This window comes from Nicotiana attenuata, chromosome 6, assembly GCF_001879085.1.
Source record: "Nicotiana attenuata strain UT chromosome 6, NIATTr2, whole genome shotgun sequence".
Classification (NCBI taxonomy): Eukaryota; Viridiplantae; Streptophyta; class Magnoliopsida; order Solanales; family Solanaceae; genus Nicotiana; species Nicotiana attenuata.
Genome location: NC_031994.1, coordinates 48,934,522 through 49,004,658, shown reverse-complemented (window position 1 = coordinate 49,004,658; position 70,137 = coordinate 48,934,522). Strand labels below are relative to the sequence as shown.

The following is a 70,137-nucleotide window of genomic DNA, read 5'->3' as shown; positions in this document are numbered from 1 at the left end:
CTCTCCTCTCTCTCCCTAGCATGCATACCCTCAATCCTCCTAGCAATGCTCACCACCTGCTGATAAGAAATATCCATCTCCAACTCACGAGCCATGCTAGATCTGATGCTGGGAATAAGCCCCTCAATAAATCGGCGAACCCTCTCGCGAACAGTAGAAACCAAGGCTGGTGCATGCCTAGCAAAACTGGTGTAACGGACAGCATACTCTGAAACAGTCATAGCACCCTGGCGCAAATGCTCAAACTCTGCGCGCCATGCGTCCCTAAGGCTCTGAGGAACATACTCCCTCAGGAACAGATCTGAAAACTGAGTCCAAATCAGCGAAGCAGCCTCATCTGGACTGTCTAACTAATAGGTGCGCCACCACTCATAGGCGGCTCCTCGAAGCTGGAAGGTAGTGAAAGAAACCCCGCTCAATCCTGAGATACCCATGGCACGGTGAATGCGGTAACACTCATCAAGAAATCCCAGAGCATCCTCCGATGCTAGACTACTGAATACAGGAGGCTTGTACCTCTTGAACCTCTCAAGCCTCAGCTGCTCCTCCTCGAAAGTCGCTACCCTGACCTCGGGCTGAACTGGCACTGCAGGCAGTACATGAATAATATCAGGGACCTGCTCCACATGCACTCGCTGCTCAGGAGTGCGGGCGGCGGGAGTCTGTTCTCCTCCCCCGGCCTGGGACGTAGCTGCAGCAAGGGGAAGCAACCCTGCCTGAGCCAAAGTGGTGTACATGCTCATGAACTGTGCCAGAGTCTCCTGAAAAGCTGGAGTAGTAGTAGCAGTAGGCGTGTCAGGTGCCTAGACTCCGGCTGGAACTGCTGGTAGTACCTCGGCGGCAGCTCGCGTAGGTGCTCTGGCTGCACCACATGCGCGTCCTCGGGCTCTTCCCCGGCCTCGGCCTCTGACGGTTGCAGTAGGGGTCGCGGGTGCCTGACCATCTCGAGTAGCACATGTCCTCACCATTTGTGAGAGAATAGAAGACAGGAGTTTAGAATTGTGATGTCAAAATATCCCACGACAAGGAAATCAAATGAAGAAGAAATTTTCTTAACAGTTACATAGCCTCTCGTAGATAAGTACAAACGTCTCCGTACCGATCAGCGAGACTCCAATTAACCGTCTTGTGATCCGTGACTCTTATGAACCTAGAGCTCTGATACCAACTTGTCACGGCCCCAGTTCGCCCTCCGTGAACTATCGTGACGGCACCTAGTCTCTACGACTAGGTAAGCCTAACAAATGCGAAAAATGAACTAACTTGCGGAATAAATAATTAAAAGCCGAAAATAACTGAAGGAAACAATATTTAAATGCCGCTCGGCATATACACACAACTTCTCAACATCTGATACATTATCCCAAAACCCGAAAACTCACGGATCCACAAGCTGAGAAAAACACTACATAGCTCTAATCTCCGGAATGTCTAACAAGAACAAAAAAAAGTACAGAAGGGCTAAATACTGAATGCAGGAATAGAAAGAGACTCCTCGGTTTGCGGATGCGGCAGATATACCTCGAAGTCCCGTAGAATCGCCTTGCTTCAAGAATGGTAAGCTTGTGTAGAGGTACCTGGATCTGCACATGAAAAACATGCGCAGAAAGGGCATGAGTACACCACAGCGGTACTCAGTAAGTGCCAAACCTAACCTCGGTTGAGTAGTGACAAGGAAGGTCACGGCCCTACTGAGGTTAAATAAAGTGATAATTTGACAGTGTAGAACAGATAACAGTATAAGTATGTACCACAGTATAAGTAGCAAAGATGTAAAGAACAGCAATAACTACGCAGGAACAGTGTAAACACCAAGGGAAAATACAGCTCAAACTCCAACAATATCAACCGGGGATCTTACATAATATCGTCCTGAAGTCCGAATATACATATCCGATAAGTCTCTCGGGATACCGTCCCGTAGTCCAACTCATAGTACACGGGGATCTACCGGATTCCCGTTCCGTAGTCTCAAACATAAATATCCAGTACTGGGGGAATCTACCGGGTGCATTCCCGTAGTTCCATATAACTGTGCAGGGGGATCTAGCGAAATCCCACATCCGTAGTCCCAAATATAAACAGACAAGGGGGGAGCTGCCTGAATCCCACATCCGTAGTCCCAATGTAAATACACTACAGCAACAGGAAAAATTCTCAGAAAATATCAAACTTCATGTTAAGGGAATCCTAGTTCCATATAACTGTGCAGGGGGATCTACCAGAATCCCACATCCATAGTCCCAAATATAAACAGACAAGGGGGGAGCTACCGGAATCCCACATCCGTAGTCCCAATGTAAATACACAATAGCAACAGGAAAAATGCTCAAAAAATATCAAACTTCATATTAAGGCAAACAAATAGTCTAGCCTAGCATGTTGCATGGACCTCGGGTAAAGCAGTTAAACAAATAAGACAATTGGATCACTTAGGCATGCTTTTACTAAGCTAACACAGGTTTAAATAGTACAAGAACTAAATAGGAAAGTAAACATACTGTAGTGTTTAATGAAAATCGGATTTCCAACAATTAGCACAAGTACGCACTCGTCACCATACGCACAAGGCATTTCAATTAACAAATATACCAAATCCTAAGGGGAAGGTCTCCCACTCAAGGTTAGACAAGCCACTTATCTCGAACAAGCGCAAATCAACCCGAAACCATGCTTTTGCCACGAGTATCCGACTTCAAATTGCCCAAATCTATTCAATTCAATTGCATATTGTAAATAACACCTCAAGTAACTGATTCTACAATTAAATTCTAAGCTAATATGCGAAATTAGGTGAAATGACCAAAACGCCCCTCAGACCCCCATCTCGGAATTGGGTAAAATTTATATTTTCGGAATCCTCATACTCTCACGAGTCTATGCATAACAAGAATACTAAAATCGGAGTTCAATTGACCCCCTCAAATATCCCTTTTTGGATCTCTTAAACACAAGTCCTAATTACCCACTTTTCCCAATTTTCCACCACTAATTAGGTCTTTAATCACATAAAAACGAGTTATGAAGTCAAAAATATTACCTCCAAGTGATTCCCCTTGAATCCCTCTTCAATCCTCTTCAAAAAGTTTGAAAATCGCCTAACAATGGAGGAACCTAGGCTAAAATTCGCGAAATAAAACTTTTATAACATTCTGCCCAGGCATTTAATTCCTTTTTCGCGAATGCGGTCAAAGCGTCGCGTTCGCGAAGCACAAAAATGACGTTGACTAAAAGTCCTCTTATGCGAACGCGACAAGGCCCTCGCGAATCTGATGCTTTACCCGGTCTAACCTTCGCGAATGCATTCCTCTCATCGCAAACGCGATGAGTAAATTCTACTGGTCCAAATTTCCTCCTTCGCGAATGCGAAGCCCAGTCGCGAACGCGGTTCACAAGTATCCAGCCCTTCGCCAACGCGGAGCTCCCATCGCGAACCCGAAGGCTTAATATTTGCCTTCCTCAACTGACTCTCCGCGAACGCGAGGGTCCACTCGCGAACGCGAAGGGTAAAATTCCTCTGCAACAGCTGAACAAAATCTGCAACTTTTTAACAACTTAAACTGATCCGTTGAGCATCCGAAACACAGCCGAGGCCCCCGAGACCTCAACCGACGGCACCAGCATATCCTAAAACCTTATTCAGACTTGTACAAATCCATAAAACACCTAAAACAACATCGAAACCTCGAATTAACCATGGATTTAAGCCTAAGAACTCCAAAATTCTCAAAAGTATGCTTTCGATCAAAAAGTCTATCAAAACTCGTCCGAATGACCTGAAATTTTGCACACACGTCACATTCAACACTACAAAGCTACTCCACCTTCCGAAATTCCATACCGACCCTCGGATCAAAATCTCACTATCGAACCGGAAACTTCAAATTCGACCTTTCGGCATTTCAAGCCTAAATTAGCTACGGACATCCAAATCACCATCCGAACACGCCCCTAAGCCGGAAATCACCCAACGGAGCTAACGGAACTATCGGATTTCTATTCCGAGGCCGTCTTCACACTGTTCCGACTACGATCAACTTTCCAAAACATAAGCTCTCATTCAGGGACTAAGTGTCCCAAAACTTTCCGAAACTCAAAATCGAACATCCCCATGAATCAAATTAGCAAAAATAAACTTGGGGAAAGCAGTTAATAGGGAATCGGGGCATTAATTTTTAAGAGACCGGCCGGGTCGTCATAGTACGGCTCCAAATTGAGAGTTTGGGCTCGTTCTTGGCATTTGGAAGAATACTTGAAGCGAGGTAAGTCTCCTGTCACGATCCGGATTTCCCACCCTCGGGAGTCGTGATGGCGCCTACTAATGAGAGCTAGGCAAGCCAATCCTCAGCTACTTACTTCAATACCACATTGTTTCTTTTTAACAAATTTAAAGCGATAACATGAAAATAGCGGAACTTTAAATAATTAAGCAGAAGTTAACAATTTAATAGTTGAACATGGATAACTAATACAACTGATTGAGTTTTGACTACCCAAAACTGGTGCCACAGTTTCACAAACGGTCTAAGAGTTCTACAAATAAGGTCTGAAAGAATTAAATACAACACTGTCTCTGGAAATACATGTAAGAAACAGGAAAGTCGATAGAGGGAGACGCCAAGGCCTGCGGACGCCTGTAGGGCTACCTCGGGTCGCCTGATGATCAAGAATCAGCAGTCTCTCTATGGTCCGAAGTCCACAACACTGGGGTCTGCACAAAAGAGTGCAGAGTGTAGTATCAGCACAACCGACCCCATGTGCAGGTAAGTTCCTAGCCTAACCTCGGCAAAGTAGAAACGAAGCAAGGACCAGACCACTAAGTAAACCTGTGCAGTTATATAATATGCGTCGGAAAGTAAAGCAAGAAATAAACACGTAAAGATGGGAGGGGGAAACATGCTTCGGGGAATGACAGGTACAAACAGAATATCAAGAGAAACCATAAAGGAAACAAAATCTAACCACTATCAAGAATAAGGAAACAAAGGCAGATTTCACTTTCTTTTCACATCTTATTGCAGGCGTGCAACCCGATCCCATTTCATCATATCTCGTAGCAGGCGTGCCACCCGCTCCCATTTCATTTATCACGTGGTAGGCGTACCACCCGCTCCCATTTCATTGTGTCTTGTGGTAGGCGTACCACCCGCTCCCATTTCATTATATCTTGTGGTAGGCATACCACCCGCTCCCATTTCATTATATCTTGTGGTAGGCGTACCACCCGCTCCCATTTCATTTTATCTTGTGGTAGGAGTACCACCCGCTCCCATTTCATTTTATCTTGTGGTAGGCGTACCACCCGCTCCTAGTTGCAAGCCAATAATAATCACAAAGAATCCCAGCAAAGGAAAAATAATATGAAACAAACATCCCGGCAAGGGAACAATGATATTTCAACACTATCCCGGCAAGGGAGAAACAGCTATAACCAAACTTGTTACGACACCTAACTACCTCAGCTATAACCAACTCGTTACAACCTCTAACTACATCTGCTATAACTAAACTCGTTACAACATCTAACTACTTCAGTTATAACTAAACTTATTACAACCCCTAACATAAGGAATCATCAACCTAAGCATCTGTGATATTAACTAAGAAAACAATGCAAGGGAACCACAACTCAACAATAGCTCGACAAGGGTGCAACGTATTGATCCCTTCTCTTTCTCACTTTTACTTCACAACTCACTTCACAATTCGAGACAATACTCTAGAGTCTCAATTATCACTTATACTTTCACAATTCGTTATACAAATGGAGGCAACGCTCCTCAATATTCATAGGTCACAATTCTCTCCACAACTTTACATAACAAACATAGAAATCTTCACCAAGGCATGAATAGTACAACGAAATCATGAGATTCACAATATAAGACTCACAGTCATACTTGACACCAACGTATAGATACTCGTCACCATGCCTATACGTCGTACTCAACAAGAAGCAAATAGCAAATAGGACACAACTCCTAATCCCTCAAGCTAAGGTTAGACCAAACACTTACCTCGATGCTTTGAACTCAACTCAAGTCTCAATTATAGCTTTACCCCTTGATTCCACCACAAATCCGCTCAAATCTAGTCACAAGTTACTTAATTACATCAATAAACGCTAAATGAATCAATTTGGATGCATAAAAATGAATTTTCCAAAGTTTTGCCCAAAAGTCAAAAATCGCCCCCGGGCCCACATGGTCAAAACCCGAGGTTCGAACCAAAAACCGATCACCCATTCCCCCACGAACTCAAATATATAATTTGTTTTGAAATCGGACCTCAAATTGAGGTCCAAATCCCCAATTTTTGAAAAATCTAGGTTCTACCCAAAACACCCATTTTTCCCCATGAAAATCTTTGATTTTAAGTTGAAATCATGTTAAAAGATGATAAGAATTGAAGAAAGTTGGTTAAAAAACGACTTACAATTGATTTGGAGAAGAAAGGATTCTTGAAAAATCGCCTAAGTGTGTTTGGGTTTGAGAAAATATACAAAATGGGGTTCAAAATCGGTTAAGTATAAAAGTTGCAGGTCTTAGTCTGCTGCCTTGGGAATTGCAAAAAAAGTTTGGGAAATGCGAACCTGGAAATTGCGAACAAAGTTTGGGAAATGCGAACAAGCCTGGAAATTGCGAGAAAAGTTTGAGAAATGCGAACAAGCCTAGGAATTGCGAGAAAAGTTTGGGAAATGCGTACCTGGGAATTGCGAACAATGTTTAGGAAATGCGAACAAGCTTGGGACTTGCGAGAAAAGTTTGGGAAATGCGAAGCCTGCAGGCCTGCAATTCCTTAAGTCCAAAATTTCACCCCGTGGCCTATCCAAAAGTCACCCGAGCCCTCGGGGCTCCAAACCAAATATACACACAACCTCAAAAAACATCCTACGGACTTATTCGTGTACTCAAATCACCAAAATAACCTCATGAACATCGAATTAAACCTCAAGATCAATGAAATTTTTCAAAACTTGTTTAAACATCAAATTTGCATTTAAGGTCCGAATCACGTCAAACGACGTCCGTTTGCAACCAAACTTTACAGAAAAGACTTAAACCATATATAAGACCTGTACCGGGCACCGGAATCAAAATACGGGCCCGATACCATCGCTTTCTAATCAAATTTCATTTCAAATTTCCTTAAACATTTTCAGAAAACAATTTTTTTCAAAAATTCATTTCTCGGGCTTGGGACCTCGGAATTCGATTCCGGGCATACGCCCAAGTCCCATATTTTCCTATGGACCCTCCAGGACCGTCAAATCACGGGTTCGGGTCTGTTTACCGAAAACGTTGACCGAAGTCAAATTAGCTCATTTTATAGTCAAAATTTATCATTTTTCACAAATTTACATATTTAAGCTTTCTAGCTACGCGGCCGGACTGCGCACACAAATCGAGGCAACCCTAAATGAGGTTTTCAAGGCCTCGAAAGCACAGAATGGTTAAGAAAATAGGTGATGACCCTTTGGGTCGTCACATTCTCCACCTCTAAAACAACCGTTCGTCCTCGAACGGACAAAAGAAGGAAGTACCTGAGTCAGGGAATAGATGAGGATAACGGCTCCGCATATCGGACTTGGACTCCCAGGTCGGTGCCTCAGGAGGCTGACCTCTCCACTGAACACGAACAGAAGGGAAACTTTTGGATCTCAACTAACGAACCTGCCGGTCTAGAATAGCTACCGGCTCCTCCTCATAAGACAAGTCCTTGTCCAACCGGACAGTGCTGAAATCTAACACGTGGGATGGATCGCCGTGATATTTCCGGAGCATGGACACATGAAAATCTGGATGCACGGCTGATAAGCTAGGTGGCAATGCAAGTCTATAAGCCACCTCTCCCACTCGGTCAAGAATATCAAACGGGCCAGTGAACCTAGCGCTAAGCTTGCCCTTCTTCCCAAATCTCATCACGCCCTTCATGGGCGACGCTCGGAGCAATACCCGCTCACCAACCATAAAAGCCATATTTCGAACCTTGCGGTCTGCATAACTCTTTTGCCTGGACTGAGCTGTACGAAGTCTATCCTAAATAATCCGGACCTTGTCCAAGGCCTCCTGAACCAGATCCGTACCCAACAACCGAGCCTTTCCCGACTCAAACCATCCAACCGGAGATCGACACCGCCTACCACATAAAGCCTCATAAGGAGCCATCTGGATACTCGACTGGTAGCTGTTGTTGTAGGCAAACTCTGCTAAAGGCAAGAACTGATCCCACGAACCTCCAAAGTTAATAACACAAGCTCGGAGCATATCCTCCAATATCTGAATAGTCCGCTCGGACTGCCCGTCTATCTGAGGATGAAATGTTGTACTCAACTCAACCTGGGTGCCTAACTCTCGCTGAACTGCTCCCCAAAAACGCGAGGTAAACTGCGTACCTCGATCCGAAATGATAGATACCGGCACACCATGAAGACGAACAATATCTCGGATATAAATCTCAGCTAACCTCTCGGATGAATAGGAGACTGCCACAGGAATGAAATGCGCTGACTTGATCAGCCTATCAACAATGACCCAAATTGCGTCGAACTTCTTCCGAGTCAGCGGAAGTCCAGTGACGAAGTCCATGGTAATCCTCTCCCACTTCCACTCGGGAAGCTCAATCCTCTGAAATAATCCACTCGGCCTCTGATGTTCGTACTTAACCTGCTGACAAATCAAACATCGAGCCACATATGCAACTATATCTTTCTTCATCCTACGCCACCAATAATGCTGCTGCAAATCCTGAACACCTTCGCAGCGCCCGGATAAATAGAATATTGGGAGCTATGGGCTCCGCTAAGATCAACTCTCGAAGCCCATCAACATTGGGCACACAAACACGCCCCTGCAACCTCAAAACTTCATCGTAATCTAAGGTCACCTGCGTGGCACCTCCACGCTGCACAGTGTCTCTAAGGACACACAAATGGGTATCATCAAACTGCTGATCACGGATACGCTCCCATAATGAAGATCAAGCGACCGTGCAAGCTAATACCCGGCTAGGCTCAGAAATATCCAACCTCACGAATCGATTGGCCAAGGCCTGAACATCCAAATCAAGCGGCCTCTGACCGACCGGAATATAAGCAAGACTGCCCATAGTGACCGACTTCCTACTCAAAGCATCGGCCACCACATTGGCCTTCCACGGGTGATATAAGATAGTAACATCATAATCATTCAACAACTCCAACCACCTTCTCTGCCTCAAATTCAACTCATTTTTCTTGAAAAAATACTGAAGACTCTTGTGATCGGTGAACACCTCACATGCCACGCCGTATAGATAATGCCTCCAAATCTTCAATGCGTAAACAATGGCTGCCAACTCTAAATCATGAACCGGATATTTCTTCTCATGAATCTTCAACTGCCTCGAAGTATAGGTAATGACCTTGCCATCCTGCATCAACACTGCACCAAGCCCACAGGGAGCATCACAATAAACTGTATAAGGCCCTAATCCTGTGGGCAAAACCAATACCGGTGTCGTAGTCAGAGCTGTCTTGAGCTTCTGAAAGCTCGCCTCACACTCCTCCGACCATCTGAACTGGGCACCCTTCTGGGTCAATCTGGTCATCGGGGCTGCAATAGATGAGAACCCTTCCACGAACCGACGATAGTAGCTTGCCAATCTCAAGAAACTCTAAATCTCTGTAGCTGATGCTGGCCTAGGCCAGTTCTTGACTGCCTCAATCTTCTTCGGATCAACCTGAATGCCCTCTACTGATACAACATGACCCAGGAATGCAACTAAACTCAACCAGAACTCACACTTCGAGAACTTAGCATATAACTGACTATCCTTCAGAGTCTGAAGAACCACTCTGAGATGCGGATCGCGCTCCTCCTGGCTGCGGGAATCTATCAGAATATCATCAATGAAGACTATCACGAACGAGTCCAAATAAGGTCTGAACACTCGGTTCATCAAATCCATAAAAGCTGCTGGGGCATTGGTCAATCCAAATGACATAACCAAGAACTCATAATGCCCGTACCGAGTGCGGTAAGCTGTCTTAGGGAATCGGATGCCCTAATCCTCAACTGATGATAGCCAGATCTCAAGTCTATCTTTGAAAATACCTTGGCACCCTGAAGCTGATCGAATAAATCATCAATCCTCGGCAATGGATACTTATTCTTGATTGTAACCTTGTTCAATTGCCGGTAATTTATGCACATTCTCATCAAACCATCCTTTTTCTTTACAAACGACACCGGCGCACCCCAAGGCGAAACGCTGGGTCTAATGAAACCCTTCTCAATCAAATCCTGCAACTGCTCCTTCAACTCTTTCAACTCTGGCGGGGCCATGCGATATGGCGGGATAGAAATGGGCTGGGTGCCCGGAGCCAGATCGATGCAGAAATCAATATCCCTGTCGGGTGGCATACCCGGCAGGTCTGAAGGGAAAACTTCAGGAAACTCTCGAACAACGGGCACAGATCAATAGAAGGGACCTCCGCACTAGAATCGTGAACATAAGCCAAATAGGCCAAACACCCCTTCTCGACCATACGCCGAGCCTTCACATACGAAATAACACTGCGGGTAGAATGAACAGGAGTCCCTCTCCATTCTAAGCGGGGCAAGTCCGATAAGGCTAGGGTCACGGTCTTGGCATGGCAATCCAAGATAGCGTGGTAAGGTGATAACCAGTCCATCCCCAATATAACATCAAAATCAACCATGTCTAGAAGCAACAAATTCACGCGGGTCTTAAGACCCCCAATCACAACTACACAAGAGCGATGGACTCGATCTACCACAATAGAATCACCCACCGGTATAGACACATAAACAGGAACACTCAATGAATCACTAAGCATGACCAGATACGGTGCAAAATGAGATGACACATAAGAGTATGTAGATCCTCGATCAAATAACACTGAAGCATCTCTATCACAAACCAGAACCATACCTGCACCTCCACCTCTAATACCCTTACCTCCACCTCTAGCATCTCTACCTCCACCTCTAATACCTCTACCTCCACCTCCAGCTAACTGAGCGGGCTGGACGAGCATTCAATGAACCTCCTCACTCTCTCTCACAGTGGGAACTATGACGAGAGCATGGTGAGCTAGATCGATGAACCTGGTCTCATACTGGGTGACCGTCATGGAACCCTGCTGGAGGCGCTCAAACTGCCTCCGAAAGGCCTCTTTTCGAGTCACGGGGAGAAACTTCTCCAGAAACAACACTGAAAACTGCTTCCAGGTCTAAGCTGATGACCTAACTGGAATAGACAATCAATAATCTCTCCAACAGGTCTTGGCGGATCCAGACAAGCGAAAAGTAGCAAGATCGACCCCATTCGTCTCCACGATCCCCATGTTCCTAAGAACCTCATGACCGCTGTCTAGAAAATCTTGGGGATCCTCAGAAGATGCATCGCTGATAGTAGTAGTGAAGTGCTTGATGAAACTTATCCGACCTCCACAAAGCCTCCGAAGACGTAGCTGATCTATCACCAGTCTGTGTTGCTACTCGACTGAAGAAGTGGTACATGACTCGCCATTCGGGGAAAGGACAAGATTAGAGGTTTCAATTTAGCATTGAGAGAACAAAATCACACGATAGGGAAGAATAGAAGCGAAACTTTGCCTAACTCTGTAGCCTCTGGGGATAAATACAGACGTCTTCGTACCGATCCCTCAAACTCTACTAAGCTTGTCTGTGAACTGTGAGACCTATGTAACCTAGTGCTCTGATACCAACTTGTCACGACCCGGATTTCCCACCCTCGGGAGTCGTGATGGCGCCTACTAATGAGAGCAAGGCAAGCCAATACTCAGCTACTTACTTCATTACCACATTGTTTATTTTTAACAAATTTAAGGCGATAACATGAAAACAGCGAAACTTTAAATAATCAAGCGGAAGTTAACAATTTAATAGCTGAACATGGATAACTAATACAACTAATTGAGTTTCGACTACCCAGAACTGGTGCCACAGTTTCATAGATGGTCTAAGAGTTCTACAAATAAGGTCTGAAAGAATTAAATACAACACTGTCTCTGGAAATACATGTAAGAAACAGGAAAGTCGATAGAGGGAGACGCCAAGGCCTGCGGACGGCTGCAGGGCTACCTCGAGTCGCCTGATGATCAAGAATCAGCAGTCTCTCTGCGGTCCGAAGTCCACAACACTGGGGTCTGCACAAAAGAGTGCAGAGTGTAGTATCAGCACAACCGACCCCATGTGCTGGTAAGTGCCTAGCCTAACCTCGGCGAAGTAGTGACAAGGCTAGGACCGGACCACTAAGTAAACCTGTGCAGTTATATAATATGCAGCGGAAAGTAAAGCAGGAAATAAACACGTAAAGATGGGAAAGGGGAAACATGCTTCGGGGAATGACAGGTACAAACAGAATATCAAGAGAAACCATAAAGGAAACAAAATCTAACCACTATCAAGAATAAGGAAACAAAGGCAGATTTCACTTTCTTTTCACATCTTGTTGCAGGCGTGCAACCCGATCTCATTTCATCATATCTCGTGGCAGGCGTGCCACCCGCTCCCATTTCATTTATCACGTGGTAGGCGTACCACCCACTCCCATTTCATTGTGTCTTATGGTAGGCGTACCACCCGCTCCCATTTTATTATATCTTGTGGTAGGTGTACCACCCGCTCCCATTTCATTTTATCTTGTGGTAGGCGTACCACCCGCTCCCATTTCATTTTATCTTGTGGTAGGCGTACCACCCGCTCCCAGTTGCAAGCCAACAATAATCACAAAGAATCCCGGCAAGGGAACAATAATATCAAACAAACATCCCGGCAAGGGAACAATGATATTTCAACACTATCCCGGCAAGGGAGAAACAGCTATAACAAAACTTATTACGACACCTAACTACTTCAGCTATAACCAACTCGTTACAACCTCTAACTACTTCAGCTATAACTAAACTCGTTACAACATCTAACTACTTCAGCTATAACTAAACTTATTACAACACCTAACACAAGGAATCATCAACCTAAGCATCCGTGATATTAACTAAGAACACAATGCAAGGGAACCACAACTCAATAATAGCCCGACAAGGGTGCAACATATTAATCCCTTCTCTTTCTCACTTTTACTTCACAACTCACTTCACAATTCGAGCCAATACTCTAGAGTCTCAATTATCACTTATACTTTCACAATTCGTTATACAAATGGAGCCAACGCTCCTCAATATTCATAGGTCACAATTCTCTCCACAACTTTACATAACAAACATAGAAATCTTCACCTAGGCATGAATAGTACAATGAAATCATGAGATTCACAATATAAGACTCACAGTCATACTTGACACCAACGTATAGATACTCGTCACCATGCCTATACGTCGTACTCAACAAGAAGCAAATAGCAAATAGGACACAACTCCTAATCCCTCAAGCTAAGGTTAGACCAAACACTTACCTCGATGCTTTAAACTCAACTCAAGTCTCAATTATAGCTTTACCCCTTGATTCCACCACAAATTCGCTCGAATCTAGTCACAAGTTACTTAATTACATCAATAAACGCTAAATGAATCAATTTGGATGCATAAAAATAAATTTTCCAAAGTTTTTCCCAAAAGTCAAAAATTGCCCCCGGGCCCACGTGGTCAAAACCCAAGGTTCGAACCAAAAACCGATTACCCATTCCCCCCACGAACTCAAATATATAATTTATTTTGAAGTCGGACCTCAAATTGAGGTCCAAATCCCCAATTTTTGAAAAACCTAGGTCTACCCAAAACACCCATTTTCCCCCATGAAAATCTTTGATTTTAAGTTGAAATCATATTAAAAGATGATAAGAATTTAAGAAAGTTGGTTAAAAACGACTTACAATTGATTTGGAGAAGAAAGGATTCTTGAAAAATCGCCTAAGTGTGTTTGGGTTTGAGAAAATATGAAAAATGGGGTTCAAAATCGGTTAAGTATAAAAGTTGCAAGTCTCAGTCTGCTGGCTTGGGAATTGCGAAAAAAGTTTGGGAAATGCGAACCTGGGAATTGTGAACAAAGTTTGGGAAATGCGAACAAGCCTGGGCTTGGGAATTGCGAAAAAAGTTTGGAAAATGCGAACCTGGGAATTGCGAACAAAGTTTGGGAAATGCGAACAAGCCTGGGAATTGCGAGAAAAGTTTGGGAAATGCGAACCTGGGAATTGCGAACAATGTTTGGGAAATGCGAACAAGCCTGGGAATTGCGAGAAAAGTTTGGGAAATGCGAACCTGGGAATTGCGTACAATATTTGGAAAATGCGAACAAGCATGTGAATTGCGAGAAAAGTTTGGGAAATGCGAACCTGGTAATTGCGAACAATGTTTGGGAAATGCGAACAAGCCTGGGACATGCGAAGCCTGCAGGCCTACAATTCCTTAAGTCCAAAATTTCACCCCGTGGCCTATCAAAAACTCTCCCGAGCCCTCGGGGCTCCAAACCAAATATACACACAACCTCAAAAATATCCTACGGACTTATTCGTGTACTCAAATCACCAAAATAACCTCATGAACATCGAATTAAACCTCAAGATCAATGAAATTTCTCAAAACTTCTTTATACATCAAATTTGCATTTAAGGTCCGAATCACGTCAAACGACGTCCGTTTGCAACCAAACTTTACAGAAAAGACTCAACCATATATAAGACCTGTACCGGGCGCCGGAACCAAAATACGGTCCCGATACCATCACTTTCTAATCAGATTTCATTTCAAATTTCCTTAAACATTTTCAGAAAATAATTTCTTTCAAAAATTTATTTCTCGGGCTTGGGACCTCGAAATTCGATTCCGGGGATACCCCCAAGTCCCATATTTTCCTACGGACTCTCCGGGACCGTCAAATCACGGGTCCGTTTACCCAAAATATTGACCGAAGTCAAATTAGCTCATTTTATAGTCAAAATTTATCATTTTTCACAAATTTACATATTTAAGCTTTCCGGCTACGCGCCCGGACTGCGTACACAAATCAAGGCAACCCTAAATGAGGTTTTCAAGGCCTCGGAAGCACAGAATAGATAAGAAAATAGGTGATGACCCTTTGGGTTGTCACATCTCCTTTCTAAGCTTGTAAGAGGGAATTGTCCCCATAGGTGTAATAATTGAATAAATTGCTACTGTATGCGGGGGCTACGTACGCACTAGATGACAAGAGTCCGTACGTAGCCACTAATATGCTAAGTCCGGGTAGTCTAGGACCCAAAAGCATGCTCTATGTGATATTCTTGTAACTTTATGTTTGAATTCGGATTCGTATAAATCATGTTGATTAGGAAAAATGAGACTAGTAAGAGAAACATTATCTTTCTTGGCCTTTTAAAGAGAAACTGATTATTTCTGTGAGTAACTGCTTTCCAGATATACACTATTGTATGCTTGTTGTTGTGATTATTTATATTTGACCGCGTCGCATGTTTGATTCGGGAGCGGGTAATAGATGCATCTATGGTTCGTGTCGTTCGACCCTCGGCAATGCGCAATTTACTTTTATGTCAGATCGGGTTGTATGACCCTCGGCATTTCTTGTGCATGCTTTACTTAGTATTTTCCTGTGGACTTAACTTCGTGTAAGCCTTGAAATGTAAATGGTTAACTATGATATTATCTGGAAAAAGGAACTATTATTTCATGCCATGAAATGCTAATTATTTGTATTATCCATGCTTAGTGTAAATCCTTTCTCATATTACTTGACCCTAGTAAGTATCAAGCTGACCTCTCGTCTTTACTTCTTCGAGATTAGACGGGATACTTACTGGGTACATATTGTTTATGTACTCATACTACACTTCTGTACTTAATTGTACAGGATCTGAGGTAGGTATCTCTGGCTATCAGTCTGGGGCGCATCCCTGAGCAGATTTCGAGACTTCTACGGTGAGCTGCTTCCTTTCCTGTGTCGTTCAGCAGCTTGATGGAGTCTCTCTTATTTATTTTTGATGTCTATTCTATTTCGGACAGTGGGATAGATTGATTCTTTTGTATATTCTACTAGTTGCCCACAACTTTTGATACCAGGTCTTGGCACACACATGAGTAGACTATTATTTTGGGGCTGTATGATTATTTTTGGCACATTACTGATCATTTCTGGTTTTAACTTTAACTTAAGGAATTGCTGCACTTATTATTTTGGTGAAAGAAAAATGAGAACTTAACTGTATTTCCGCGTTGGCTTGCCGGAAAATGGTGTTGGGCGCCATCACGATCTATTATGGAAATTGGATCGTGACATTACTTGACTTTAAATCTCAAATTTGCAAAAGGCTTGCCAAAACGATAGCAAGGAAAACTGAAACAAAAGCTTTAATTTTTAAGATGTGGTACAAATCCTAATGAAGCCAATAAGCAAGAGTTGTAGGCCTGCAGATATTACATTTGGACTTTATATTTATATTCTTGTACATTCATTTCGAAATTTTGCAATGTGGAAAAATAATGGTTAATGTGACCTTTCACGATGCGAATTCGGATTAGTCAGAGCCTCAATTTAGCTATCGAACACCACGATAGTAATAGCACAAACTAGCTATTTTTTAATCATGTTATTAAATAATAGTAACTGTCATATAGAGTTTCAAATTTTGACAAGTAAAACTCCATCGAAAATTTTGTCCAACGCCGAATGGGAAACAAAAAATGTTTTTCAACGACAGAAAATAATGAATATTTTAACAAGAAAGATCAGTATAAAACAGAATACTTTCACCTAGCTACGTTTGAAATCTTATGCTTAAAATGATTAAAAATTAAAAGTCCCTGTAAAGTTTATGCTCTGAACAGTAAATGCAGGGTGGCATTTGATAACATCTACTATTGATAATATTCAAATTATCCAATCCATTAATCAATTTTTTAAGCTTCAAATATATTGATCATTTTAGTTCTTTTCGCTCTATTCAGATCTTTTCTCGAAAATATGATAAGGATCATAATTAAATTGTTTTTATATGTATGAAGATAGTTAATCAATGACTTCTACTATTGTTTTAGTTGTGATAGAAATCAAGATATCACAATTTGTATCATAATGTTATTAGTTGGCTCTTTCGTTAAAATTGTTAATTATATATGAAGTCAACCTTTTCTATAACAGTCTCGTTTATTTTGATATTTTTTGGCTTTTATAGTAAATGGCTATGATACACCTATAACAACATATGACATTTAAATATTTTTTAGTTGTCATAGATTAAAATTATCCAGAAATCAATAATTTTTCCTTTTTTAATGTTACATATAAAAAATAAGACAATTATTCAAATTTAAAATCTCAAAAGATATGCATGGTTCACTAGTTAAATATCTAAGAAAGCTAATATATTATTAATAAATTCAGAACTAAAAGTATAGAGATTTAAACTCCAAGACAGACATTTTAAAGCTACCTAAAAAATATTTTTTTAAAGATTGATGGAAGAACTTTGCAATTGTAGTTGTTTCGTAGATTTCATTCTCTTACTAGCGATATGACGATTGAATTGGCAAAGATTTCTGTCCAAATTTTCAAGAGAAAGGTATCCAATAGCTTTCCCTGTAAGACTATCTAAGAGCTTAACACTTAAATTTTTTATCTAAATATTTTTTTTAAATTTATCCAACGGAAAAGATATCATGTGCAAATCTTCAAATCTTATATCATATGCAAGATAGAAACTTTGTTTAATTGAAAAGATTGGCGCATATTTTTAGAATTATTATTTATAGTTATCTTAAGATTCTACATGGTTGTTATAGAGGGGTAATTTTAAAAGCGTTATGTTATAAATATGATTGTTGATGTTATAGGTAAAAAGTTATTATAGAGAGGTAAAATATAACTAAAAAGATCGGTTCTGTGGAATACTTGACTTTTATAGTGAATGATTGTTGTATATAGATGCTGTTATACGGAGATCTGATATATAACAAATATTGATGCCTGTGTTACGGTAACCCAAGACTCCATGGTCCATGCCAAGTCTTGTCAGCATCATAAGAGTGGCTAAATATTATTTTTAAATTCCTAAACAGCGTAATACTCGTAAATTAGAAAGTTCGATGCAATTACTTAAAATCGTATAGGATGACATATCATGATATATTTTATTTGGTGGCGATATTGTGCTAATTGACGAAAATCAGTGACGATCGATCAAAAACTTGAAATGTGGAGAAGCAAAATAAAAAAATAAAGATTCTAAAATAGATAGAAGTAGATTGAATATATGCATTACAATTTTAACCAATTAATATTTCTCAAAAAAATACTTACGTCCAAATACTAAGGCTTTTACAATTTTGGATTATTTGATATTAATTTATTTGATTAAATCGGATCAGTTTATATATTAGAAAAAAGTATTGGCGGGAATAATATTTGGAAAAAATACCCCTAGTTAAAACACAGAATATTAATGGATCAATCGGAATTAAATCCTTCTTGATATCTGAAAAAAGTCAAATATTATGGACCACAAAAAAAAGTCAAAAAATTACTTAAAGTTGATCGGCTTTTTCTTTGGTTACTTACCTTGTTGTATAGCCTATATGGCAGCTAGGGATAGGTCACCATATAACTATTAAGGGTTTCGGAACTGTTCATTCCCATTACCTCATCGGATAAGAAACGTATATATAAAAATTGGTCGAGTGCCCTCATCGTTAAAATCTTTGGGAGGAGAATAGGCTATCAATTTCTCCAGAAAAAAGTCCATGCAATATGGAAGCCAACAGAAAACCTTTCTCTAATAGATTTAGGTTGTGACTACTATTTAATAAAGTTTACCAAAGAGGAAAACTATAACAAAGCCCTTCATGAAGGGCCATGGTTCATAGGGAACCAATTTCTCACGGTTAGAAAATGGGAACCCAGATTCGTAGCATCAAAAGCAGCCTTAACCTACTCAGCTATATGGGCAAGGCTTCCGGAGCTACCTACGGAATTTTACGACTATGAGATCCTTCAAAAAATTGGTCAGAAGTTGGGACAACTAATACGTATCGACGCAACCACCAAATCCGCCTTAAGGGGTAAGTATGCTCGACTTAGTGTCATGGTACCCATAGAACAACCCCTTAAAACCTTCATTGTGACTGGAAAACATATACAACAAATTTGTTACGAAGGTTTTAATCTACTATGCACGAATTGTGGCAGACTTGGTCACAGTGTGAGTAACTGCCCTCACCAAGCACAAAAACCAGCAGAGGAACAAGCTAGCTCGTCCACTTCCATGGCTAAACCTCACATGGTGGATACACTTACCCAAAAAATAGACCAATGGACTATAGTATCACACCAAAAGAAAAACAAAAAACAAGATAAAAACCCTACCAGGAATGACCTTGATACCCATAAGACAATGACTAACCAAAAGAAAATTATAACCAATACTCAAAAATGGCAAAAAGCTGAAACCAAAGTAGAAGAGAAGCCACAAAGTGGGGACGAAGAGAGTAAAAAGCCGCTGGACAATAGCAAGAAGGGAGGTAACAGTACTATAACTCTTATTACCCAACAACAAAAAGTGATGAGTATAGTACCTGGTAACCTTACCAATCCAAACCTCACCAAAAACTCATTCTCTTGTCTTTACCCTAAGGATATTGTCACAAACAGCATAGAAGACATAAGTTCCCCTCATAACTCACAAAATCCCTTAGGCAATAACTCCCATATCACTTCAACTCCTACCTCCTACCCCTTAGACGCTTACTCTGGACCGACGGCACATCACTCCCCATCCCAAGCCATGGACTTAGACCTAAAGAGACCTACAAAAAGCTCAACACCCTCATTAATGCATAACTTAGGTAGCACACAATCCTTAGCCCCCATTCTGCCCATGAAAGATACCAATCTCACACAATAAATCCCTAGTACTAATCAAACTCAACCCTTGTCAAACTCAAGTCAAACCATCATTAATGTACAAGACACCCTAAACCCTAGGAAGGACAAGTCACTAGTACCACAAAATGTACCTCACACTCCCTTATTAGACCAATACCAAACGGATCGCTTCACTGAGGAACTCAAAGCAAAAATATCCCACAATCTTAGCAAGAACAACCTGAACAATGCCAAGACTTCCCCTCAACCAAAACAGGAGACATCAAAGGCTAAGGAGGAATGTATGGACAAGACCACAAACCCCTCCACAACCCCAAACACCACTCATCTTCACCACAAGGCCAATTTAACCAAACCATACCCCCCAATCATGGTTGGAATGGGGCCTCATGGGTCATGCACTAAACATAAATCTCCAGCTAGAAGGGAGGGATCTCATAATACAAATAGGGGATCCCTCATACTTGGCTCAAATTGTGACGGAAGGAATGCAAATTGGCATGAACAATGTGATGATGAGACCATGGTTGAGTCTCCAACAGCCCATGCTCATGAATATGGGCCCCCACCCCTCACCTTGGAGCTCCCATGCAGTACACCAACACCACACACCCATGCACCACCCAAACCTACCCATTTACCCTCCCCATGCAAACCCTCAAACCTCATTCCCCTACATGGTTGCTGCCCAAACACAGCCACTATCACAGCCCAACAACAACACACCCTCAACCCCACTGCCCAGGACATCACCCCGCTCCACCCTTCAAACATCGAACCAAACTCAAACACCATCTCCAACCCCACAAAACCAGATTTCGAACGTGATGGAAGAGGAGGGAGAAGAGGAAGAAATGCCAACGGAAAGAATAGTGGAGCACGGAGTGTTAAGATACCCAAAAACAATGGCATTCCAAGCAAGAAGAGAAAAAAGATTCATCTTAAGTTGCCCGGTGGATTTGAGGAAATGCTCAATTTCCATAAGGAAGGTGAACCCACCGAGCATCTACCAACATGCGGTGGTGTTAGTACCAACAATATTCTCCCATTGTTGGACGCAACAGGAAATGATGAGGAACGAAGATAACTCCTCGGGCAGCCAGGGAAGGGGTGTATCAACTAGAAACATTAGCATGAATATGATTATTTGGAACTGTCGTGGAGCAAATGGAGCAGAATTTAGGAGAGCTTTTAGAGCTATGCTTGATTATCATCGTCCTAGTTTGGTCGCGCTGCTAGAAACAAAAATGGAGGATCACCATACTTTGGTCCAGGATTTCGGCTACACCAGCTCAATTCAAATGCCGGCCAATGGAAATTCAGGAGGTATTGTACTCATGTGGAACAATGGAGATACAATGGTGGATCAAATTGGAGGAACGGACCAAGAGATACACGCCATGGTAAAGGTACGAAACTCAACAAAAAAATGGTTATGCTCTATTATATATGCTAGTAACCTTATGGAAGAAAGATTAATACTGTGGAAAAATTTAAAAATAGTAGCAAAAAATTTTAAGGGTCCTTGGCTAGTTGCGGGAGACTTTAATGAAGTCACCTGTGCATCGGAAAAATTTGGAGGACCGCCTATTAATTACAGTAGAATATCCAAAATTTTAGATTGTATGAACAATTGTGGTCTAGTAGACCTAGGTTTTAAAGGGCAAAGATTCACTTGGACTAATAAGAGCAAAAATTGCAAAAACATTATCATGGAAAGGCTTGATAGATGTATCGCAAATACTGAATGGCTAGAGCTATTTCAAGACGCAAATATCAAGCATTTAACTAGAAGCCATTCTGACCATTGCCCTATCATGTTAGAATTTTCCAAAAGGTTCCCTACTAATAATAATATATTTAGATTAGAAACTATGTGGCTATCTCACCCCACGTTTAGGGCTCTAGTGGATAACTCTTGGTCGAACCAACCTAATATCTCAATAGCTATAGAGAAATTTAGTCTGAATGCTATAGAATGGAACAAAACTACTTTCGGCAATATTTTTTTAAAAAAAAGTACCCTATTAGCTAGACTAAATGGAATTCAGAATTCTCCAAACTATCCCCATAGCCAATTCCTAATAAACCTAGAAAACGATCTCCTGCATGAGTACAATAGCGTACTCAGACAAGAGGAGGAATTCTGGAAACTCAAATCCAGGATCCAATGGATCCAGGATGGGGATGCAAACACAAAATTTTTCCACATCACCACAATGCAAAGAAGAAGGAAAAACAGGATTATTTGTTTAAGAGACGAAGCTGGAAATTGGATTCAAGAACAAAAACCCATCAAGGAACATATTATTGAATTCTATAAAAAGCTCTACACCACAAACCACAACCAATCCTTGCTCAAAAACAATCACCTCTCCTACAGCTCTACTATTAAGGACCAGGACCATATCTCCCTTAGTAGTATCCCCTCTATAGAAGAAATTAGGAGGGCACTAGATTCCTTCAAACCTTATAAATCGCCAGGGCCGGATGGACTCCATCCGATTCTGTACCAAAAGTTTTGGAAAGAAACCAGCAATCTTCTCATAAAATTCTGCCAGGATTCCTTCTCAGAGAAAAGAATGCTTAAAAGTATGAATAATACACTAGTATGCCTAATCCCTAAAAGCGAAAATGCAGAAACCATTAGGCAATACAGACCCATAAGCCTTTGTAACACTGCTTACAAAGTTGTCACTAAGATTATAATAAGCCGCATCAAAACACTACTGCCCACCCTTATCCACCCTACCCAAACTAGCTTCATAAAAGGAAGAAGGGCTGCGGATAATGCTCTAATCATCAATGAGTTCTTCATCATTTCAAGAACTCCAAAGGGAAAAAACCAAAAATGATGATTAAAATAGATTTGGAAAAAGCATTCGACAAAATAGAATGGTCCTTCGTTAGATTTTCTCTAGCCTCCCTTAACTTCCCTCCAGACCTTATAAAACTCATTATGTCCTGTATCTCTACTACCTCAACTGCTATCCTGATTAACGGATCTAGAACGGAGTTCTTTGAACCATCTAGGGGAATCAGACAAGGGGACCCCCTATCACCATACATCTTTATCATATGCATGGAGATGTTTTCCAGGTTAATTGACCACGAGATTGACTGCTGCCGATGGACCCCAATAAAAATTAGCCCAACAGGCCCGGAACTCTCACATCTCTTCTTCGCGGATGATCTCATTCTCCTAGCTGAAGCCAACCAAAAAACCTACAGCTCTATCATTGACACTATCACTAAATTCTGTAATGCTTCGGGCTAATCAATAAATTTGAGAAATCAAAAATTGTGTTCTCCAAGAATACTCCTATAAGCAAAAAAAGCCACATCAGCAGTTGCTTCTCTATGAATTACACTGATAACTTTGGGAAATACCTAGGCTTCCCTATGCCTAACACTAATCCCACAAAAAAAGACTTCCAGTCTATCCTGGATAAACTCAATAATAGACTAACAGGCTGGAAAACTAAATTCCTTAATATAGCGGGTAGGACAACCCTCATAAAAGCCACCCTAGCCGCAATTCCAAACTACGTCATGCAGATCTATGATCTCCCCAAAGCTATCCTAAATAAGATTGATGCAACACAACGTAACTTCCTCTGAGGTAGCACTGAGAATAAGAAAAAATGCCATCTAGTTAAATGGAGTATAGTCACAATGCCTAAGAAGCAAGGGGGTCTAGGAATACCTAATACCCATATGAAAAACTCCTCTTTCAATACAGCCTTAGCATGGAGATACAAAGAAGAGAAAGAAAACTTATGGGCCAAAATTATTCATAATAAATACAATCACAGAAAAAACACGAATACGGGCTCCCACACATGGAAGGTTATCAAGAAGGGTAGTGAAATTTGTAAAGCCAACACTAAATGGTTAATAGGGGATGGAAAAGATATTAATATTTGGCAAGACAATTGGATTAATCAATCAGGAACGCTTAGGGAATCCATCCAAGGCCCCGTTCAAGCTGGGGAACTTAACAAAAAACTGTCTTATCTCATTAAAAATGGAAGTTTTGACCTCACGAATCTATCATTTGATCTTCCCCCGGACATAGTCTCTAAAATAAACTGCACTTACATAAAACAAAATGGCCCCTTTAGGGATACATACACTTGGAATTCCAAAAATCACAACTGCTTTTCTATCAAAGCAGCATATGAAGCTGCCTCGGGATCCACGGGCACTACTAAGGACTTAGCCTGGATATGGAAAATAAACTCTTTAAATAAATTGAAATTCTTCCTGTGGACAATCTTCTGGGATAGACTACCCACTAAAGAATTGCTAAGAAAGAGAGGGATTTGCCACGAAGATACTTGTAATATTTGCAATAAAGAGACGGAGAATATAGAGCACATCCTCTTCCGATGCAACTACTCTAGGCAAATCTGGTATCAAATTAATTCAAAACATCCCTTTGACCTAAATCCCAAAGGAAAAGACTTCCTTCAAATCTGGCTTAAAAAGAAACTCCTGTCAAAAGAATCCTTTGACAAGTTCCTCCGTTGGTCAGACTTTCTCCCATTCCTCTTATGGCATATCTGGAACTTTAGGAATGGTATCCTCTTTGGTAAAAATATAACACCCATTAACAAAAGCCAACCCATCAACAGGGCCATCGAATTCCTTTACTTGGCAAAAAACAATCTTCTAAAACCTGTTAAAGATACCATTTATGTAAAATGGGAGCCTCCCAATCCAAATTTCTACAAGCTTAATATAGATGGAGCCTGTGCGGGTAACCCAGGAACGGGGGGAATAGGAGGAGTGTTTAGAGATGAGAGGGGGAATTGGATATTAGGTTTTAATATGGGATTAAGTTATGCCACCAATATCTACATGGAAGTTCTAGCCCTCCTTCACGGAGTCAAAATAGCACTAACAAAGAAACTCCTTCCACTAGTAATAGAGACGGACTGCATAGAGCTATTAAACCTTCTAAAATCTAACAACTGTCTCTATCAAAATTTAATTGATGACTGCAGGTACCTATTGCGGAGGGCGAATGATCCACAGCTGAAACACATCTATAGAGAGNGTACTTCTCATGCATTGCATTCATGTACATTAATCCATGATCAGATTCCGCTCTATATATATATATATATATATATATATATATATATATATATATATATATATATATATATATATATATATATATATATAGTCACTACTTCGCCGGGGTTAGGCTAGACACTTACCAGCACATGGGGTCGGTTGTGCTGATGCTACACTCTGTGCATTTTTGCACAGGTCTAGGTTTCGAGCAGCAGCAGCAGCAGCTTTAGTTCGGGAGCATATCTTCAGTCCGGAGAGACCCGAGGTAGCCTTGCAGGTGTCCGCAGGCCCGGCGTCTCCCTTCTATCCTTATATTAGACTGTCATCTCTTTGTATTTGGGATAAACAGATTTATGTTTCTTTCAGACCTTGTATTTAGTAAACTCTTAGCAGTTTGTGAGTAATGTGACATCAGTCTTGGGTAGAGGCTTAAATTGACTACTCCGTATTTTATTCAATTTCTATAATTAAGACTTCCGCTATTAATCAGTTTTGTTGTTTTATATTGTTGTCATAAATTGTTAAGAAGAATTATTTATTAATGGAAAAGTAATCAAAATGGCTTGCCTAGCTACTACGAGTAGGCGCCATCATGACCCCCGAGGATGGAAAATCCGGATCGTGACACTCTACTTGTCTTTAGTTTATTTACTTTACAGTCGTTATTTTATAACATTTTTTTAGTTATTTTGCATTTTCCACCCCAATGCATGGATCATTTTTTTTTTATTTGCACCAAATTCTCAATTATTTAACCCTTAATATATCCACTCATTTAAAAATATTATTTCATTTTATGTGTTTCAGTTTGAGATGAAGTTAAGTATTTTAAAAAGTTTTTTGAATTTTATGGATTTAAATTAAATGTGTATATGTTATATCAACAATACACTTATTATGTGGTCTTTAACTTCTGAACATGATATGTCATTCGAAGGAGTGTCACTAAATCTAAATAAGAAGTGAGCAACTATCGCAACATTAAGCAGGCGTTTGGACATAAGAAATGTAAAATTTAAAAAAAACTGAAAAGAAATTTCAAGTAAAAATGGTATTTGGTAATTAGAGTTGTGTTTGGACATGAATATAACGTTGTGTTGTTTTTGAAATTTTGTGAGTGATATGAGGGAAAATTTTGAAAAACAGCTTTTTGGAGTTTTTCAAATTTTTGAAAAATTCCAAAATTCATCTTCAAGTGAAAATTGAAAATTTTATGGACAAACACTGATTTCGAAAAAAATTAAAAAAATTTCGAAAAAAAGTGGAATTTTTTTTATGTCCAAACGAGCTCTAAGTAAATATGAATTGCACATGAGGAAACTATGCAAGCCTAAATAACAAGAACAACAACAATATATAATTGTACATTGTCTCTAGTGGATAACTCTTGGTCGAACCAACCTAATATCTCAATAGCTATAGAGAAATTTAGTCTGTATGCTATAGAATGGAACAAAACTACTTTCGGCAATATTTTTTTTAAAAAAAGTACCCTATTAGCTAGACTAAATGGAATTCAGAATTCTCCAAACTATCCCCATAGCCAATTCCTAATAAACCTAGAAAACGGTCTCCTGCATGAGTACAATAGCGTACTCAGACAAGAGGAGAAATTCTGGAAACTCAAATCCAGGATCCAATGGATCCAGGATGGGATGCAAACACAAAATTTTTCCACATCACCACAATGCAAAGAAGAAGGAAAAACAGGATTAGTTGTTTAAGAGACGAAGCTGGAAATTGGATTCAAGAACAAAAACCCATCAAGGAACTTATTATTGAATTCTATAAAAAGCTCTACACCACAAACCACAACCAATCCTTGCTCAAAAACAATCACCTCTCCTACAGCTCTACTATTAAGGACCAGGACCATATCTCCCTTAGTAGTATCCCCTCTATAGAAGAAATTAGGAGGGCACTAGATTCCTTCAAACCTTATAAATCGCCAGGGCCGGATGGACTCCATCCGATTCTGTACCAAAAGTTTTGGAAAGAAACCAGCAATCTTCTCATAAAATTCTGCCAGGATTCCTTCTCAGATAAAAGAATGCTTAATAGTATGAATAATACACTAGTATGCCTAATCCCTAAAAGCGAAAATGTAGAAACCATTAGGCAATACAGACCCATAAGCCTTTGTAACACTGCTTACAAAGTTGTCACTAAGATTATCATAAACCGCATCAAAACACTACTGCCCACCCTTATCCACCCTACCCAAACTAGCTTCATAAAAAGAAGAAAGGCTGCGGATAATGCTCTAATCATCAATGAAGTTCTTTATCATTTCAAGAACTCCAAAGGGAAAAAACCAAAAATGATGATTAAAATAGATTTGGAAAAAGCATTCGACAAAATAGAATGGTCCTTCGTCAGATTTTCTCTAGACTCCCTTAACTTCCCTCCAGACCTTATAAAACTCATTATGTCCTGTATCTCTACTACCTCAAATGCTATCCTGATTAACGGATCTAGAACGGAGTTCTTTGAACCATCTAGGGGAATCAGACAAGGGGACCCCCTATCACCATACATCTTTATCATATGCATGGAGATGTTTTCCAGGTTAATTGACCACGAGATTGACTGCTGCCGATGGACCCCAATAAAAATTAGCCCAAAAGGCCCGGAACTCTCACATCTCTTCTTCGCGGATGATCTCATTCTCCTAGCTGAAGCCAACCAAAAAACCTACAGCTCTATCATTGACACTATCACTAAATTCTGTAATGCTTCGGGCCAATCAATAAATTTTGAGAAATCAAAAATTGTGTTCTCCAAGAATACTCCTATAAGCAAAAAAAGCCACATCAGCAGTTGGTTCTCTATGAATTACACTGATAACTTTGGGAAATACCTAGGCTTCCCTATGCCTAACACTAACCCCACAAAAAAAGACTTCCAGTCTATCCTGGATAAACTCAATAATAGACTAACAGGCTGGAAAACTAAATTCCTTAATATAGCGGGTAGGACAACCCTCATAAAAGCCACCCTAGCCGCAATTCCAAACCACGTCATGCAGATCTATGATCTCCCCAAAGCTATCCTAAATAAGATTGATGCAACACAACGTAACTTCCTCTGAGGTAGCACTGAGAATAAGAAAAAATGCCATCTAGTTAAATGGAGTATAGTCACAATGCCTAAGAAGCAAGGGGGTCTAGGAATACCTAATACCCATATGAAAAACTCCTCTTTCAATACAGCCTTAGCATGGAGATACAAAGAAGAGAAAGAAAACTTATGGGCCAAAATTATTCATAATAAATACAATCACAGAAAAAACACGAATACGGGCTCCCACACATGGAAGGTTATCAAGAAGGGTAGTGAAATTTGTAAAGCCAACACTAAATGGTTAATAGGGGATGGAAAAGATATTAATATTTGGCAAGACAATTGGATTAATCAATCAGGAACGCTTAGGGAATCCATCCAAGGCCCCGTTCAAGCTGGGGAACTTAACAAAAAACTGTCTTATCTCATTAAAAATGGAAGTTTTGACCTCACGAATCTATCATTTGATCTTCCCCCGGACATAGTCTCTAAAATAAACTGCACTTACATAAAACAAAATGGCCCCTTTAGGGATACATACACTTGGAATTCCAAAAATCACAACTGCTTTTCTATCAAAGCAGCATATGAAGCTGCCTCGGGATCCACGGGCACTACTAAGGACTTAGCCTGGATATGGAAAATAAACTCTTTAAATAAATTGAAATTCTTCCTGTGGACAATCTTCTGGGATAGACTACCCACTAAAGAATTGCTAAGAAAGAGAGGGATTTGCCACGAAGATACTTGTAATATTTGCAATAAAGAGACGGAGAATATAGAGCACATCCTCTTCCGATGCAACTACTCTAGGCAAATCTGGTATCAAATTAATTCAAAACATCCCTTTGACCTAAATCCCAAAGGAAAAGACTTGCTTCAAATCTGGCTTAAAAAGAAACTCCTGTCAAAAGAATCCTTTGACAAGTTCCTCCGTTGGTCAGACTTTCTCCCATTCCTCTTATGGCATATCTGGAATTTTAGGAATGGTATCCTCTTTGGTAAAAATATAACACCCATTAACAAAAGCCAACCCATCAACAGGGCCATCGAATTCCTTTACTTGGCAAAAAACAATCTTCTAAAACCTGTTAAAGATACCATTTATGTAAAATGGGAACCTCACAATCCAAATTTCTACAAGCTTAATATAGATGGAGCCTGTACGGGTAACCCAGGAACGGGGGAAATAGGAGGAGTGTTTAGAGATGAGAGGGGGAATTGGATATTAGGTTTTAATATGGGATTAAATTATGCCACCAATATCTACATGGAAGTTCTAGCCCTCCTTCACGGAGTCAAAATAGCACTAACAAAGAAACTCCTTCCACTAGTAATAGAGACGGACTGCATAGAGCTATTAAACCTTCTAAAATCTAACAACTGTCTCTATCAAAATTTAATTGATGACTGCAGGTACCTATTGCGGAGGGCGAATGATCCACAGCTGAAACACATCTATAGAGAGGCTAATGGAGTAGCGGACCTATTAGCTAAAAATGGATGCAGCCTGGACACTTTTTGTAACTTGCAAGTTTTTGATGTACCGCCTATCTTTACTTTTCATGCACTAAAAAGAGTCAGTCTTGGCACTATGTGGCCTAGACTGAGTTCTTGTTGTAATAACTCTTAGCGTTTATTGAATAAATCTTTTATTACCAAAAAAAAAAAATTAAGGGTTTGGGTATATATTATATTTATTGTTAGCATGTTATTCTCCCTTATTAATTATTCTATTTAATCTAAGTTTCCATTACAATTGAATTTCGAAAAAAAGTTACAAAAGCAGTTCAAACTCCACACTAAAATTCTTGGAGCTTTGAACTATGGCAGTTCAAGCTGCATTTAATTTCTTCTTATAGTTAGAATTGGCATAGTTTGAAATAATATTAATGGATCAATCGGAATTAATTAATTAAATTATATATATATATAGACACACACACTAAAAGTATAAATTTTAAAATAGGTATCTTGCGTGATATAAGTACATATTCAATCATGATACCTCTTTTGAACTTCATAGAGTTTCAACATAATGATTGTGTCCTCAGTTCAAATAAGATTTACTATATGAAGAATATTTCTATAAGTGAAACTCCTAGACTGTATTTTGACGTTCAAAATTTTCATGAAGTTTCAACCGTGTCAGCTCTACCTCCAGTAACATTTCATGTAGTCCCTGTATTCTAAGTTGCCCAGAGTATGATAAATTTTTCAAAAGGTTTCTGTGTTTTCATCCAGGTGTATAATTATCCTTATGATGTTTCCATTCTTCTTCCTTCGTCCCAATTTGTGTGGTACCATTTGACTTGGCACGAAAAGAATTTTTTTGAAATTTGTGGTCTAAAACAAGCTAGCCATAGATATTTGTATGCCTATAAATTATCTTATTAAGAGTTGTATATTCTTTTGGACGGCTAAACTTATCTACAATTCAGTCACTTTTTGAACTGCTAATAATCAAGCTTTTGCCGATGTTTCAAAACCAATTAAACTTTAGCTACTTCTTGTTCTGACCCAATTTATTTATTGAATTAGTGTAATCATCGATGTGGATAAGTTTAGCCGTCCAAAAGAATATAGTACTACTTTCTTTGTGAAATTAAGTAGTACAACAAGAGTTCCTAAATTTCAACGCCTCCTAGTTTGTTTTCTCAGCACATCTTCCTCCATTTCCAAGCCCTTCTACTTAATCTTTCTTTGCCCATTTTTCTGTGTCAATGGATATACAAACCAAGAAATTGAAGTGTCAATCTGAACAAACTCACCCCAGATATGGATTTAATTCCCTACCTCAAGAAATTGTCCTTGACATAGTTTTCAGGCTCCCAATAACATCTTCAGTCCAATTCAAGTTTGCTTGCAAGTTTTTTTACAACTTGTTACGTGATTCAGAGCTTGTGAATTTGCACCTGTCTCGTGCGGTAAAGAACAATCCTTGCATTATTTTTCACGCGGATTATCCTTTAAGGAATCAGCTCTACTTTCTTGAATTTTCTGATTATGATAAGGAAGAGGTTGTCAGGAAAATCAGCATCCCTTTTGCTAACTCTGTGCCTGAATTTAGAGTGGTTGGATCATGTCATGGGTTATTGTGCATATGTCATTCTATGTTTAGTAATGAAATTTATGTGTGTAATCCTTTTACAAGGGACTACAAAGAGCTGTATAAATCAGTAGAAATTTGAGGTGCAAAAAGTGTTTCTTGGATTTGGTTTTCATCCTATTACCAAAGAGTACAAGGTGATCAAGATCATAAATTATGCAAATATGTATAATCATGTCTCTTGGCGCTATCGTAGATATCGACCTCCTTACTTTGGTAAATCAGATGTTCAACTTCAAGTATTTAGTCTTGGTAGCAACAGGTGAAGTGTTGGGGAAGTTGTTTATGATCCAAGTTCTCAAGGAGTTATGCTAAACGGGAAGATGCGTTGGTTGACTCAATTTGGTAAGTATAATGGGCGTCGTGATAGGCTTATCGCTTCCTTTGATTTAGATAAGGAGGTATTTGCTGTAGTTCCAAAGGTTGATTTTGTTGCCAAGCCAAGAATTCACAAGTTTCATCTAGCAGTTCTTGGAGATTGTCTTGTCGTTGCTCTAACTTTACCTCGCCAAAATGGTGGAGGAATAGAAATTTGGGTAATGAAGGAATACAATGTGAAAGAATCATGGGTGAAGGAGTTCATAATTGGAGCTTATACACCAACTCCAAACTCTGCCACTCGAAATTTGCAACCATTGGTAAAAGTTCTATACCTTTTGAAGAATGGACAGCTATTTTTTGGTTTCATTGCTCCTAAAAATGGTATTTTTAGGACTCTAAAATTTAAGGGAATGCCTAATTTGTTTCAGACGTGTGTTCTTGTGGGTTGCCTTAATTCGATTGATATCCCACCTGCTGATTGAACTACAAATAATTTGTCATATATGTTTAAGCATATATTAGTTGCATGTGTCCTTTTAAAGTCATTTCCCTTTGTTTTTCATTCTTAGTACGTTGTTGCTTTGTTATGTAGAATAGTTATGTGTAACATACAGAAGATGATTTGGATTTTCAATGCATGTTTAAAGATAATGTAATCTTCTGAATCAATTAACAAGACTTAGAGTCATCTTTGTTTTATGAATTGTGACTTATAACATCAAACTATAGGTCATTTATGCTTAACTACAGCTACAGGCAAATGTTTAGATGTTTAACAGTCCTTTTCTTGATCTCATGCTAGTTGTTGTTTTAGTTGGATAAGCCAATTCCAAAGATTTACAAAAATAGAAAACATTGTTGCTCAATCGCTAACTAGTTGGGGTCAGCTATATGAATCATCTATATTTATTATACTCATCTGGGTTGAAACTAGGGATACTCTAAATCTTGTACCTAACGTACTATCTCTTGCCGATAACTTTAGTCAAAAGCTAATTGACATGCCCAATTATGCACATCAACATTACCAAGTCCATAGACCCCAAATTATTATCACTATTCATCAATATGTCCACCGGATTAGATAAGATCGTGTATGAAATTATATATCCAATTATAATATATTTGGGACTGAGGCATTTTCGTTGCCTTCATTTTAGAAGTAACAACAGGTTTCCGCATCTTCATATTCTCTGAATCCGTGAAAGGATGTTAAATGGCGTAAAACTTTAGTGTCAAATCACTAAATCATTGTTCGAACTAAAAAAATTAAGTAGAAATTATCAACACTCAGAATGATTTTAATACAAATCAGGCTATCTATCAATCCATTTGAAAATAGCACGCTCATCTCGCTTTTCGTTCATTTTCGCCAGGAAAACATAGCCGCCATAATAAGAAGCAGGCGAAGCAGCTAGAAGTACTCGCTTCACGCCCTTGAATTATTATTCACGAATGAAATGGGAAAGCCAACAGAAAGATTCGATTTTGACTTTGTAGAGCCGGTTCTGTTGTTGCCTGCGTGTAGGGCCGTCCCCCACTCTCGTCCTATAATGATGAATCATTACCTTTCAATTTCATCCCAAAATAAGAATTCCAAGCTTCAAATATTGAAAAATCATGGTGTTCTTGGTGGTGAAAAAGCCTATTTTTTGTGATAAATTTAAAAATGGTGACAATATTTAAAGACCAGTCCTTTATGAGGACAACCGATGCAATTTTGTGAAGGTCCTATGGTTAAAACTTTCTAACCGCATGAGGTCATTGGGCCAATATTATCTAAATCAGAATTTTTTTTTTCTTAGCCTCTGCATTAGTAATTCACCTCCAGGGGCGGCCCGACCAATTTTGTGGCCTAAAGCCAAACTATATGAGGGGCCTTAATTTTTTAATTCTTTTTATTATTATTTATTTGAAATCTATTTCTTAGCTTTTCTAATTAGATACAAAGTTATAAATAACTCTCTTACAAACAATAACTCCTAATAAGTATTTCTCAATTGACAATATAACTAATCCTTTTAACTTTTCTTGTGACATTTTTGTTCTTAAGTAAGATTTTGTCAATTTTAATTTTGAAAACTTCTCTCCGCTGAAGTAACGGTAACATGAGTTATTAAAATTATTCCATAAGCAATTTAGGCATTTGAAAAAGAATTAAATCTTTTTATTTGATTAAGTGTATCAGTTAAACTGTTATCTTCTAATTGTACTATTTTCATATGCTTCAAATTGTTAAATATATTTTGAAGTGAAAAAATAACCTTGTCTATTATATATAAAAGTAATCAACTCTAAAGAACTTTTCGAAAGATTTTCAGATTTCATTATCAACATTGCACATTACTCCTATATATCACACGTTTCTTGTGAAATTCGGATTCGATATTCATTTCAAGTGCAATTTCCTTGGTAGAAATCATTGCAGTTGCAAATCATTCTTCTCTATATTTGTTAAAGAAAGAAATCAAACATTTTCACTTTAGAGAACTCTTTTTAAACTTATACATACTATTAGGTGTAACAAAAAATGGGGCCCCCACAAATATGAGGCCTAAAGCGGTTGCTTTACTTGTTTTATGGAAAGGCCGCCCCTGTTCAGCTCTAATCTTTTAGGTATGACAAGTTAACATTCTGACAAGACTTGAAGTAGAGTATATTTGTGGACATTTAAAAATTTATAGTCGGATTTTAATTCATAAGAGATTTGGATTGTATTTTAGGTTTAATACATACTAGTTCAAATAAATATTTAAGAAAAAACTCAAATATACTGACAACTTAAAGCCAATGGTCCGTTTACAACTAATACATCTTTATTTAGATACATCTCTATTTAAATACTAAAAAGAGCAACTCAAGAGTCTTGTGCAAATAAGGGGGACAATAGCACCAGTAGTGTTGCCTCTATGTCTTTGCTATATAATCACTCCTTTGTGCCTCACATTGCCCTTATGGCAGCCTCATGTAGAGGAATCATGGGGTAGCTACCGGCAAAGTCTCATGAGGGCATATGATCTCATAGCCATTTGGATATCTTTCCAAAGGCATACGACAAGAGCAACAGAAATTGGGCTAAACCTTACCTTACTAATCCTATTGAGGCATAGAAAAAGCCTACCTACTAACCAGCATGTAAAAAGAAAGAACTAGCTAAAACTAGATATTCTATGATCATCGCAGAGTTTATCTACTCTGTGATGATATTACATAAAACTATGCTAATGTGATGGTAGAATAAGAATATGTAGAAATAACAGTGATGTCCTCTCTTCTCTAATTTTGTGAAGTCTTCAACTTATAGACGCTTGTCTTCATCCTCTACCCTCTTCAAAATGTCTTCAAATTTCATGCTTTCTTCTTTGAACGAGTGGACTTTGTTGACGTAGTTGGATAAACCTGTTTTTGTTTGGCAACTCTCATTGGGAGTCGCCTTATGTTCACATCTTCACTCATCTTGCCGTCCCAACTTTTTTCTCTTGTGTGTGTCTTCTTCCTTTTATCGCTATACATAGGTGATAAGTCACCTTTCCTTGCTGCCTCTGCTCGACATTTACTTAGAATTTCATCTTCCTCTCCCTCTTCATATATATCTCTGCCCAGTTTCACCGGATTGACCATGTCCTGCTCAAAACCTTGCGTCATCAAGGCCTTTGTATCATGAACATTTGCCAAGGTTGTGTTGTTTTGCTTCAGCTCCATGTCTTTCACCTTCTTTCTGGTTTTACTCACCTGTCCAGTGCTCAAAGCAGTTTGATTTAACAAAATTGCAGGTTTAGAAATTACCATTTCATCCAGAAGTTTTCTTTCCTCCACACTGATCGCTGAAACTCTTGTAACCTGCTGTTGTTGTACATCTTCTGAATTGTTTACATTAAGTTGCTGTTGTCCATGACTTGATAATGTTACTGCATATTGATCAGCCCCACAAATAGCAGCTGAATTGGTCGTTAAAATCTGCTGCTGCCCAGTCGACATTGCTCCAGACTTGTTTGCAAACTGCTGCTGCCCAATCGACTTTGCTCCAGGATTGCTTGCATTCAACTGCTGCTCAGTGTTTGCGTTCAACTGCTGCTGCTGCTGTCCAGGTAGATTTATTACTGGAAGACTAGCAGTTGTACTGCTCGACAAGATCTGCTACTGCCCAAGCTGATTTGCTACTGAAAATTCTTGCAAAGTTGTTCCAGGTGTCTTATCTTGCTGCCTAGTCTTAGGAATAAAATCAGGAGCTTTAGCATTAAGCTTGCTTCCTGATCCTAACTTAGAAGAACTTCCTTTTTTTGGAAATGATAGAGAACCTACTGATAACATCTCCTCATCACCACTACACCTCTCACCTTCATCAGTAGAATCCTCCGCAAAATCAACTCCACAGTCTTCTTCCTCTGTGGTTCTTTTTTGCTTTTTATTATTAATAAAACTAGCCCTAGGCACCTGCCTAGTGGATTTGCTTAAAAAAAAAAAAAAAGTCTTGTGCACAACTTACAACATAGGCACTAAATGCATTACAAGATCCTAAAAGATTAGTCTTGAAAAAACTAGTAAAAGACATTTGGAGAAATGAAAAGTTATCAACTATTATCAAGATTTTCCAAATAAATGCAGTAATACTAACAGACATTCAAAGAACAAACCCTTTAGCTTATCGACTATAAGAATTACCAGAGTTCCTAAAAATCCAGGCATCCCTTTTCAAGTCTGTATTATCTTTGTGTAACTATTTTTTGTATGTGCCAATGGATACAGAAACCAACAAACAGAAGTGTCAATCTGATGAAGCTCCCACAAGATATGGATTTGATTCCCTACCTCAAGAACTTGTCGTTGACATAGCTTCTAGGCTTCCCATAACATCTCTAGTCCAATTCAAGTTTGTTCGCAAATCATTTTATAGATTGTCTCATGATCCAGAGCTTGTGAATTTGCACCTGTCTCGTGCAGTGAAGAACGATCCTTGCATTATTTTTCTAGCGGGTGATCCTTGCTTTGTTGAACTTTCTGATCTTGGTAGGGAAAAAGAAGTTTCTGTCAGCATGCTCAAAGAGTGCTTTCCAGAAGATGGAGTAGTGGTTGGTTCATGTCATGGACTATTGTGCATAAGAAAAAAATGTCGGTTTGGAAATGCACTTTATGTGTACAGTCCTTTTACAGGCAAGTACAAGCACCTGCCTATATCAATAGAATGTTTGCAGGGAACATCATCGCGTTTGAATTTGGTTTTAGTCCTGTTACCAAAGAGTACAAGGTGATCAAGATCACATATGAGTATGGCCCTCGCTCTTATTTTGGGACTTCAGAAGTTCAAGTATTTAGTCTTAGTGGCAACAGTTGGAGAAGTATTGGGGAAGCTGCTTACCAGATTGACTCACAAGGAATTATGTTAAACGGGAAGATGCATTGGTTGACTCGGTTTGGAATGTATAATGGATGTCATGATAGGCTTATTGTTTCCTTTGATTTAGCTGATGAGGTATTTGCTGAAGTTCCAAAGGTTGATTTTAATGCTGACCCGAGAACTGATAGCTTCCATCTAGCAGTTCTTGGAGGTTCTCTTGCTGTTGCTATAACTTTGCCTCACCAAAAAGGGTGTGGAATAGAAATTTGGGTAATGAAAGAATACAATGTGAAAGATTCTTGGGTAAAGGAGTACATAATTGGGGCTTATACACCAACTCCAATTTCTGTCATGGAACATGTGAAAGTTTTATGCCTGTTGAAGAATGGAGACCTCTTGGTGGATTATAGATGTGGCAATTTGGTTGCATATGATCCACAAAATGCTGTCTTTAGGCCTCTAAAATATCAAGGAATGCCAAATTGGTTTCAGAGGGAGGCTAATTGGTGTCAAACAATTGTTCATGTTGGTGGCCTTAATTGGATTGGTATACCACCAGCACATCTTTGAACTTAGCATTACCTTCATCGAAAAGCTTAGTTATATAAGTTTAAACATATTTTATGCCATTCCACCTAAGTTCTTCCTGGACACGAGCAGTCGTCAGAGAATCGTCTTGGTTTTGTACGTTGTGATTTATAACATAGTGTTGCAGGTCATTCATGCATGAGTGGTATAGATAAATGGTTAATTAGGTAAACTATATCACCATCTGTGTAATAAGTCTGGTTTTCAGGTTGTTATTTGAAGCATGTTTCTGTTTTCTCAGAAGAGTAACATTTATATTAGCAGTCCTTTTCTTGTTCTCCTACTGATGTTTTAGTGGATTAGCGAAAGAATGTTTTGTTCAGTTCTCTTGTTTTCTGGAATTATCTGAAAGTAGGGAGTTCAATGAAATATCAGCTGCCTATTGTAAGTATTAGTTGAATGTGCATAGCTTATGCTTTAAGTGTATTTTTATAGTTACTATACGCGCCTTAGTGGAATTTTGACTAACTTTTGCAGGTTAATAAGCTATACTGGATTCTCTGCTCTGTTGTGAAAGCTTTTGTTTTCCAAATAATCTTCTAGAAATGCAGTGAAAATGCATTTCTATCAGTTACCTTTTACTCCACTTTGATATGCTTACAGGTGGTAACTCTTGCCACTAGGAGTATATGCCTTAATCCAAATGTTATATTTGGTCTTTCAAATCATATGTCTTGTTTCATTTTTGGGAGAAAAGAAGCCCCAATATCAACATTTTCTGGGTTACACAGTTCCAATTCTGCATGCTGTAGCTAATTTTGCTATTGCAACAATCATGCGATCCTTTTATATTGCTTCACCACTTCATAATACAGTTTCAGCGAGTTGTTAGAAAGAAGAAAATGAAAACGCAGAGTCAAACTAACTCGATTATCAAGCTTAGATATTTTAAAGTAAATTTGACAGCATCATTCCATATTTCAGATAGAAATCATGCTCTAGATTTTTTTTTCTCAACTCAAATATCATCCAAACCCCTACTATGTATGGACACCAAAACAACCATGCATTAATTTGCCTGAGAACATTGTGACTGTTGGTTTGTCACCTTAGACCTTTTTACTCTTTGATTCAACCATTCGCGCTGGTAAGTGTAAATTTTGATCCTGGTAGTAATTCATATAAGAAAATGTGCTATATTTAGATTATCTTTAGAACTATATTACTCTTAAGAATGGGCTGAACGTACAAAATTTAACATCAAACATGGGAAACTAAAAGTTTAACACTTAAAAAATCATTTACTTTGTGTAAATTCACAAGAGGAAGCAAGTACATCCACAACAATTTCTTCAACTCCCCATTATTGGCAAAAGATATTATAAGAAAAGCAACTAAAACCAGATGACCAATATGAGACACTTCAGACGTACGTTGCGCCCCTGTTGAAGTAAAGCTCAAACAAGTAGATTGGCATCATCCAGTTTTCCATAAAGAATTCCGAGACATTGGCTACTGAGGAGAAATCAGTAACTTTGTTGAGTACTCAAGATGCTGAATATGGCATTATAAGAAATTCCAGCGTGCATCACAATTTCACCTTTAGCTAGGGAAGCGAGCTAGGCACTTTGTGTAATTTGTCTAGTTGTTGAGCAAGAAGCGAGTAAGCAAGGATGTACCATGTGTAAAAGTGAATGCTGGATTTAAACTGATGAGAGTACCATATCTCATTTATTGCTCAACTGCAAGCGAAATCATATATGTAGTTTGTGTAGCCAAATGAAAGAAATCATAGACTTCAATATAGTGTACTTCAGGTTCAAATCAAAAGCAGCAAACAATGGTGTGATATACAACTGGATAGCGAAAAATGATTGAGAAATCAGTACATAAAGAGAGTCACGAAAAATGAGGACAAGGTACGATGAGCTGCAACAAGATAAAGTTAAAATCAAGATGATAAGACAAATTGTGTGAAGAACTAAAACTTCATTTCATGGGAAAAGCTAAACATATACATGCCACCTCAAAGAATCTCAAAGATTTCGATAGTGTACTTCAGGTTGAAATCAAAATCAGCAAACAATGGTGTGATATACAAGTGGATAGCAGTGAATATATTGAGAAATCAGTACACGAGAGTCACCAAAAATGAGGGCAAAGTACAATGAGCTGCAACAAGATAGAGTTAATATCGAGATGATAGGACAACTTGTGCGAAGAACTAAAACTTCATTTCATGGGAAAAGCTAAACATATACATACCACCTCAAAGAATCTCAAACTCTACTTTCCTATTGCTCGGCATTTACTTCACCTACACTTCTGTCACAGATTCAGGAAACCTGGTAGAAGGTCTGAACAGTTTTTAGTTTACAAGTCACACGTAGCCCCAGTGAACTTGTCCGGAATACCAACATATTCTGTCTTTTCAAGCTTTTCTCTGACTAATGTTTTGGTTTCTGCCAGAGATGTCTCATTGAGATCATAGCTTTCAGCTAGACTAGGTCCTTGTTTCACCTCATTTACTCCATGAAGTAAATCTTCAGGAGTTGCAGCAGGGTCAAGATCCCAGCACCCTTCTGGCAAGTTTACGCCATCCCGTTTCAGTAAACAAGACGGAACTTGATGTGAAAATCGTAACATCTCTCTTCTTGGGATCCGTCGAAGGGAATCCTTGTCCATTTTTCTTCGGTATACCGTCTTGAATCCATCTAATTTAACCAATGGAGCAACAGAGACACCAAGCTCCTCAGAATAATCATCAAGGATCTCCACCATTTCATACCGGCATCTCACTTCCTCAGGGGTTGTTCTGTTCCAGTCTGGCGACCAATTACGATATACAGCCCAAATATCCCCACTTTTCGGATAGATTCGAACACAACCTCCTCTACCAGCCTTCTTCCCACTTAGAAGATGAGAAAATATATTGACCTGCTCAATGATTTCAGAGTTCAAGACCCTAAAATTTCCACATGACTTGGTAAAACCAGAATCCAACCAATTTACTAGTCCAAATTCACTGTCTGATTTCGAACTCAAGTAGCTGATGTGAATCTTGAACGGATTCACAGAGATGACTTCACGGATCAGACAATACAAGCGGGGCATACCATCTTCCTCGTTGTATAAAGCCCATATCTGCTTCGGTTTGAAACAATCCTCTGATCTATCTTTGTCAAAATCATGGAAGTCAGAGTCCGGGACAGTTATCGTCAATGAGCCAGTTTCTGCAGCCGACCTGATCTGTTCTAGTTTCTTGCGGATATATGTTCTTGTCTTGTCAATTAATAATTGTCTTACATCAAATGCAGGAGCTGTTAAACATCTACGGATTGAAGTTTCCGACGGAGTAGGAAGCTTAGCATCTTGTTTCATATTCCCGTTCTTGTTTCCATCTGCACTTGTGATTTCTGTAGCAGTTGCTAGAGCCACTTCACCATTATAACAATATGTACTTTCAACAAGAAGTTTTCTTTTCTTAGAAGGCCTACCACGTCGGCTGAATGGTTGCTCATTGCACACAGAATACCCGTTGAGAACAACATCAGCGACCATATTTTCAGAACCATGTCCAGAACGATGTTCTGAAACACCATTACTCGCTGAATAAATAGACATTATGGGAACATATGCAACGTTACGACCATGGCTTCCATATCCATTCTCCCGTGAACAACGCCAATTGCTATTTGGATAGGCACCACTTACCGCGGCCAGACCTGTTTCAACAGCAATAAAAACCCCGTAACAGTTTTTACAGGACAGTCTTTTGTTCACATACTTCCTATGATATTCGTACTGAACCTGACAAGAGGTACAAACAGTCCAAAACGTGTCAAGTCTGTTATGAGAAGGTGAAAAATTGGAGTAATTGCCAACGTTTCCAACACCAGAAGCATGTACTGTAAATAAACTTCTCCTCCGATCATACGAGCTTCTTTTAGCACCATCCGACAATACTCTCCACGCTTCAGAAACAAGCCTAAATGCGGCATCAGCTCCAAATCTTTTATTTTTATCAGGATTGAGTAACACGGCCAGCTTTTTATATTGTTTCTTCAACATAGCCCTGTTTGAAGATGGATCTGATCCCAGTATCGCGTAAAAATCAAATTCTCCATTGACCTTCGTTGCTGCAGCACTATGAACCCCAAATGCGGCCACCATTTGTGATATGCCCACTAAATGAGGGCACAACATCTGAGCTTTTAAAGCATAGTTTTTGGCACCCAGAAAATCTCTCTCTGCATATTTCGTTTCAGCATTCGCTTTAGCTTTTAGCGCTTCCTCTATGCTTGCCATCTCAAAGTTCAGAACTTTAGCCCAATTTCCACCCAAGAAATCTATAGAAAGAAGTTACACAAACTTCCAGTTCTAAGAAACAGCATGCAAACCTACAATAAAACAATGAGTACATTATTAGACAAGTCATTTTTTCTAACTTTATCTGCTCCATTGATAAAAAGTTTACAATCTATTTCAAGAATAAGCACATTCTTGCTTCAATTATAATTGTGAAAATTTAAAATTAACATTCTGAAGATTTCAAATTGCTATCCTCACTAGGTAGGAGTAAGGTCTGCGTACACGCTACCATCCCCACATCCACTTGTGGGAATATACGGGGTTTGTTATTGTTGTTGTTATTGTAATTAAAAACCATACCTCAACAAATTTAAGAAATAAAAACTGAATTCAGATAAAGGATAACCAAACATTAACTCATTAATCATTCCAGGTGACAAAATCCATCAACTACCTCACTATATGCCCATTATTGGGGGAAAAAAAGTTAACCAAAAAAAATAAAAAATAAAAATAAAGAACCACACTAATGAATTAGCTTAACAAATTCAACAACACCAACTATTGCAAGATTTGTCCAATTTGCCGTCAAAATCTTTCAGTTCAATTTCAAACTGAACTAAGAAAAAAAAAGGGTAATCCGGTGCATAAAACGTCCCATATTCAGGCAGGGGCGGGGGAAGGGCCGCAAGCTTAGGGGTAATGATGTAGACAGTCTACGCTAATGCAAGCATTAGTCACTATTTCCATGACTCGAATTCGTGACCTATACGTTCACGGAGAACTTTAGTGTTGCTCGAAGACTCAAAGTGAACTTAAGCAGAAACAAAATTAATAACAAGCTGAAAGATGAAAACTTGAACCAAAGCAAAAGATAAAAAAAAATATTAAACCCACACAGCATTAATTTGGATAAACACTAAGCTGAAGAGAGAATAAGCAGTCCAAAAAAGGCAAGAACCAAAATCAAGAATTAACTGAACTTACTAAAACTGGAACCAGCATGAAAAATGAAGCAGACCAAGATAAGAAAAATTGTTGTTGATCATTAAAATTTGCTTCAGATCTTGAAAAGAATCTTCAGAGCCATTAGGCCATAAATATGGGATGAAAAAAAAATACCAAAAAAAGAAAAACGAAGAAAAAGGTAAAATTTCCCTCCCTCCCACGTCTCAATTTACGTGAATTGTTAATTGGGCGGGAAAAAAAATTAAGTTTATATTTAAACAAAATTCAAAGTATTTATATGACTATAGAATAAAACAGATTTAAAATTAAATTACTTTTCAATACCAAGAATGTCTCACTGCGTTTGGAACATTTTGACTTATGACAGTTGTAAAATAAACTGCAACTATTCTGAATCGGTGGTATTTTTTTTTCAAAAAAAAGATGATTATAGAGTAAAAGTAAATGCAGTTAATATTCATATTTAATACGGGAGGAAAACAGATTTGGAGGGTGTTTGGACTGGCTTTTAAGCTGGTCAAATCAGCTTTTAAACTCTTTTTAGATTTTTTCAGTGTTCGGCAAAGTCAAAAAATATTTAAAATAAGTAAAAAACTGCTTAAAACAAGCCAAAAGCAATAATAAGTTGGACAACCCCAACTTATAGCTTTTTGGCTTAAAAGTTATTTCTGCTGAAAAGCCACTTTTTTTAAGCCAATCCAAACGAGTTGGTCTCAAATATTTGAATTTTTGTATTTAGTTAGATTATTTTGATACGTGTTTGTTTGATTCATTATATCAACTTCAAATTTGAAATAGAGAATTTGAAGTTTGGACGACAAGTTCGAAATTATTTTAATTTTTCACTCATAAATTTCCAATTTCTTTGCAAATGAAATTCATATTCACACATTTAAAATACTTTTTTGCTTTAACTCATTAATTTCAAATACTCTTTTTTTGTCATACTTCGACTTAGCTTGGCCAATTTTTTTTTTTTGGGTCAAAAGTATTTTTTTTTTTTTCAAACTTATACCTAGACTTTAAAATAGTTGAAAAAGTAGGGAATGCGATTGGGTAGTGGACGTGGAATCACTTGAAAATTTATGCAACTACAACAACTGCATTATTTATATTTTATATGTAATGTTCATTATCATACATAAGATTTTAAAACTATTTATTGTTATGTTTTGTGTCCAAGATAATAGGGGTAAACCTCCCAACGGTAGAGGAACCACATGCAATGCTACGAAAGGTATTCAATTGAATTCTCCTCGTCGAAAAATTATACTACGGAACAAGAACAAAGTAATTTCTTGTACATATTTAAAATTTTGAATACCCTTGACATTAGATAATTACATGTTCAGATCTCAAGTATGGCATTGAATTTTCTGAAGTCGTATTTGAAAGTTAGAAGAACTTAAGATTTGAGTCCGAAGTTGCATTAAAGAGATAGAACTACTTCAGATTCGAATAAGATAAATTTAATAAATTTTTATACAATGCGGATATAATTTCAATGGCAGCATATGTGCAAATGTCCCAGTTTTATGGACTCTGAAGTCCAACCTGCTCATTTGGGCTTGTAGAAGTTCTATCAAAAAAGGCCTATTATTTTGATCTTACAAACCTTAGCCCAATAGTGCTTGGTAGCTCTCCCAAACTTTTCCTTCCAATTGAAGCTGGAAAAAAATAAAATATAATTGAAGTTAAAGTTGAGAAATAATATTTGGGAGTTGAGTTATGTTTGTAGATGAATTTCATTTAGAAATAGAAAATTGAAGATCTTTGAGTACATGAAATTCGTTATTTCACTTAACATTTTATTGAAAGTTATTACTGAATGCTTATTATATAGAACTAGTATACTTACCCGCGCGATGCGCGGATTATTTCAAAGAAAAAAATGATATAGTACAAATATGTCTTTATTTCAGACTAAATTTAGCGATCATATTCTAAAGAATTAAATCAAAAAATAAATATATAAATTTCATAGGATTGTATCCGAGGGACCACCAATATTTATGCACTAAAACATGATTAGTAGAGAAGGTTGGATAATTATAAGAAGCAAAAGCTAAAGTAGATTTCCCAAAATTCACTTCAAGTGCATATACACATCGCCCATAGTTGCAGGGATAGTAAAACAATGATACAAAATCTCAACCAATATACACATCGGCAGAAACATTTGCCTCATTGCATGTTCATGTAGTAACTACCATAAAAATAAAGCAGAGAATTAACATATACTCGTCAACCATTGTTAGACAGTACATATAATCGAGAAACAAAGTTGTCACCTCATAGGACATGGGATGTATGTCCAAACGCATATCTCTGTGCTGATCAATGGAGGGATTATTAACTTCAAGGTAGACTGTAACATCCAGCATTGCCACTCCCTACAGTCTTCTACAATTTTCAACCAAAAGCACCCTTGTGAAACCAAACCAGGTAGAACCCAAATAATCCATCATTAGTATAAAAAAGTTGACCAAACAATTAATTATCAGTATATTTTATGGGATGCTCTAGAAGCAAGTTATAATTTTCTACCTGCGTGAATATAAGCACAATTCTTATGTTATGTGCAGAGTTAATGATAAGACATGCAAAATATGATGGTTAATGCAATGTAACATGAAATCTAAATGATGTCCTCCACATAATTTGCTTTAACTGAAGCATTTGACAAACTACAATGGAGGAGAAGATTATGTCCTTGATAAGCAGTATAAAACACAATGAAACAAATAAAAGGAGAACTGCTCACATATAGTGCCATATATCAGCAAGTAGTCCTTCTGCCTCATACCATTGAGATGCCAAAAAAAATACTCAAACAGAACTTAGGCCTACAACTCCAGCTTTCCAAATGGTTTATTAGAAACTTAAACAGATGTGGAAAATGAATTGCGGAATATGGAGGTGATTAAACAATTGTTTTTTTTTCATTTGAAGCTCACATTTGAGACTCGACTTCAACTACATAAAATATGAGCAATTTTTACAATATATACATTCGCACAAAATTGGCATTCATTTCCACAAAGTAGTAATGGGTGGGGTTGTATTCTACAACTATTTGATGTTTCACAAATGACAATATATGATTAATGTACATGGCTAGTTAGGGGTTTAATATCAAATTTACCTTCTTCTTGACGTGATTTTCTCGGGCTTCCTGCACGTATCCCATTGCGATATCCCCACAGAGGATTCGCCCAAAGCAATTCTTGTCGGCGGCTCCGTTCGATAATCGGAATTCGGACTTCACAACTCTCGTTTCTCTTAAATATAGACAGTAGACAAATTCTAGTTATAGTTTGACCCATTCAACTCCTTCACAACAGCTAACTGTTGAAGATTAAAAGATACCTTGATTCCCTCAGATGATGCTCATTCCTTAAAGACTTTTGGCTCTACACAAACTACTGCAACTAAAGAGGAATTAAAGCTATCACCTGCAATGTTGCAGTAGTGAGCAAAGCAGATACCATTTAATGAATCCGTAAAAGAAAAGTCATTTATCTGTGAATAGAATTCAACAAAGAATTCACTACATCGACCACGTTGGTGTGTATGTATTTCTGTGATATGTTTGAACTGGCACTAAAAAGATAAAACAAATAAGGCAAAGTAAAATGAAACTGGAAAAAAATGAGAGAAACTGAATTACCAAATAGTTCAGTATTGTTAAATTCTTGGGGATTTGACAGCTCCTCATAGGTTTTAAATTTGAAAATACACATGTTAAAATGTGGATCAGGTAATTCGTCAACAGTGGTCTTATGCGTGAACATCAACTTAAACTTGTGGTCTTTGGTCATCAGCTTCATATTATTTGGACAAACCACAAAATTCTTCATGATGTACAAATCCATTTCCTTAATTTCTTGTTTGAACCTTTGGATAAAAAAACCTGCCAATAATTGCGTGAATGCGGTCGCCCTACAAAAAAACTCAATTAGTTAAAATGACTAAGTTATTTCGTATATGACTGTAATATACTTACGCATATGTAAAAAAAGATAAATAGAACGTGAGTATAAAGTTTTAAACAATACCTTTTCATCCATCAGAACAAGTTCAATTGAAAAAAGGTTGTCAGGCCTATCGCGATCCGGATTTTTCCAAAGCCTAACAATACGAATCTTTAACTTCCAATTCATTGACTTGCCTTTAATTTCACTAACGAAATTGATTTCAGCTGCCATTATATCCTGAAATAGACAGAGGAATTGGTAAATATAAGTAGAAACTAAAACTGCACAAAAATATCTGTTAAAGGGATACAATTCCATCATGGAATAAAGATTGTTCATGAAATACAAATCATACAAATTACCTCTTGTAGTTTAGAATTGTTGTTTGATATGCACGCGATGGAGAAAGAACAAAACTATATACTGTAAAAGTAGAACTGATTTGATAAAATTGTGAAATCACGTTGCTGGAATCTTGGGCAGAAGAGTTCGTGGGTAAGGAGTTGATATCGTGGTGAGACATCGTGGGATTGAGGTGCCGAATTTAGAGGATGAAATTTTTAGGGCAAAAGATAAAAATAGCGTTCCCAATTGCCGTTCTTATTTCAAAATGTATCTATACTTATTTAATAGGAAAAATGTATCTATATCTATACCTATTTAATAGGAATGACTTTTTTTTTGGGCAAAAAACGTAGTTCTTCTATAAAAATGACTTTTCTTTTCAAACTATATACGTAGAAACTGCTTCTTCTTTTAAAAAAAACTTCTTTTTAAAAAAATATAGAATACCTAATTAATTGTTTTTAAATTATTAATGACTTTTCTTTTCAAACTATATACGTAGAAACTGCTTCTTATTTTAAAAAACTTCTTTTTAAAAAAATATAGAATACCTAATTAATTGTTTTTAAATTCAAAATTTAAAAAGAGAAACTAATTTTACCTAACTTTAACTAATTTGTCCTAAAATAAACACATGGTATTTTATATGTGGAACACTTGGCAAATTTGTAGGGCTGACTTCTTTCCTTTTAAGTAAATATAGATTACATGAAATTACCTGATTTTGTGAGTATTTTTTACATACTTGGAATTAGAGGTGGCAAAGTGGTTAGAAGAAAATAGTTATCCACCTATATTATCCACTAGAAAATGGGTTAGATAATGAACATTTAAAAAACAGGTCAAATTTGGATAAGAACCAATAACTACTTAGAAAATGGATAACCAAATGGATAACCAATTGATAACTAATAGGTTTAACTTTTATATTTCTAAAGCCTCAAATTGGGGGCTACTCAAGGTTGGGGACTAGAAATTCTCCCAAAAGTAATTATATTCAAGAAGCCATGGATAATATGGATAACCATAGTATCCGCCGGATAACCCATTTTTTAGGGAAATTTTCGTATATATACCATATATGAAACTATATACCAAATATGTTCATAGTTTGCATATTATCATTCATGCTAATAGTATTTCTACATAATATATACAATGCATTAAATAAGGAATCACTGTAGCTTTTTATTTAGGCGCGGTAAAAAAGTGGAATTAAATATTCTTCCAGATCTTCCACAATGCAAATCGCGCACATTAATCTTCTTCGTCAGTTTCGTTTCAAATTTAGCGTCTCTGCTTTTTCGATACACTGTGTTTCAAACCTTTTTTCTGATTTCACAAATCAAAAACGACTAAATCTTCTACAATTCTTCTACATCAAACGCAATTATATCCAAATTTCAGTAATACAAAGCAAAGGAAAAGAGAGTAGCAATTCCACCATTGACAGCCATTAAAAAGCTTTGAAGCTTTGAATTGAAATTTGGGTTTTCAAAAATTATTATTTGTTTGGATTGGGTGTTGTTGCAAATAATTGAGAATATGGTTTGGAGTTTATATCTCAATTTTGAGGGGTTTTGGTGAAGATTAGACTTGGTTTTGGCTGAATTTCGGATTGAAACTCGAAGAAGAAGAAGAAAAAGAAGAAGAAGAAGAAGAAGAAGAAGAAGAAGAAGAAGAAGAAGAAGAAGAAGACGACATGACATACATTATATTGCAGAAATTGTAGAAAAATTGTAAACTGTTGTTTATCTATTTTTCTTTTAATTCATTTACCTATTGTATGAAAATTGCACAACATTGTATAAAAATTGTATTTAAGTGGATGATTTAGTACTGTTTTGGACAAAAATATGTATCAAAAATGTGAAACATACATTTCAGGGGAAGCATGTCGAGTCCAAATATGTACCCAGTTTGTAGATATTTTGTAGATAAATTATAGATTATTTGTATTCTGATTGTAGATGCTTTATTTTCTGTTTTCACAAATGAAAAACGACTAAAACTTCTACAAATCTTCCGAAAAAACGCAATTATGTCAAAAATCCCAATTATGCTACAATTGAATGGGAATTGGGATATTAAAGTTCAATGTACCCAGTTTGTAGATATTTTGTAGATAAATTGTAGATTATTTGTATTCTGATTGTAGATGCTTTGTTTTCTGTTTTTACAAATAAAAAACGACTAAAACTTCTACAAATCTTCTGCAAAAAACGCAATTATGTTGAAAATCCCAATTATGCTACAGTTGAATAAGAATTGAGATATTAAAATTCAATGTACCCAGTTTGTAGATATTTTGTAGATAATTTGTAGAAACATTGAAATTCTATATTTTTATATTAATTTTTCAAATGATATGTAGTTTTGTTGTAGATTAAATGTAGAAAACAAGTCATTGTGAGTCTTATTTGACTCATTCCTCACATTCAACCTATTCTACAAATTCACGCCTCTTTAAATACAATACAACCATACTTCTTGAATTTCAAGGTATAGCAATATATATAACTTAAAAAATATATTCTCCTCTGCACAAGTTAGCTCCAAAACAGACGAAGTGGAATAACAAGCTCCCATCAAAACTTTTAACACAAAAACACAAAGCTGAAAAATAAATAAACAACAGTCTACAATTATTCTACAAACTATCTACAGTTTATCTATAATTTCTGCAAATATAATATATGTCATGTCGTCTTCTTCTTCTTCTTCTTCGAGTTTCAATCTGAAATTCAGCCAAAACCAAGTCTAATCTTCACCAAAATCCCTCAAAATTGAGATACAAACTCCAAACCATATTCCTAATTATTTACAACAACACCCAATCCAAACAAATAATAATTTTTGAAAACCTAAATTAGAATTCAAAGTTTCAAAGCTTTTTAATGGTTGTCAATGGTGGAATTGCTGCTCTCTTTTCCTTTCCTCTTATATTACTGAAATTTGGATTGCGAGATAGAGAGAGACGTAGAGAGAATTCTCAAATCTTTGCAACAACATCCAATCCAAACAATCAATGTCTTTTGAAAACCCAAATTCGAATTCAAAGCCTTGGCTATGGAAGAAATAATGGGATTTTGATACAGAAATCGTGGATGTGGGAGGGAAACGTGGGTGAAGGTGTGGGAATTGGAGAGAGAAACGTGGGGGGGAGTGGTATTAGAAGGAATATAAGGTACCATTAAATTAGGAGTGTAATTAATACCCTTAAAAACCACTAATGGTATATAATTGGTAATTAGGTATATTAAATGTAATTATATCAAACCTTAAACATTGAGGGTAATATAGTTTCCTATATGGCATAGGAATGTAAAAATTCCCATTTTTTATTCGTATTAAATATGAATTGGGTCGAACAATTTATTTATTTTTTGAATTACTCGCTTTCGACCCTCTCATATCCGACCCGGCCCGCCCGTTTGCCCCTCCTACTTGGAATCATGTATAAAGTGCGACTTCTAACTCATTTTTGCAACGGATACAAAAAGAATAGCTGTTCCAAGTGGGCAAATTGTTGGCTCAACAAGTCCCCAAGTTATACTTTCAACACCACCAAAAGGCAATTGAGAAATAATATTTGAGAGTTGAGTTATATTTGAAGATGAACTTCATTTAGAAAAAAAAAATGAAAATTTATGAGTACTTGAGAATTCACTTAACGTTTAGAGCCTGTTTGGAAAGCTATCTTGGAAATGGATTTGGGTGTAATTACACAGTTTGGCATGTTTGTTTGGCCAAGTAATTACTTGGTCAGCATGGAATTGGGTGTAATTGGAGTGGTGTAATTACACTCTCCAATTCTCAAGGGGGAGGTGAGAATTGGTGGTAATTACACTGTGTAATTACAAGGTTGCTTTTTAGTTTCTTTCCTTTTTGTTTTTATTTTAATTTATTTTCTTTATAACTTTTTATTTCTATTCTTTTAATTTTTAATTTTATTTTACTTTTTAATTCCGTTTAAAATTTTAAAATTATATTTTTCTTTGTTACTATTTATTTATCTTTTATTTCTCTATCTTTACTTCTTTGCGTATTCTATGTAATTGCTTTATATTTTTTTNGAAATTGTGTTATATTCATGGTTCCAATTTACTTGTTTTAGTAGTTTTGGCTCATATTCCATGTTGTTCATTTTTTAGTTAGACTTGATAGATTGGTTTTGTCAAACATTTGATTGATGTTATGACACTATATTTATAAATATTAATTTATTTTATCAAACATGAATTTCATGATGTTCTTACAAAACGTATATTTTTTGTTTTTGTAAGTATCTAAACTAAATATTATTAATTTAAAAAATTTACTATATAAATTATTATAAATATATGATTACTAATTAATGTATATTTACGAAAAAATATACATCCTAAATACCAAATATAATATTATTTATACTTATAAAAATTTATACGCATATATTTATTATATTAATTTTTAAGTTTTGATAATTACTTAATTTAAAATGTAACCTAACTGTGTAATTACACTTGTGCAACCAAACAGTAAACTTGTAATTACACTATGTCAAACAAACAGGTCATCGTAATTACACAACTGTGTAATTACTAGGCTGTGTAATTACTACCCTAGTAATTACACCAATTCCAATTATAGCGTGGCTTTCCAAACACTCTCTTAATGAAAGTTATTAATGAAGGCTGATTACACAAAATTCCATGAAATTATTTAAGTGACCTGATTGAGTAACTATTTCTTACATACTCGTAATTACGTACTCCCTCTGTTCACTTTTACTTGGCATGTATACTAAAAATAGATTTTCATCTTTACTTGTTACTTTAGGCATGTCAAGAGAAGACAAATTTTTTTATACCTGTTATACTCATACTAGTATTTATTACTCATTTCAAATTACTTTCTCAAATTCAATAAAATATGCATCAATTAATATGGGTATCATGGTAAATTATGCACTTCATTTATTATTTCTTAAAGAGCGTGAAAAATCAAAACGTACCAAGTAAAAATGAACGGAGGAAGTATAAAGTACGGCTTCTACTCATTTATGCAACAGATACAAAATAAAATAGCCGTTCCAAGTGGGCAATTTCTTGGTTCAACAAGTCCCAAAGTTACATTTTCAGCACCACCAAAAGGTATTTGGTGATCTTTTTGCCCCCAGAATCTATCTTTCAGCAGCATAGCCTAGTTGATTTCTTGACAAATGCATACCAATGAAGTGAATGAGGAGGACAATCTGATTGAGATTGACATATCTATGTGATCCATAAAGTGTTCAAGAGCCAGGACTTCAAATTCATCATATAAAGATAGTTGATATTTATATAAACAGGCGATCGGATTCACTGTTTTCTTTTTCTCTCTCTCTCTCTCTCTATATATATATATATATATATATATATACCGGTAATGTTTAGCTAAATAATTAGGTAAGACTATTTATGTTAATTCTTCTATAACTATAACTATATATATATATATATATATATATATATATATATATATATATGTATGTATATGTATATGTATATATACCAGTAATGTTTAGCTAAATAATTAGGTGGGCGACTATTTATGTTAATTCTTCTATAACTATTTACTTCTCTGATGGCAATATGGCTTATTAGAAGAATAGGAGCAAGTTTTCATTGCTTTTTCCGTGTTGCGTTTTGAGAACATTAAATTTTGTACAAGCCCTTTATCGGCAAAGGTCGGGGCGCACGGGAAGGATCATTGGCCGGTTGGGAAGGCTTTATTTTATGGATATTCTTCCATTAAAGCACATATTTTTTGTTTCTCATTCGGTGTTCGGTACCCGCATTGGAGCCTGACTGTATTCGGATTCACGCCACATAGAGCCTCATTTCGGGAGGAGGGGGGGGGGAGGGGAGACACTCCCTACCAAGGCTCGAATCCAAAATCTCTGATTAAGGGAAGAGTAACTCCGTCCGCCGCACCACTTCCTTTTGTGGTCATTAAAGTACTTGTACTCTGGTGATCATACGATCTTTTCGCGTTTTGGTTTTATGCGCTGACAGTATAAATGTATGCATACACTATTATATCATTTAAAAGGTAATTGTGGTTAGCTCAATGTATTCATTAAGCAGCTTTAATAAATGATATGCAACATGTTAAAATAGTTAATTTACCTGATCGAATAGTGTAAAAATTCTTTATATCGTTAGTCTATATAATATAACTAATCTGTTTACTCTTATTTGCAATTGATAGGTTACAAGTACCTTAGTTACGAGTACCTTGTCTTATATTTTGATGATCTAACAAACTTACTATCAAGAACCAGATAAGGAACCTGTTACACATTCTCAAGACCTTAAGATCACAAGGTTCCCTCTTGGAATATGGTTCAACTCTCCAGAGTCGAAGGAACAACTGAGGGAACAGATCTCCACCAGCTCCCGAGGCAACTGTACGAAGTCAACTCTCCAGCTGTAAAGTTGTTGCCTGCACATGCTACTGTACAGGAACAGTGCAACAGTCAACTTTATGTGGAAGGCTTTTTACCTACCTTGCTTACATCATTGTAAATGATATCACACATGTATTATTAACATCAAGGAAGGTAAAACACGTTACTTGTTCACTTAGAGAATTCATTCAAGCACTCTCATGGTCATTGATCATCAAGCAATCAATTCTCAAGTGCATCAAGAACAAAGAACAACACTACTACGGACCAGTTTCCCAAAAGCAAGTCTTTGTATGTCCTTAGTTGAGTTGTAACTTTGTAATAGTTCTTCAATTATAATTCCTACTTAGCTCGTTTAGAAGTATTCTGAAGGAAACTCTTTGTAAATCTTAAACCTTCGTGTTTGAGTCTTGGCTAGAGTTAGTCGAGTTGTAAAGTCTTTGTAATAGAGTTATTACAAAGTCGCTTGTAATAGAGTATTACAAGTTAGTGAGGGATTAAGAGGTTAATTCCTAGGTTGCATAGGTTATAATCTAAAATTTGCTCAGTAGTGAAGTTGAAATCCTACAAGGTTAGGTCGTGGTTTTTAATCCCGTTGAGCTGGGAATTTTTCTCATAAAATTCCTCTTGTCATTTACTTACCGGTGTATGCGTGTGTTCTAATGGAAACGATAGAGAACTTGGTTCTCTATAGAGTTTGGTAGACTTTTATATTCTATCAATTTGTACCAGAGCAGGTTCTTTCTATCAGGTTAACACCTAGAAAGGATCCTCGTGGCTGCTGCTCCAAACTTCGAAGAAGGCCAGTCTACTTACAGACCACCTAGGTTTAACGGACAATATTATGGATGATGGAAAACTAGGATGCACGACTTCATCATGGCTGAAGATTCTAAGCTATGGGATGTTATCTCTGACGGACCCTTTGTCCCTACCAAGAACCTTGGCGACCCAGCTGTAGCCATTCCCAAGACAAGGAAGGAATTCAATGATGCTGATCGAAAGGCAGTAGAGAAGAATTTTCATGCAAAGAAAATTCTCGTCTGTGGTATTGGTCCTGACGAATACAACAGCATATCAGCATGTCAGTCAGCCAATGAAATTTGGGAAGCCCTTCAGACTGCTCATGAAGGAACAACACAGGTGAAGCAATCCAAGATCGGCATGCTCACAACTGAATACAAGCTCTTCAGGATGAAAGACGATGAATCCATCCAAGATATGCATACTCGGTTCACCTTTATCATCAATGAGCTTCACTCTCTTGGTGAAATCATTCCAAGAAACAAGCTTGTCAGAAAAATCCTTAGTGTACTACCCAGTTCTTGGGAAAGCAAAGTGAACACGATTACATAGGCGAAAGTCATGCAGGAGCTAACCATTGATGAGCTTATTGAAAACATATGAAATGAAGAAGAAGAAGAAGAAGGACACTGAAAGAAGAGAGCCCAAGAGGGAGAAGATCTGGTCCTCAAGACAGACAATAATGATTCAAGTGGTGAGCATGGTGATATGGTTTACTTGACAAGAAGATTCCAGAAGATGGTTCGCAGGAATAGAGGCATTCCAAAAAGAGGAAGTTCTAGCAAGCCAAAAAATTATGAACTCTGTCATAAATGTGGCAAGCCAGGACACTTTATCATGGATTGCCTTCTCCTAAAGCAAGATCAGTACAAAAACAACTTTGACAAAGCAGCCAAGAGGAACCCGGTTCTTGATAACCGCTTCAATAGAAAGAATGTCCCTGACAATATTGTAAAACAAGCTCTTGCTGCATCGGGAGACTCTTCTAGCGAATCTGAAGAAGAAAATGATCATGGTGATAGTTCAATGATGGCAGTGGAAAGTGAAGCAACTGAATATGATTCGATCTTTGCCTTGATGGCTCAATGTGATGATGATGAAGATGACGACGATGATGAGGTAAATTTTTTGGATGTTCAGAGAAATCTGAAATCTTATTCTCCTAAAAGAATTCATGTCATTGGCAAATGTGTTAATTGATGCCTATCACAGTCTTATAAATGATAAAGATGCTTTAACTGTGGAGTTAGGAGAAGCAGAACAAACCAGAGATGACCTTGTAGTCGTTGTAGTTGATTTAAAGGAAACAATCGAGAACCCGAAGAAAGAGAAGGATGCCTTAGATAAAAAAAAAATTGCAAATATAGAACATGAAAGAGTTGATCTAATGGTAGTTGTGGTAGACCTAAAAGAGACCATTGAGTGTGTAAAAAGGAAAAAAGAAGTCTTATCTGAGAAAATTACTAACCTTAAGCACGAGAGAGATGACCTATTAGTGGTGATAGTGGATTTGAAGGAAATAATTAGGGAACTTAAAATGGAGAGTAGGCCTGAAAATTATAAAAAGGGAAAGGAAGTTGCAAGCGAGGCACACATTAAGCTTGAAAGTGAGTTAAATTCAGTGAAGTCTAGTTTGTGTGCTGAGCTTGATAAAAACAAAAAACTTCAGGTAGAACTAGGCAAAGTGAAGAGTTATCTTGAAAAGTCACTCAAATGGACCTGGTCCTATGATGCTATCAATTCCATGTACACCAACAATAGGGGAAACAGGCAGGGGATTGGGTTCTAAAGGGAAAGGATTCCCTACAACCCTCATAGCAAGTACGTTACTGCATCTGACAATTGGCTTTGCACTCACTGCGATAACAATGGGCACTTTAAAGAAAACTGTAAGGCCAGATTTCAGCCACGGCAGAAAAATAGATCTTTTGCTGAAACAGTAACTACTGGTAGAGAACCTGGTCCTCATATAAAAAATGCATAATGCCTGCATGGACCAAAAGATCTCTCATTCATCCCTTTCCTCATTATCTGGGACCCAAACTAGTTCGGTTTCCTAAGTCTAACTCCTGATTTTCTTTTGCAGGGAACAGTGAAAGGAAGCAGCCTAAAATGGTACATGGATAGTGGCTTCTCAAAGCATATGACTGGATGTATAAACGATTTCCTTTCACTTAAGGCCCTGCAAGGAGGGAGTGTATACTTTGGAAATGAAAAGAAAGGATACATTCTAGGAGTTGGAAGGATTGAGAAGTCTCTCTCACACTAAATCGAAAATGTGTACTATGTGAACGGGTTGAAGTACAATATGCTAAGTGTTTCCCAGATCTGTGACAAGGGAAACAATGTGGCATTTGTGTCAAAAATCTGTACAGTCATAAACCTAGTGAGTGGTGAGGTGGTGCTAGGAGCAAAAAGATACAAAAATATCTATGTTGTTGATTTTGAGTCTCTGTAGAATGGTGATCTCAAGTGTCTAAGTGTTGTGGATGACGATGCTGAACTATGGCGCAAGAGGTTGCGTCATGAAAGCTTCACATTGCTGAACAAATTGGGTAGGAAGGACCTGGTTCATGGTCTGCCCAAGTCAAGCTTCAAGGATCACAAAGTGTGTGACGCATGTGTAAAAGGCAAGCAATTCAGATCCTCATTCAAGGCCAAAAAGGAAGTCAGCACCTCAAGGCCACTTGATCTCCTTCACATGGATCTATGTGGACCTATGAGGATGCCAAGCAGAGGAGGAAAGAAGTACATCTTTGTGATAGTTGATGACTACTCCAGATTCACCTAGACTTTGTTTCTCAGGACCAAGGATGAAGCCTTTGAAGTGTTCGTTGCTTTTGTCAAGAAGATCCAAGTGAAGATGGGTAATAAGGTAGCAAGCATCATATCTGATCATGGGACAGAGTTTGACAATGCCAAATTTGATGAGTTCTGTACCGAAAATGGTATCACTCACAATTTCTCCGCACCAAGAACACCTCAACAAAATGGTGTTGTGGAGAGGAAGAATAGAACTCTTGAAGACATGGAAAGAACAATGTTGATTGACAGTGGGATTGCAAAGAACTTTTGGGCAGAAGCTGTCAACACTGCTTGCTACTTTGTGAAAAGGTGCATGATCAGGTCCCTTCTAAACAAGAATCCATATGAACTGCTGAATGGAAGGAAGCCCAAGCTGATCCATCTAAGGACTTTTGGGTGTAAATGCTTTGTTCACAACAATGGAAAGGAAGCTCTTGGAAAATTCGATGCCAAAAGTGATGAAGGAATTTTTCTAGGATACTCATCTTAAAGCAAAGCTTACAAAGTGTAACAAAAGAACTCAATGTGTTGAGGAAAGTATACATGTGATCTTTGATGAATCTCACCTCTCTTGCGAGAAAGACAGACATGTTGATCAATATGGAGAACCCTTATCTGTTCCAGGAGAAGTCATTGACATGGCAAATGGAAAAGTAGACATGATGAGTCATGTAAAGGAATCCAGTAAAGATGATGCAAGTGTACCTCCATCTGTTGAAGAGGAACCTGGTCCCATGATCACACCAATTGAAGCTGAAAATAGAGTTGTTGATGCAGTCCAAGGTACTCCACTTGCTAAAGTAAGAAGCGCCCAAAAACCTCAGTCAGACATACCTGGGTCTTCTACCAATGAGATTTCGGTGCCAAATTGGAAGCACAAAAGCTCACATCCTCTTGACTCAGGAGTTCAAGCCTTTTTAGCCTTTCTTTCTCAAATAGAGCCCAAAAACATCAAAGAAGCGTTGAAAGATGCCGACTGGATCACAACCATGCAAGAGGAGCTGCATCAATTTGAAAGAAACAAGGTATGGCACCTATTTCCTCGACCTACAGATCGAACTATCATAGGAACCAGGTGGGTATTCAGGAACAAACTTGGTGAGTTTGGAAATACAACAAGAAACAAGGCAAGGCTTGTAGTTCAAGGCTACAATCATGAAGAAGGGATCGATTATGATGAAACATTTGCTCCAATAGCTCGAATGGAAGCCATTAGAATTCTTATTGCATTTGCATCTCATATGGAGTTCACACTGTTCCAAATGGATGTGAAAAAAGCATTTCTAAATGGCTATCTGAAAGAAGAAGTCTATGTCAAGCAGCCTCCTGGTTTTGAGTTTCACGAGCCTCTTGAGCATGTGTTCAAATTGGACAAGGCATTGTACGGCTAAAGCGGGCTCCCTGGGCTTGGTATGAGAGGTTGTCAAAATTCCTTCTAGAAAATGGATTTACAAGAAGGAAAATTGACAACACTCTTTTTCTCAAGAAACGAGGGAGGAACCTACTCATTGTTCAGGTATATGTCGATGATATCATCTTTGGAGCCACAACTGACTCTCTTTGTGAAGAATTTGCAAAACTCATGGGGAGTGAGTTCGAGATGAGTATGATGGCAGAATTAAATATCTTCCTAGGACTTCAAGTGAAGCAATCTCATAAGGGAACACTGATAACTCAGCAGAAGTACATCAAGGAGTTGCTGAAAAGGTTTGACATGGAAGCATCAAAAGTCATCGACACTCCTATTGCCACAGCTACCCTTCTAGACATAGATTAACCTGGTTCCCCTGTAAATCAGACCACGTATAGAGGGATCATAGGGTCACTCCTATATCTCACTTCAAGCATACCAAACATTGTTTTCAGCATGGGTCTTTGTGCAAGATTTCAATCCAATCCAAAGGAATCTCATCTGAAGGCTTCCAAGAGAATATTAAGATATCTCAAGGGAACACAGACAGCTTTGATCTTATTGGGTATGCTGACGCTGATTATGGAGGATATCTGGTTGACAGGAAAAGCACGCCTGGAATGGCACATTTCCTTTGGTCTTGCTTAATCTTATGGGGTACAAAGAAGCAGAACTCAGTGGCACTATGAACCACAGAAGCGGAATATGTAGCAGCTGCCTCTTGCTGTGCTCAACTACTGTGGATCAAGTAGCATTTGGAAGACTTTGGAGTGTTCTCAGATTGTGTGCCTCTCTTATATGATAACACAAGTGCACTCAATATGGCAAAAAATCCAGTTCAACATAAGAGGACCAAGCACATTGATGTACGTCATTATTTTCTCAGAGACAATGTTAAAAAAGAGCTTATCTGCATGAAATTCTGCAGCACTAAAGATCAAATTGCAGATATATTCACCAAAGCCCTGAGCAGAGAACACTTTGAGAAAAATCACCTGGCACTGGGGTTGATGAAACCCAACTGAGAACCTGGTCCCTCAATGATTGGCTATGAAAGAAATGTTCAGGTAAATTTAGCTAAAAAGTACTTTCTAGCAAAGTCTAACTCGCCTCTATACCGTTACAAGTAGATACGCATGATGATTACAGAGCAAATAGGCACTTGATGCAGTACGCGATGGTAAAAAGGGCAAAGCTTATAGATGTAAGATTAGTCGGGGAACCTGGTTCTCCTGACACAGGTTAGTAGTTTCTCTGCTCTCTCATGCATAATTTTGAACGGTTAAAACAAGTTCCATGTCATCAGTGTGTCAGTTACTTTTCCTTGCGTCCTTTGAACCCAAACGTCTCATCCATTGAGAACCTACCCAACTCTAAAAATTGTCTCCCTTTCTTAACCGGTCCCTCATCGATAATAAATACATCTATCACAGTCACAACTCCTCCCGTCAAATTTCAAAACCCCTTTCTTCTGCCTCTTTTCAAACTGCAAAATCCCTTCTCTTCTTCTCAAATGGCTGAACGTCAAACAACCTCGAGTGTTCCAAGCAACATCCCTATTGAGTCCTCACCTATTGAAACACCGATATTAGACTCCTCACCATAAACTACTGCTAGCCAAAACCCTAGAACAGAGTCACCCCCACATTCCGTCTCCTCTTCTACCCACTCAAGTTTTGGTTCTCATAGGTTTCGCAAAATCTCGACTCCCAAAAGATTTGTAGCCTAGATCCCTTCTCCTACTTCACTGGAAAAAGGGGATGAACAGAGTACTGCTGACAAAAGAAGAAAATCAGGAAACTTCAAGTTCGCCTATGAAAAAGGGGTCAAAGGTAGATCAAACTGATGGTTCCGAGCGGGTTGACTCAACAAAGACCGCTCCTAATCTTTTATCCACGGGTAACACTCCTTTCTCTACTGAGTTTTCCATGGATGTCCAAGAGAAGGAGGCAATAGAGAACATGTTGTCCATAGCTAATGAAGGGGTAGTTCTAGAAGGAGGTGATGATGGTTTTGGGACTCAGGGGGAAGAATCTAAGATTGTGAATGAGGGTAGAGAGCTTGTGACTGTTGAACAATCGGCATAGGACGGTACTACTGGGTACCAAATGAGGGACCTGATCCCTCCCAGGAGGATCTAACTCAGGGATCCTCTCAAGAGCCTCGGGTCAGTATTGACCCTGCTCCCTCTCCTCATTTTGATGATGAGCCTTTGTGTGTGGTGATGCCTGAGGAAAGATCCCTGTCCAGAGAAGAGAAAGGTGATAGTGAAGTGGATTCTGATGATTTGCCAATAGCAAGCCTGACTAACCGCAGACCAATGGCGGCTCAACAGTCTACTCCTAAGTGACCCACTACTAGGTTGCAAAGGAAGAAGGCTCTTAAGTCTGCTCTTAAGAACAACCAAGCTAAGTCAAGAAGAAGAAAGTTGGTAAAAGATGGGAAAGCAGTGAATGAGAAATTAGTGCCGGTAGTGAATGTGGATGAGGAAGAAGCCGAGGAGCCTGGTTATTTGACTAGAAAGCTCTCACAGAAGCATGGTCTCCCAAAGAAAAAAGGGGGATCTTCTGTGTCTGCTGAAAATCTGATTAAGTCTGATGACTTTGTGTCTAGTGATAACTCTGTGGAAGAGTCTGGTGATGGTATGATGGAAATTTGGGTGAAAAGTCTATGAAGTCTGCTGAAAAAGGGAAAAATGTTCGCAAGTCTGCTAAGAGAAAAGCTGATACGAATGAGGAACCTGGTTCCTCAAAGAAGGCAAGAGTAGGTGATCCAAAGAGTGATGGGAAAGAGAGGTTAAGAAGTCAAAAGGTGCTACGGGGCCGCGCATTTGCCCCTGATATCTTGGAGGAGGCTGGTATGAGACAGTTGGTTGAGATTTGTGAGTTCCAACAGCGGACACATTCGTTCACAAATGATGCTCCAATGGTGTATGAAGAGGAAGTTCAAAGTTTCTATGCTGACCATTTTAAAGTTGAGGATGATCACATCTGTGTGTTGGTGAATGGAGTTGATATGGTAATGGACTCTACCTTGTTAGGGTCCATTCTTGGTGTGCCGGCTGAAGGGTTGTCTAGTGTTCATGGATCCTGTTCTCAAAACTTTAGAAATGCCATATTAAAGGACAGAGCAGTTCAGCAGGGGGAACGGGTTCAGAAGAAGGCCCTCCTTCTTGTCTACCAACTGCTATTTGAGATGGTGAACAAGGTACTACTGCCTCGAGCTGAGAGAAGATCTATCACCTCTCGTGCAGACCTGTTCCTCATGGAAGCACTGGGCAACTTCACTACCATCAATCTTCTTGGGATTATGATAGAGTACATGAACAAAGTGGCAGACTTTAGAGATGGTAATCATGGGCTGCCGTATGGGTTCCTTTTCACCAAGGTCTTTAAGCACTTCAAGGTTCCTCTGGGACAAGCTAAAGTGGGCACAAAGAAGCAAACTTTCTCCAAAGCTACTCTTGAAAAATGTGAGTGTATCGAGAAACTTGGAGGGGTTGGAAGCACTTCTACCATATCTCAGCTGATCAATGCTCAGAACAGTGCTACCTCGGAGATAAGGCGGTTGAAAGCAAGGAATGCTATCCTTGAGACTCAGTTAAGTCAGCTGCACGAGGCACCTGGTTCCAGTAGTTCTCAAGGAGAAGAGGTTTCTCGTCTGAGAAAAGAGAATGTTGAGCTTAGGAAACAAGTGGAGGACCTGAAAGAGAGACTGCTCAACGAGCAAATGTCACCAAATGCTCGAATGGATTTAGTCCTCCAAACCCTTGCCTCTGCATCTAAGCCAACTCCTTCTAGTGCTCCTTAAACAGCGTCCCTTCAGTGTCCAGTATTTAGTGATCAGTCAATTCCCTCAGTGTCAGTTTTTATGATGATGTTTGTGGTGTTTTTTTTTGTTTGTTCAAAATTGTGGATGGTGGTAGTAACATTGACTCTGCTCCTGTTGAAAAATCCAAATTATGCTAATGCAATTTTTTCTCTTTTTGCTAACTATGCCTTATCTTTATGCTCTATTTTTAGTCATGTTGTGTGCACGCAAGTGGCATGAGTTAACTCAAGCTAGACTGTTTTTTGCTATATATACTTGTTGCTCTTCTTTCATTGATGCCAAAAGGGGGAAGATTAATGTGCACTGATTAAGGGGGAATACAGATTCAGGGGGAAACTTAAGGCTTTTCTGGTTCACTGTCTGGTTCTGTATGGCTTTTTTCTGGGTTGTTTAATTATAAGTTTGTCATCATCAAAAAGAGAAAAATTGATAGGTTACAAGTACCTTAGTTACAAGTACCCTGTCTTATGTTTTGATGACCTAACAAACTTAATATCAAGAACCGGATAAGGAACCTGTTATACATTCTCAAGACCTTAAGATCACAAGGTTCTAGCTTGGGATATGGTTCAACTCTTCATAGTCGAAGGAAAAGCTGAGGGAACAGATATCTACCAGCTCCCGAGGCAACTGTACGAAGTCAACTCTCCAGCTGTAAAGTTGTTGCCTGCACACGCTACTGTACAGGAACAGTGCATCAGTCAACTTTCTGTGGAAGACTTTTTACCTACCTTGCTTACATCATTGTAAGTGATGTCACACATGTATTATTAACATCAAGGAAGGTAAAACAAAGTTATTTGTTCACTTAGAGAATTCATTCAAGCACTCTCACGGTCATTGATCATCAAGCAAATCAATTCTCAAATGCATCAAGAACAAAGAACAACACTACTACGGACCATTCCCCACAGCAAGTCTTTGTATGTCCTTAGTTGAGTTGTAACTTTGTAATAGTTCTTTAATTGTAATTCTTACTTAGCTTGTTTAGAAGTATTCTGTAGGAAACTCTTTGTAAACCTTAAACCTTCGTGTTTGAGTCTTGGCTAGAGTTAGTTGAGTTGTAAAGTCTTTGTAATAGAGTTATTACAAAGTGGCTTGTAATAGATTATTACAAGTTAGTGAGAGATTAAGAGGTTAATTCCTAGGTTGCAATCTAAAAGTTGCTCAGTAGTGAAGTTGAAATCCTACAAGGTTAGGTCGTGTTTTTAATCCCGTTGAGCTGGGAATTTTCCACGTAAAATTTCTCTTGTTATTTACTTACTCATGTGTGCGTGTGTTCTAGTGAAACCGATAAAGAACCTAATTCTCTATAGAGTTTGGTGGACTCTTATATTCTATCAGCAATTATGAAGATTACTATTATAATTGAGTTTGATCACAAAATGAGATTACTCAAGTTGCATTACTTTCTGTCGCAATCCTACTTCTTGTTGTCCTTTAGCCTTATCTAATATTCCAATACTTTCAAAATTTAGTGAATCTTGAGTCACATCTCAGCAGTTTTAAGATCTAGGTCATTTGTTTTGATTCTCCTTATTGATTACTTTGAAAATTAAGGCATTCCCACAAATCGAACTGATTCAGTACAGCAAATTAAAATATCTTTATAGTATTGTTTATTTTCCCACTTTTTTGTTTCCCTCCCTCTCTTTTCCTAAGAGCTTTCTAAGTACTAATCAAAATGTACATGCTGATCTTCTTGTGGATCATCTTCTCTAGGACATAGTTGGTTGAATATATTTACATATATCCAATTTATAAGTTGCTGATATCTCAATAAGAGTTTAACTTATATACACGGACTGGAAGTGTGCTGAATACGGGGAGACCTACTAGAACATAAACTTTGAACTCCATGGAGAGTTTAGTGGGCGTTTGGACATAAAAATTGTGAAATTCCAGAAAAAAGTGAAATTATTTTCAACTGAAAATAGTATTTGAAAATTAGAGCTGTGTTTGGACTTGAATACAAATTGGAGGTGTCTTTGAATTTTTGTGAATGATTTGAAGTGAGAATTTTGAAAAACAGTTTTTTAGAGTTTCTGAAACCCGAAACTCAACTTCAAGTGAAATTTAAAATTTTCATGGCCAAATGTATACTCAGTCCGAAAATAAAAATTCTGAAAAAATTGATCTTTTTTATGGCCAAACGAGCCCTATTAGTCTCAAATTAAATAGAGAGCAGTTCAATGAGTTCCTATTCGAATTGGATATTCTTATTATATTTGTTTACTACATACTAGTACTTCTCTCTTCTTTTTTTTGGTTTCCCACTCGGTATCCTGTACTCATGTTGGGGTCCGATTAAATCCGGATTTGCACCGGAAAGTCCCGCATTGGGGATTAAAACGCTCCCTAACAAAGGCGACTCTATACCCAGTGACTCAAACCCGAGACCTCTAGTTAAGGATGAAGGAGTACATACTAGTACCTTCAAACAAGGACAAAACTTGTCTAAGTTTCAAATAAGCTCTTGGATTCATTTGACAATTAAAGTATTTGGAAGATTGTAGTCATTTCCCTTGGTGAGACACAACATTTTCTATCAATATAGGAACAAAACTGATGGGGCTTTGGTAGCTCAAGGATTCTTCAACCATGATTTTGAGATCTTGTGCCATAAAGCCATGCCCCCAAGCACTGCAACATATTATGGGAAAATCAATAGAGGATCCAACAATAGGTTTGTCAGTTTGCAAGTTCGACATAATTTAGTGTTTTAAGGTTGAATCCTATATATGTGCCAAAAAGAGTATAAACAAAATTAAATATACATTACAAATCTACCATATTTAAATTTTGAATCCGTCAATGAAGAAAATGCCTGTGATTTAAACAGATTCAGAAGTTTCCCCACATTAGATCCCCTCTCCCCAACTCTACCTCCCCCAACCCAACCCAAGAAAAAACCAAAAAATAAAAGGTACGATTAATTGAAGGGGAGCCTTGGAGCAATGGTAAAGTTGTTTTCGTGTGACTTATAGATCACGTGTTCGATCCGTAGAATCAGTCACTGATGCTTGCATTAGGGTAGACTACCTATATCACACTCCCTTAGGATGCGGCACTTCCCCTGACCTTGTGTAAGCGAGATGCTTCGTGCATCGGGCTGCCCCTTATTAGCATGATTTTCTTCTAAAAAGTTTGTTGTTTGCATTTACTATTTTTTTCCCACAGTGTTCGATATCCACTTTAGCACCCTGATTAAATCAAACTCACACTGTGTAAGGCTCACCCTCTTCAATTATTTCAGGGATGTGAGAGCGTAGGTCTTGCTTCATATTTGTTTATTCATTTATAGTTTATACGACTTCAGACAGATAAAGTGACTATAAAAGTTATGCTTGTCATTAAAGGGGAAAGAACTCTCTATCAATGTCTTTTTTCATTTTTAGATCTCAAATCTTGTTTAAGGGTGTAAAGGGATCATACTTATCCAACCATAACTCTAAATATTGTTTAGCATTTACTATGTTTGGTCCTAACTCTTGCCTAATTTCCCCAACTCCATGGTTCCTCTTGTTGGATATCTTAGTAAAGTACTATTGTCAACATCTCGAAATGGAAAAGAAAAACGTCTATAACTCCAAAATGGACTATACAATTAATGTATTGCTTTTTCATGTAGAAAGGATGTAAGTTGATTTGTGGTATTTGCTTTGTTCCACAAGGCATAAGGCATCAGGTTAGATATTGTATTTGAAAAAGAAATTAATATTGAGCAGGCAGAGGAAGAAATTTGATCAATTTTGGATCTAGGCTAGGGACATTGTCCATAAAAAAAATTCTCGAAAATGTGTTTGTCCATGAAATTTTGTAAGTTTTTGAAAATATTTTAAAAATAAAATTTTCAAAAAATCACTTTTTCAAAAAACCTTCATAAAACTGCAATATTTTTTCAAGTGAAATGTATGTCCAAATACAATTTCAAATTACAAATACCATTTTTCAACTTAACTCCAACTACTACTTTTTTTTCAAAAATTATAATTTTTATGTCCAAACGTCTAGCTCAGACTATATACGTGTAAAATAAAATAGCACATATATAAATTGTGTAACTCGCTGACTCTAATTCTTAAATTCGTCCCTGAAGTCACTTGGAGTAGTAGATGAGGAATTTTTCCTTTATCTTTCACCTAAACAACTTAAAATCAAACCCAATTTCTTGCCTTTTTTTTTTTTTGTAGAACTTTAAATTAAGATAGAGAAACTGAAGACAACCAACTTCTATGGTTTTTCTTGATCACCAATTTTGTAAATGTTTGTATCTAGAACAGAAATGTTATAGGTATTATCTTAAATTTCAGAAACATAAATAAAATAAAAATTGGTCATAATTAAAATATATAGTCTAAATTTAGAGTTTTTTCCCCTTCTTTTAAAAATAAAACAACCTCATGGGACAGAATTTAGTATAAAACATAGAGCAATGTAGAAAGAATAATTAACCCAAATAGCCGCCCATAGGGGCGTTCAAAACCGAACCGAAATCGAAGCTTAATGGCTTATTGGTATCGGGTTAACGGTTTAACAGACGGAGAACAGATTGAAATTTTTTATTAACGGCTTATCAGTTTGGGGGCGGATTATTCAATTTTCTTAACGGATAATCCGTTAACCCGTTAAGAAAAAAANGTCAAAATAATCTAAAATATTGGCATTATAATAAATGACTTGCCAAAGGATCAGTACGTATTCATTGCACAGAGACCCACGTGACTGACTTTAGGCTTCAGGTTTTCTTTTTGTAATTTTGAGAACTACATTTCTCAATTTTCATCCTCAATTGTTCTGTTCCTCTATTGCATCTGCTTTCTGGTGAGTTTCATCCTTCTCTTTGCTCTTTTACTTCTGCTCGATTTTTAGTTTTCCCATTTTCCTACTCCTCTGATTTAGTCTCTCTTCTTTCTTTGCTTCTTTTTTGGATTTCTGTTGTGACATTTCAGTTCTTTCGCTACTGAGGAGCATGAAAATGGACAAATAATAAGAAATGGTAATCCGTTTGTTCCTTTGCATTTTCTTCTGGTTTTTTGAAACATGCACAGCAAGTTCCCATGGAAATTATTTTTTGTTTGTTCCATTGTATTCTCCTCTGGATTTTCAAACACGCACAACAAATTCTTTACAGGTTGAAGTTGAAGAATTGAACTAAAAGTGCGTCATGTGCAATATAGATTGAATTAGGCCGATAAACCGCCCGATAAGAGCTAAACCGATACCAATCCGCCCGATAATTTATCGGGTGGCTAGCGGATTAATACATTTAAAAGCGGATAACCGATAAGCCAAACCGTTAAGAGTAAATAGCCGCCCAATTCGCCTGATAAGCAACCCTAGCCGCCCACCTAACCGCTTAAATTAAAAACAACCGGTGGAGGTATAGTGTACGCATAATTTATGTATTATATATGTATAATCTCATATATGAATATATATGGTTAGAAAAAACAATAAATATGGCCGGCTATTTGTTCAAAGATTTGAGAGAAATAAGGTATTCTCAGTTCTCTTTACATTGACTACTAAAGGTTGTGGTTGGAACCATCCATTCTACTCGAGACTCGTATTCGAGCTTTGAGAATGAAATTATCTTTGGTAGGGAATACTTTTATCTCTAAAGTACTAATATTTTAGTACGCAAATCCGTATTAATAATGCCAAAAAAGAATACCAAGCATCAGATAGGGAAAGAAATCTCTATTGACACAAGCTTGTGTTAAAGAGAGCAAATTGAGGTACTTTTGGAATTCTTAACACTACTAGAAATTCGGCAAAAATCGATTAATTTTGGTCGGTAAAAAAATCGGCCAAAAGTCGACCAAAGTTGGTCGATTTTTCAAAATATTTTAATATTTAATTTTTTTTTACGATTTTTTGGCGCAAAAATGCGGGAAACTATTTTTGAGTACCGCGAAATTTATTTTTCAAGAAACCGACCAACTTTGGTCGTTTTTTGCAATTAAAATAAATAAAAATTAATATTTAAAAAAACGACCAACTTTGGTCGGTAAAATCAGCCGGTCATTTTAAAAAACTGACCAACTTTGGTCGGTAGTTTTATTTTTTAATAAAACCGACCAACTTTGGTTGGTTAGTTGGTCGGTTATTTTCGTGCGAAAATACAATTAAAGAGTATAAATAAATAAAAAGACAATCTTAAAACAAAACGCACCAATGGTCTAGTGGTAGAATAGTATCCTGCCACAGTACACACCCCGGTTTGATTCCCAGACGGTGAATCTTTTGATTACATAATTAAAATACCGACCAACTTTGGTCGGTTTTTTTTTTGCAATATTTTTTTTTTGAATTGAATTTACCGACCAACCTTGGTCGGTAATTAGCGACCAACTTTGGTGGTATACTAAAACGACAACCAAAATAGCGACCAAGCATGTTTGGACGCGTTTTGGTCGGTAATTTGCCAAAACCGACCAACGTTGGTCGGTTTTTGTGGTAGCTAATTACCAAATTTATAATAATGTAAAGTAAGAATCATGATTTAATACTAATTAATGCTTCAGGTAATGGTAACTTAAATCGCCACCTTTTTTTTTCTCTCTATATTATGCACTATAATTTATGTGCACATGCAGGAACTACATTGGTGAACATTCTCATCATTCAACGCAATATAAAAGCATGATTAATCATATTAGTGGAAGAAAAAAATAAAATATAATTCAACTACTTGTTCACATAGGCCAGAGGGTAGCCATAAATAATATTTCAAAAGTTAATTATTTTAATAAAAGCGTTGAAATTGCATTAATAAATACTCAAATTGGTTTAGTGTTAAGTGGGATTGTTTGCAATTATTTTCGACTTTTGAAACATATGCTAGTTGTATAAGTATAAAATAATAAAAGCACATTAAAAATAAGTGTCCTAGGAATCTTGGGATATATTAGTGCAATATTAATGTCGTGCACATGATATTTGATCTATCATACATAAACATATTTTACAAGTTCTTGTTTTAGCATTCAATTCAATATATTCCATAATTATTGTGCAATCAGGGCTCAATAGTAGTATTAGAAAGAACTGGAAAGTTAATGAATTAAGGTGAAGAAGTTAAGTTCTAATGAATCTAATCTTTGATTTTTATTTAATTAGAATCAGAAAAGAATTCCGCATGAGCTACGGCGGAGGCAAAATTTCTGCTAAAGAGGTTCAAAAAAGAAAGAAAAAAAAAAAGAGATTGACCTCACAAAATTTTTGAACCTCCTTGACCACTAAGCGATGCTTTTGGGCTATGTTAAGGGGATTCAAAATATAACATATAGAGATAAAGAATAAATTTTGCCTTATATATATAGTATAATTTTTCGGTGAAGGAGGTTCGGGTGAACCCTCTTCCGGCCGCCTAAATCCGCCCATACACAGGAGGCCTCCTCTTCTTCTCCCTCTTTTTCTCGCCCGTTGCTGGTGGCAGCTAACAGAATATTCTTATAGTGTATTTGTATTTGATATGTAGCTTTTTCTTTAAGATTTTATTTGCACACCTAATAATAATAATTATGGCGCAATTTTAAATAAGTTGAGGTTGATTATTTCACCATTCGTGTCATTTTATGGATCGACGGCAGCCTGCACCACGCAAGAAAATTATTTCTAATTTATGCAACAATGTTTAACTTTATGCGATATTTAAGAAAGAAAAATAAATTTTTGAAACTTTTGATCTTAAGCATGCTATGCAATTTATGTGATTATGAAAGTATGTCATTAATAACAAAATAGAAAGTTTAAAGTTAATTTTTTCTAAAATATTAAAATATACTATTCTTTCTTAAAAATTCTAATAAAAAGTAATGCCACATAAAAGCAAGTGAAAAAAAATAGTGTAGGAGAGGAAATAATTGGTTGAAGAAAAATCTTGAACATGGAGATATTTTAGTGGTAGGGTCTTACAGAAGCCAACTTTAGGGGGGGGGGGGGGGGG

General features: G+C 37.6%; 4 protein-coding genes across 5 annotated transcripts; 2 read left to right on the top strand and 2 right to left on the bottom strand.

Annotated features, from left to right (window-relative positions):
- LOC109226976 (F-box protein At3g07870-like) lies at positions 30,436-35,892 on the top strand. Its single transcript, XM_019391946.1, has 2 exons — positions 30,436-31,751; positions 35,358-35,892. Exons 1-2 carry the CDS (start codon positions 31,422-31,424, stop codon positions 35,367-35,369), a joined length of 342 nt encoding a protein of 113 aa, XP_019247491.1. The 5' UTR covers positions 30,436-31,421; the 3' UTR covers positions 35,370-35,892.
- On the top strand, positions 36,171-37,339 carry LOC109227826 (F-box protein At3g07870-like). The gene is made up of 2 exons (XM_019393021.1): positions 36,171-36,503; positions 36,575-37,339. Exons 1-2 carry the CDS (start codon positions 36,171-36,173, stop codon positions 37,337-37,339), a joined length of 1,098 nt encoding a protein of 365 aa, XP_019248566.1.
- LOC109226975 lies at positions 39,272-42,749 on the bottom strand. The gene is made up of 2 exons (XM_019391945.1): positions 42,596-42,749; positions 39,272-41,697 (listed from the first exon to the last, which is right to left on the bottom strand). Exon 2 carries the CDS (start codon positions 41,603-41,605, stop codon positions 39,671-39,673), a length of 1,935 nt encoding a protein of 644 aa, XP_019247490.1. The 5' UTR covers positions 41,606-41,697; positions 42,596-42,749; the 3' UTR covers positions 39,272-39,670.
- LOC109228265 lies at positions 44,007-46,181 on the bottom strand. 2 transcript variants are annotated; one of them, XM_019393418.1, is made up of 3 exons: positions 45,723-46,181; positions 44,869-45,004; positions 44,007-44,244 (listed from the first exon to the last, which is right to left on the bottom strand). In XM_019393418.1, exons 1-3 carry the CDS (start codon positions 45,901-45,903, stop codon positions 44,160-44,162), a joined length of 402 nt encoding a protein of 133 aa, XP_019248963.1. In that variant the 5' UTR covers positions 45,904-46,181; the 3' UTR covers positions 44,007-44,159. The 2 variants fall into 2 exon arrangements, with proteins under 2 accessions (XP_019248963.1, XP_019248964.1); XM_019393419.1 differs by having other exon boundaries at positions 44,869-44,980.

What these genes read in the sequence shown, in the direction of transcription:
- LOC109226976 (XM_019391946.1), top strand. Translation starts at nt 31,422, where the DNA reads ATGCTAAACGGGAAGATGCGTTGGTTGACTCAATTTGGTAAGTATAAT.
- LOC109227826 (XM_019393021.1), top strand. Translation starts at nt 36,171, where the DNA reads ATGGATACAGAAACCAACAAACAGAAGTGTCAATCTGATGAAGCTCCC. An exon ending in TTCCAGAAGATGGAGTAGTG is followed by an intron (nt 36,504 to 36,574) that starts GTTGGTTCATGT and finishes TTATGTGTACAG; the next exon opens with TCCTTTTACAGGCAAGTACA.
- LOC109226975 (XM_019391945.1), bottom strand. Translation starts at nt 41,605, where the DNA reads ATGGCAAGCATAGAGGAAGCGCTAAAAGCTAAAGCGAATGCTGAAACG.
- LOC109228265 (XM_019393418.1), bottom strand. Translation starts at nt 45,903, where the DNA reads ATGGGTCAAACTATAACTAGAATTTGTCTACTGTCTATATTTAAGAGA. An exon ending in AAAATCACGTCAAGAAGAAG is followed by an intron (nt 45,005 to 45,722) that starts GTAAATTTGATA and finishes TGGTTTCACAAG; the next exon opens with GGTGCTTTTGGTTGAAAATT. An exon ending in TACATCCCATGTCCTATGAG is followed by an intron (nt 44,245 to 44,868) that starts GTGACAACTTTG and finishes ATTTTTTTCCAG; the next exon opens with CTTCAATTGGAAGGAAAAGT.